Genomic DNA, 70993 nt, shown 5'->3' with positions numbered 1-70993 from the left:
GCCAAATCCCTCTTTGATGTACGTACACATGCAGCTGACACCTCTGGCCCTGAACAGTATGCTGACTGTACAACTGTACATTGCTGCCCTCATTTAACTTCCATGAAGAAGGAAACCAAACTTCCAACGAGGAAGGAAAATAACTCACTGTCATCCTGGAAAGACCTTTTACATTTATAACTATTTTTTAATACATTTTTTCCCTTTCTGGTTAAATAATTGCTTTGTTCCTTTTAATAGGTATAATATTCTGGGGCCTTTCAAGAAGTTTTAAGCGGGCTGGTGGGAACAACATGGCGGACCGCCTCACGCAGCTCCAAGACGCGGTGAACTCGCTTGCAGATCAGTTTTGTAATGCCATTGGAGTATTGTAACAGTGTGGTCTGCCAGCTTCATTTAATAACATTCAATCAGCAATTAACAAAGACCAGCCAGCTAACCCAACAGAAGAATATGCTCAGCTTTTTGCTGCACTGATTTCCCGGACAGCAAAAGACATTGATGTTTTGATAGATTCCTTACCCAGTGAAGAATCCACAGCTGCATTACAGGCTGCTAGCTTGTACAAGCTAGAGGAAGAGAACCACGAAACTGCTACCTGTCTGGAAGATGTTGTTTATAGAGGAGACTTGCTTCTGGAAAAGAGCCAGAGCGCACTGGCTGACATCGCTCAGTCCCAGCTGAAGACAAGAAGTGGGGCCCACACCCAGCCTTTCCCAACTACTAGTATTGTCACACCCTGGGCTGAGAAAAGGACCGGTCCATGCCATTAGAATTCCACAGCAGATATACCAACACGGCAACATCAACCTCTCATACATGCTGCCTTTCAGCTGTTTTTTTTTCTTTGCCAGGCCTGGGCCTTGGACTCAGGGCCTGAACACTGTCGATGGCTTCTCTTTTGCTCAAGGCTAGCACTCTGCCACTTGAGCCACAGCGCCACTTCTGGCCATCTTCTTTATATGTGGTGCTGGGGAATCAAACCCAGGGCTTCATGTATACAAGGCAAGCACTCTTGCCCCTAGGCCATATTCCCAGTCCATCAGCTGTTTTTAATTCTTTCATTGTTGATACATAAACTTATAACATCCTGATGGAATCTGTTTTAAGCCATCTTTGTGTCATCATTTGGTCCCCGCCTGCCCCCATGAAGATATCAAGACAGGTATACAATTGTGTTCATAATAGAATTAAACATATAATAAAGTTTAAAAAAAAAGAAGCTTTAAGCTATTCATCCTGGCATCATGTTTTTTGAGTTTTCTTGCTACATGTGTCTGAAAATAAAGAATATGAAGGAGTCCGATACATTGATACATTATAGCCTGACACAATTACTTTGCCTCTGCCATCCAGCTGTTGTCCTTTTGAGTTGTACCAATGGACATCTTCATGGGGACCGACTGTGAGAAGACACTCCATAGAAATGCTGGTGCCCTCTTTGGCTATGATGACGCCATCACCTGAGTGGGAATTTGCTGAGAATTCAAAGCTTGGGGGAAAAGAGGCGTCAGATGTCTAATTTGCTTCTGGGAGAGCCATGTGGTTGAAATTGACATCTTCCCAACAAAAGCAGCTGGCACAATCACCACTAAAATGAATAAGCAACAATGTGGCTTCATGGGAGAGAAAACAACAATAACAACAACAACAAAAAATCTTGTTTGGATTTAGGAAACACAAAAGCAGCTCTGCTGTAACAAGGGCACAATTGAAGATGCACTGCTTGGTAGAGAAGTTTAAAAAAAAAAAAGGAAAAAAGATAGATCCAAGTATATCTTGGAAACTTCAAGATTGAAAAGAGGTAAGTTGAGATGAACCTAAAAGAAAGCCAGATAAAAGGTTTAACCAAGTGAGGTTTATAATAGGGTGAAACTATATGTTCTAGAAATAAATAGATATGAACCTGATTAGAATAATTGGGGCTGACATCAGGCAGTGATCAGAGAGAAGAGTATCTCAAAAATCTTACACAGAGATGGTAGTAGAATCAGCAATGAATTGAGAAACAATAGGCGTGAGGCTCCAGGGCCTAGCTTTGCTTCCAGCTGTACAGCCCTGGCAAGCAGCCTTCTCTCTGGGCTTTCTGCTCTCTTATTTGTCAAATGAAGCATCCTCTAAGGACAATTCTAGTTCAGAAATGCTATGGTTCTATTTCACACTAACAAATTCTATGCATCAGGGAGCCAATGAAGGCTAAAATACTTAGCTTAATGATCTTTTTAATTCAACCTGAACCATTACCATCTGTTGTTGTATCAATAATGGAAATCAACTGGTTCGTCATAATCATAATTGTGGAGTTCAAAATTGGTGTAATCCCAGTGCATATATAAATTAAGTATGAATAATACAGATACACCTGAGGTGGATTTTTTTATCTTAATGTTAGAAACAAAATTGTATTAACTACATAAATAGAGATAGTGCCTTCTCAGGCTATAAAACCTTCCTCTTTGGCAAACGTCCTAGAGGAATTTTCCATTAGGAGTTTCTCCAGAATTGAGACAAACAGTATGTTTAAAAGCATGTAGGAAGGCCAAATTTCCAGCTCAAAGTCTAGTAAAATTAGCTAAGGGAAATGGCAGCCTAAGTATGCAGTTGGTAGAAATGCAAATAAAAAAATATAAGGCAGGATTATCACACAAATTTAAAAGAACCAAATATCATGGATAAAAAGCAAAATAAAAGGACTGGGGATATAGCCTAGTGGCAAGAGTGCCTGCCTCGGATACATGAGGCCCTAGGTTCGATTCCCCAGCACCACATATACAGAAAACAGCCAGAAGCGGCGCTGTGGCTCAAGTGGCAGAGTGCTAGCCTTGAGCGGGAAGAAGCCAGGGACAGTGCTCAGGCCCTGAGTCCAAGGCCCAGGACTGGCCAAAAAAATAATAATAATAATAAAAATAAAAAAATAAATTGCAATTGTAGTTTTCATAGGATACAGTTTTCTTAGGATACATTCAAGTTTAAGAAGTGACCTGGTATGTGACTCAAGTGGTAGCATGCCCATCAAGCAAGTGTAAGGCCCCAAGTTCAAACACAGACCCAGTTCCAGCTGAGTGCTACTGGCCCATATGTGTAATCTTAGCTTCTTATACGTGTAATCTTAGCTACTCAGGAGGCTGAGATCTGAGGGTCATGGTTCGAAGCTAGTCAGGATGGGAAAGTTGGTGCAACTCTAATCACTAATTAACTAGTTAAAAGCCAGAAGTAGAGCTGTGACTCAAATGGAAGCTCACCAGCCTTGAGAAAAAAGCCAAACAGAACAAAAAGCCTTGAGTTCAAGCCCCAGTATCAACACTAAAAACAACAGCAATAACAAAGAGGGCCCTATATGAAAAATAATGAAATTGAAAAGGACTGTGTGTCTCAAGCAGTAGAGCACTGGGCTTAGCAACATGAAGCACTGATTTCAAACCCCAGTACTTTCTTTCTTTCTTTCTCTCTTTCTAAAGATTAAAGATTTTTTTAAAAAAAATTTTTTTTGTCAGTCCAGGGGCTTGGACTCAAGGCCTGAGCACTGTCCCTGGCTTCTTTTTGCTCAAGGCTAGCACTCTGCCACTTGAGCCACAGTGCCACTTCTGGCCGTTTTCCATATATGTGGTGCTGGGGAATCAAACCCAGGGCTTCATGTATACAAGGAAAGCACTCTTGCAACTAAGCCATATTCCCTGCCCTCTTTCTTTCTTTCTCTCTCTCTCTTTCTTTCTTTCTTTCTTTCTTTCTTTCCTTCCCTCCCTTCATTCTTCCCTCCCTACCTCCCTTCTTTCCTCCTTCCTTCCTTCCTTCCTTCCTTCCTTTCTTTCTTTCTTTCTTTCTTTCTTTCTTTCTTTCTTTCTTTCTTTCTTTCTTTCTTTCATGGGGCTTGAACTCAGGGCTTGGGCACTGTCCTTGAGCTTCTTCTTTTTTTTTTTTCTTTGTAAGTCGTCAGTGGGGCTTGAATTCTGTCCCTGAGCTCTTCAGCTCAAGGCTAGTGCTCTACCACTTTGAGCCACACCACCACTTCCAGTTTTCTGGTGGTTAATTGAAGATAAGCGACTCAAGTGGACTTTCCTGCTGAGGGCTGGCTTTGAACCATGATTCTCAGATCTCAGCCTCCTGAGTAGCTAGGATTACAGATGTGAGCCACCAGCACCTTTGTCCCTGAGCTTTTGCTCAAGGTTAGCACTCTACCACTTGGGCCATAATACCACTTCCAGCTTTTTCTGTTTATATGGTACTGAGGAATCAAAGCCAGGGCTTCATGTATGTTAGACAAGCACTCTACCACTAAGGCACATTCCCAGCCCACCCTCCTCTACTTTCTATAGCAATACTATTAATAACAAGACTTTCCAGGGGTAATATGAGAGAGGAGTGCTATCCCCTCTCTTGGCCTCAGGCCACAGTGTGACCTCCTCCCTGCTCTGGGACCTTCTAGAGTCCCAAGGCATCCTTTCTTCCTACTTTAAAAAAATTTTTTTGTGTCCATCCTGTGGTTTGAACTTGGGGTCTGGGTTGTCCCTGTGAGTTCTTTGTTTTGTTTCGTTTTGGTCAAGGCCAAGTCTGGTGTTCTACCACTTAAGCAGCAGCTCCAATTTCAGTTTTTGTTGCTTAATTGTAGATAAAAGTCTCACAGACTTTCCTGTCAGGGACCGAGACCCTGACTTGAGCCTCTGGCTGGAAGCCACCATAGAAAACATGCTATTGAGCCTCTGGCTAGAAGCCACCATAGAAAACATGCTAAGAAACCAACCATTGATTCAGCACCACCTTGGTTGCACTAGATGGCCCAGTTCATAGAGCAATAATAATAGATAATTCTTGAGAATAAACCTACCAGAACGTCCTACAGTCAAGTCTCTTAGCAACCCAGGTAGGACCCAGTTTATAGGAACATTTTGTGGTCAGGTCACTTAGCAACTCTCCCCTATAGCATGACCAGTAACCTTTTCACCCTGCCAACGTCCTGCTACCCCAAGCCAACTTCCTACAGGTGCTGAAGAACTGCCCCCTCCTGCTCCAAGATTGCCCCCTCCTGCTTTAAGAGTATATAAGTGTGTGAAAAATCAAAATAAATTGGCAGCTTGAACAGACTCCCATTTGTCTTGCTGTCCTCTTTGCGTCTCCCTTTCCCTTCATTCTCTCTCGTAGGTGGTCTCCCCTGTTGATGTCCTGCGGGTCGGGACAACTGGCGCCCAACGTGGGGCACGACCTTCCCTCACGAGACGAGAACGTCCCTGTCGGAAGATCCAAGCGCTTGGTGGTCATCATTCTCTTTGGGAGCACCCGGCCCAACCACAAGAGAAACCTATTAAGGTGAGAAACGGTGACAGGGACGCAGTTCGGCTTAGGCAGATCGCTGAACCATGGGACAGGGCATTTCAGCCCATGACCAGTTTGTCAGGGGCATCAAGGAGCCACTCAAGACGCGAGGAGTGAGGGTTCGTAAAAAAGATTTAAAAGTTTTCTTTAATTGCTTAGATGATTGTTGTCCATGGTTTCCACAGGAAGGAACAATAGATGTAAAAAGATGGGCTCATGTGGGGGATTGTCTCAAAGACTATTATCGATCCTTCGGCCCGGAAAAGGTGCCTGTGGTTACATTTTCTTATTGGAACTTAATTAATGACATTTTAAAAGTCCACTCCCACACCCCTGCCCCCGATATTCAGTCAGTTATTTCCCAAGGAGAGGAGGTTATGAAACAGAGTAGACCCCCCTCCAGAGCTTCCTCTCAGGGCCCACCCTCAGTGGTAGAATTGTCAGATATGGAACAGGGGACAGTGCCTTCCGCGCCTAAACAAATTTATCCCTCCTTAGCAGACTTTGAGGGCCCAAAACCCCTTGACCCTGGCAACGCCGCCATTTTAGAGGAGGAGGCTGCTCATTATCATAACCCTGATAGCCTCGAACAGGACCCAAGACCCCAATTTTCCCAGCCGCCACCATACAAATTCCCCCCAAAACACCCATTCTGCGGCCCGCTCCTTGATGGGCACCATGGCTCTCTTCCTATCGCCATACCGGTCCCTTCAAACCTCCTTGACAGCATCCGCCAGTTGCGGGCCACTCTGGAGGCGCGCCGCGAGCACCTGAGTCTCTTAAAGGAACTTCGGTCCCTAGACCAGGAACTCTCTGACCTGGCACTACAAAATAAACAACCTAAAACCATTCCACTTAAGACAAAAGCTCAGACCCACCTGGCATTCCCGGTCACCCGCAGTCAGACTCAATGTCCCTCTCAGTCTGAGGAAGAAGATTCCCCGCCGCCCCTAGAAAGGGAGGAGGAAAACCCAGCTGAGGGCGGGGAGGACGATCCTGATACAGGAACGGGTGAAGAGCCCACTACTGGCCACGGCCAGCGCTACAAAAGGCTAGACCTTCGGTTTCTTGAACGTCTCAAAGCCGCCTGCAGTCAATACGGACCCACGGCTCCGTTTACATTGGCCTTGATTGAAAACCAGAGTGAGACATGGTTCACTCCTAATGATTGGCATTTTATTGCCCGTGCCACCCTCTCTGGGGGAGATTTTGTTCTGTGGAAGACTGATTATTCTGAACAGGCTCGGGAACTAGCCCGCCATAACAGCGAGAGCCCTACTTCCCAAAACTGGACAGTTGGCAAATTTCTAGGCACGGCTCCTTATGATAAAAATGAAACTCAGGCGGCCTTTCCGCCGGGACTCTTAACACAAATTCAAATGGCAGGCCTTAAGGCCTGGAAGCGGCTCCCTCAAAAGGGCTCCGCCACCACTTCCTTGGCAAAAGTCCGGCAAGGACCAGACGAGCCCTATAGTGATTTTATCTCCCGCCTTAATGATGCGGCAGAGAGGCTGCTCGGCTCCGGGGAAAACGAAAGTACCTTCGTTAAACACCTTGCTTTCGAAAATGCCAACCCGGCTTGCCAAGAGGCCCTTCGCCCCCATCGGGAGAGAGCCACCCTTTCTGATTATGTCCGCCTCTGCGCGGGGGTCGGTTCCGCCCATGCTATTGGATTGGCCATTGGGGCAGCCCTTAAGGCAGCCAATTTTCGCCCCTCTGGTGGCATTTCACAAAATCGCCTTTGCTTTACCTGTAAACAGCCTGGTCATTTTTCCAGAGAGTGTCCTCAAAAGCAGTCTCCCCGGGAAACTACAGCCCTTCCAACCATGCCCTCCCCAGGTGTTACTCCACGCCCTTTGCCCAATTCTCTCTGCCCCCGATGCGGACGAGGATTTCATTGGGCAAATGAGTGCCGTTCCAAGACTGATAGTCAGGGGCGTCAGCTTCTCCCTCGGAAGTCGGGACTAATTATGCTAGAAGGTCCCTCCTTGCTCGACACTCCTTTTATACTTGCCCAGGTTTCCATCGCCCCCGCAAAACCACTTATAGCTGTGGTGGCCGTGATGATTTCTATTGCAAGGCATGGGGATGTGAAACATCAGGCTCTGCATATTGGGAGCCCAGCTCCTCATGGGACTATATTGTTGTTAAAAGTAATTATACATATGGGGGTGATTGGCTTTCTACTATTGACAATTGCAAGGCCAGCTCTACCACAAAAGGGTGGTGCACCCCACTCAAAATTTCCTTTACTGAGGCAGGTAAAGAGGCCACCGGCTGGAGCGCCGGATACTCTTGGGGCCTGCGCCTGTATCAATCGGGCTATGATACCGGGTTCCTTTTTTCCATCAAACTCCAAAAGGAGCCTGTTAACGCTCATGCCCCTGTGGCTGTTGGCCCCAATGTGCTTGTTCAAAAGCCCTTTCTTCCTGCCCTACCTGCCAACCCTCCCAACAATTCATCCATGTCTCTTTTACCTTTACCTACGTTTCCTACTTTTCCCCCTCCACCCCTCTCCACCCAGGATACTATTACCAACCTCATTACTAAGACCTATGAGGTCCTCAACGCCACCCGATCAGATCTAGGACCCTGTTGGCTATGTTATCATTCCACCCCTCCCTTCTATGAAGGAGTGGCAGTCGATTTGCCCTACTCCCGGACCTCCAACCCTGCAGACTGCAGGTGGCAACAAGCACCTGAGTCCCGATTAACACTCTCCCAGGTTACGGGACAGGGCAGATGCCTGATCACTGCAGGAGCCAAACCCTCATCCTACCTGCAGCCTTTCTGTAACACCACTGATTTTCTCCACAGCACAGACACCTCCGGATACATCCTTCCCACCAACGACACCTGGTGGGCCTGCACCGATGGCCTAACTCCTTGCATTTCCCTAGAGCTTAACACGGCTGCTTCCCCGCTGTTCTGTATTCTAGTTCAAGTTATTCCTCGCCTAACATATTACTCCCAGAAACAGTTTTCTGCCCTGTGGGAAGGTGTACCAGCCCAAGAGATGTCCCTCCCTAGACAAAAACGAGAGCCTATCTCAACCATCACCTTAGCTGTTCTGTTGGGATTAGGAACCGCAGGGGCAGGGACAGGCATAGCGTCCATGGTTTTAACCAATAAACATTATTCTGAACTTAGGGCCTCCATAGATGAGGATATAGAACAACTAGAGAAAGGCATTTCCGCCCTGGAAACATCTCTCACGTCCCTTTCTGAGGTTGTCCTACAAAACCGCCGAGGGTTAGATTTGCTGTTCCTCCAGCAAGGAGGCCTGTGTGCGGCCCTCAAGGAAGAATGTTGTTTTTATACTGATCACACCGGGGTCGCTAGAGATAGCATGGCCAAAGTAAGAGAAGGATTAGAGAAGCGTAAGCGAGAAGAGAAAAGGAGCTTGGTTGGTTTCAAACATGGTTTTCCACCTCTCCGTGGCTCACCACCTTGCTTCCCTCCCTCCTTGGACCACTGGTCGGCCTAATTATCATCTTAACCTTTGGACCATGGGCCTTCTCGCGACTAAAGCGGTTTGTTCAAACACAGCTCAGAGAAAGCTCGGAGAAGCGCATTCAGGTCCATTATCATCGGCTAGACCTAGAGGACAGGGGCATCGCCCCTAGCCCCCCTGCACATTCCCCAAATCTCAGGCGGGGATGCTAATGTGCTTGGGACATGGGCTCAAGTGTTGAGGAGCAAAGAGGGCACAGCCAGGACTGTGCGAGGTAAGGACTCGGTGGAGTCCTCCGATAAGCCTGAGTACCCCGGCGGCATACTCCATTGCATGGCGGTTGCGCAGAAATCCCTTTCCGCCCCCACTCAAAACTGCGCCTTTCCAGTAAGCTCAGGGGCCGAGGGGACGCCCACGGTTCCTGATGCCGCCTCCAGGAAAATGTCCTTGTGGGATGGAGCCCCTGTCGCCCCTCTAAGTCTCCTCAGCTCTTGCTTGGTCCTAAATAAAAGTAAAGGGAGGAGATGTCAGGGACCGAGACCCTGACTTGAGCCTCTGGCTGGAAGCCACCATAGAAAACATGCTATTGAGCCTCTGGCTAGAAGCCACCATAGAAAACATGCTAAGAAACCAACCATTGATTCAGCACCACCTTGGTTGCACTAGATGGCCCAGTTCATAGAGCAATAATAATAGATAATTCTTGAGAATAAACCTACCAGAACGTCCTACAGTCAAGTCTCTTAGCAACCCAGGTAGGACCCAGTGTATAGGAACATTTTGTGGTCAGGTCACTTAGCAACTCTCCCCTATAGCATGACCAGTAACCTTTTCACCCTGCCAACGTCCTGCTACCCCAAGCCAACTTCCTACAGGTGCTGAAGAACTGCCCCCTCCTGCTCCAAGATTGCCCTCTCCTGCTTTAAGAGTATATAAGTGTGTGAAAAATCAAAATAAATTGGCAGCTTGAACAGACTCCCATTTGTCTTGCTGTCCTCTTTGCGTCTCCCTTTCCCTTCATTCTCTCTCGTAGGTGGTCTCCCCTGTTGATGTCCTGCGGGTCGGGACACTTTCCTGCCTGGGCTGGCTATGAACTACAGTCCTCAGATCTCAGCCTCCTGAGTGGATAGGAATACAGACATGAGCCACTAGCAACTGGCCATCCTTTCTATTTGATTCCCCAACACACCAGTGGGCAGGGAAGAGGTCTGCATCATGGTACCTTCCTAAGGTTAATGGATGCTTCCTTTGGAGTGTCTGTACCCTCAGCCCATCTGGCTTTCCTCAACCCTGCCACGCTTGTCATTTGTTGTTACTTGGTTGTCCCACAGGGCAAAGAGCTGCTAATCGGGCCCTGGCAGCATGAGGCCCTCCGTAAATACTTGTCAGGTAAACAGTGGAGCATGGCTGGTGTCCAACTCTTTAACTGCATTTTTTTTTTGTCTTTTCTTTTTTGGTACTGGGGATCGAACATTGCACTTGCTAAGCAAGCACTTTGCCACTGAGCTACATCCCAGCCCTGGTGTCCAACTCTTAAGCACACTAGGTCTGTCACTAGGTCTCAGTCATCTCCGGAGACAGAGCTTCTCACTTTTCCATTACGGGGGGATGGGGTCTCTTTATGCTGTCCAGGCTGATCTTGCCTTCCATGCTCAAGTGATCCCCCTGCCTCAGCTTCCTGAAGAGCTGGGGCTGAAAGTGTCATGCCCCTTCCTCTATCACATTTTTGGTTTTCACCAGTACAGGGACTTGAACTCAGGGACCTGAACTTTCATTTTGGCCTTTTCTTTCAAGCGCTATGCCACTTGAGCCACATTTCCATTTCTGACTTTTTGGAAATATGAGTCTCATAGACTTTCCTTCACGGGCTGGCTTCTAACCTTGATCATTACATTTCAGCCTCATGAGTAGCTACCTAATACCTCAGGCATGAGTGCCCAGCTCCTACTTCTTGTCGCTTTCATCCCCCAGTTCCACAGATGAGGAGCTGAAGGCTTGGGCTGTGTGTCTTGCTGGAACTGTCACCCTTCTCCTCCTCCCTTGTGCCTGCCAGCCCCTCCACTTCCATGCCCGAAGTTGTCATCTGGTCACCAAAGCTGACTCTGCCCATGTGCCCAGAAGGCCTCAGGGCTGCAGAGCTAATGACCCAAGAGCTGTCCACAGTCAGCAGTGACAGGAGCGGATACAGACACGTCTAAGTCCCCCTCCCTGGGCTGCATGCTATGCACTGATTTCCAGAGTCCTCAGCAGGGATGGGATGGCCTTCTGGTGCCCACAGGAAAGCCTTGTTCTCCTTCCTTTCTTCTTCCTTTCCTTCCTTCTCATTTCCTTCTTCCTTCGTTCATTCTTTCCTCCCTCTCCTTCCTTCCTTTCTTCCTTCCTCCCTCTCCTTTCCTTCCTTCTTCCTCCCTTCCTCCCTCTCTTCTTCCTTCCTTCTTTCCATCCTTTCTCCTTCCTTCCTTCCTTCCTTCTTTCCTTCCTTCCTTCCTTCCTTCCCTCCCTCCTTCCTTCCTTCCTTCCTTCCTTCCTTTCCTTATCTCTTGCAGGTTTGCTTGCTTGCTTGCTTTCCTTCCTACTTTTCTCTCTCTGTCTTGTGCCAGTACTAGACCTTGAACTCAGGGCATGGACACTGTCCTTGAGCTTTTTCACTCAAGGTTGGTGTTCTACCACTTCAACTGTAGCTCTACTTTTTGGCTTTTTGTAGTTAATTGGAGATAAGAGTCTCATAGCCTTTCCAGCCTGAGTCAGCTTTGAACCTTCATCCTCAGATCTCAGCCTCCTGAGTTTCTAGGATTACAGGCGTGAGCCACGGGTGCCTGGCTTAGAGGTTTTCTCTTTGGAACTCATCATCAGGTATGTCCTGCCTTGAATGGGGACAGAACCATTCTGGCGATGGCCCTGGACCTCCAGCGTCCCAAGTCCACATCTCAGAGACGGTGATCGCTGGTGAGATGGCGCTGTGGGCACTGCTCCCGCTTGCATGCCACCGGCTCTAGGAGAGCGCCCGTTCCACTCGGGGCACAGAAGGGAGGTCAGTCTCCTGGCTTCCACCTGGCCTGCCCAGCCCAGACTGGAAGAGTGTGCTCTCTTCTCTTCTCTTCCAGAGTATTTTCAAACAGTTGCCTTGGCCCTTTAGCTTTGCAGCACAGTAGGGCCCTGTGGCAAATGTTTCTGTAGGTGGCCCTCTGCTTTCACAGACTGAAGTAGAAGCCCAGCTGTGCCCTCACTTTGGCTTGCAGGGAGCCCCGAACTTCTTCTACTAGACAATTGCCACCACCCCACTCACCCCTCCAAGCCATTTCTCCTAGCCTCTAGACCAGAGTGCTCCAAAGGCATAGCTGAGTTCATCTGCCACTCTACTAGAATCTTTCAGTGACTTGTCTGACAATTAAAAACACATCAACCAGCATCCAACACAATGGGGCCACTTCAGATCTCCTTACCTTTCAGAAGTCACCTGGTTTCTAGTCATGGAATTCCACAGCAGTTCGGGCCACAGGGCCTTTGCCCCTGCTTAGACCTCAGTCTATCCAGCAGGCCTTTGGAGGAGTTCCCTTCACCACCCCACCTCCACCAAATAGTCTTTCCTTCATTATCTTCTTTTAAAATCCCTGTCTCTGCTGGGCACTGGTGACCCACACTTGTAATTCTAGCTACTAAGGAGGCAGAGATGTGGGAATCATGGTTTGAAAACAGTCCAAGCAGAAACTTCCATAAGACTCTTATCTCTAATCCCACACATGTAAAAAGCTGCAAGTGGCGCTGTAGCTTAAGTGGTAGCACACTACTCTTGAGCAAAAGAAGCTCAGGGACAGCACCCAAGCCCTAAGTTGAAGACCCAGGACCAGTGCGCGCATGCATGCATGTGTGTGTGTGCACGCGCGCACACACACAGACACACACACACACACACACACACTCCCATCTCCTTTCCTCCTTGATCTGCCTCTGTCTGGTAGCCACTGTTACCATGGAAGGCACTCTCATGTATGGCATCTGTTTCCTGGCTGTCAGCTCCTGAGATCAGGGGCTGTCTCCATCTTCAGTGGAGTTGGTGCTGAACTGAGCGGATGGATGCTGCAACCACCAAGAGGAGGTAGATAGATACACTAGGGTGCATACACATCTTGGTCCCAAGGTCCCCAAGGAGAACAGCCTCCTTTCTAAGCTGTGCTTCAAAGACACCTGCAAGCTCTCAGATCTCTCACCAGCTTCAGCCTTTCCAATATTCCATTTTCCATCCAGGCTTCTCACCATCCCATGGGAGCCCCCCAGAACCATGGGGAGTACAGCTTTTGTCTCCAGGTGGATGTGGGGCCTGGCAACTGGGCCCTGGGCACTCCAGATCTTTGTCAGGCTTCTCCTGGTCCCATGGGTCTGTGGTGGCCTCTGCTCAGCAACCTGGGCCCCAGCTGGAGGGAACAGATCCCTGAGGGAAGAGACTGGAAAGTGAGACTCCAGGGCCTGCACCCCTCCAGGGAAGGGGTCCTGCAAGAGGAGAGGCTCCCTGGGGAGCTGTCCAGCTCCAATCACAGGTACCCCTCTCCCCAGGGTGCTGCCCCCAAGGGAGGCCCAGCCACAGATACAGCAGGCCATGTCTCTGGGGGTAGGTCAGGCCACTGACAACTTGCTTGGAAAAGTTTCCTAGCGCTCTGTCTCTCTCTAGGGTGCTTCTGGCCTCCTGGGCTCCTGCCCCTCCATGGAGGACAGGGGCATAGGCCCCAAGAAGCCCAGGTCCTGGCTGGCCTCACTCTTCCCAAGGTGTGTCTCAAGAGGCAAGCAGTCATGGAGAATCCGAGTCAGGGCCTGAAAGATCTCATACCTCTTATCAGGACTAGGCCTAGCTTTGTAGCTCTACCACACCCTATCTTCCCACGACAGGATCCTGTCTCAAAGTCAGAAAGTGCCTCCTTAGGTCTAACTGCCATCTGTCCTCCTGTCATATAAAAGATCAGACTAGATCCATATCCTGGGTGAGAAGGAAGTTTGACTTAAAGACCAATGAAGTCAGGTGTTGGTGGCTCATGCCTGTAATCCCAGCTATTCAAGAGGCTCAGATCTGAGGACCATGGTTCAAAGCCAGCCGAGGCAGGAAAGTCTGTGAGACCCCTAGCTCCAATTAACCACCAGAAAACCAAAAGTGGTGCTGTGGCTCAAGTGGTACAGCACTAGTCTTGAGCTGAAAAGCTCAGAGACAGTGCCCTGGCCCAGAGTTCAAGTCCCATGACTGACAAAAAAAAAAAAAAAGACCAATGAGTAGTCACCTGCAGGTGGCTCACATCTGTAACCCTAGCTACTGAGTTGGCTGAGATCTGAGCATCATGTTTCAAATCCAATTCAGACAGCAAAGTATGTGAGGCTACTATCTCCACAATTAGCCACCAAAACAAGTTGGAAGTGGAGCTGTGACTCAAGTGGTAAAGTGCCGGGCTTGAGCACAAAAAAGCTCACGGACAGCACCCAGGCCCTAAGTTCAAGCCCTAGAACCAACACAAAAAATAAAAATCCTAAGGACCAACACATGCAGGCAAGTGTTGATGCTTCCTTTCTTCCTCCTCTGTGGACTTGAACACGATGGTACAGGATGGGGGACGTGTGTGTGTGTGTGCACGCAGCCTGGGCCTGGGGCATTTTCACCACCATGTTTCTCCCTGTGTGACTTCTACAAGGGTCTAGAGCTCTGTAGCTGCTAGGTTTCCATCTCTACATGAGCAGAGAGCAGATCTCCACCTTTAGGGTCCAGGTGGGAGCAGCCTGCGCAGGTTGGCAGTCACTGCTGCTACAGGCCGTCCCCTTGCCTGACATCCTTGGAACCATAGCTGGAGTTATTTGGTTTGTTTGTTTTTGGTATCAGCCCTAGGGCTTGAACTCGGGGCCTAGGAACTGTCCTTGAGTTTCTTTTACTCAAGGCTAGCCCTTTACTACTTGAGCCACAGCTCCATTTCCTTTTTTTTAGGGTAGTTTATTAGAGATAAAAGTCTCATGGGCTTTCCTGCCCTGCAGTCTTCAAACAGTAATGCTTAGATCTCAGCCTCGAGTAGCTAGGATTACAGGCATGAGCCACTAGTACTGACTGCAGTTGGAGTTTCTTGAACTTGGAACATTTGTGTACACATAACAAGGCACCATGAGGATGGAACCCAAGTCAAAGCACATTCACTTATGTTCCAGATACTCCTCATAACATAATTTTCTATCACTTTGCTCATGAATCAAAGTATGATATAGATACTTTTCTGCTGATGACACCAGGTGGAAGATGGGGGAGATCAGAAATGGCGTCCTACGTGGCTCTGCTGCTGGCCCTGCACAAGGGTGCTGGTGGAAGGGTCCCCGTCCTCCTGACTGGCAGGCATGGATGGGTGTGCATGCTCTCCCAGGACTGTGAGAAGACCAGAACGAAGCCTGGGCCAAGAACTACCCCCTTCCCTCCAGGGGACTCTCCTTACTCAAAACCCGAAGGTGCAGATGCGAATAGCCTACATCTGGGTACAGCACTGGGAGTCACCCCTACCAGCAAGGGGACCACCAGCAAGTCTCCAGGTCCCCATGTGGGTACTGCTGGGAGCGGGGAGCAGGGGGCACTAGGGGCTTAGCAAGGGCTCAGGAGGAGTCTCGGGCTCTGAAGTTAAGGCACCCAAGAGGACCTCCTCAGATGTGGGAGGCCAGGGAGGCCCCAGGGGAGACACGGGCCTATGTCTGTTTCAGGGCCCACTTTGGGTATTTGTGGGTTGCATGTGAATTTTGTCACTTAATTCTTTGACCCGTGGGTGACTCCCATGAGCCTGTCTTTGGTGTATAGGTTGCGCCAGGAGCATAGGGCTCCTTCCTGCAGAGGCTTTTACAATTGCATTCTTTTTATGGAGAAGCCGCTAGGTTTTAGGTTTTAATGAGGTATCGATAGGGCACAACCTGACTTTTTTTTTTCCTTTTTGTCTTTCTGTTGTTGTTGTTGGTGGTGATGATCATGGGGCTTCAACACAGGGCCTGGGCACTGTCCTTGAGCTCTTCAGCTCAAGGCTCTGTCACTTTGAGCCACAGCGCCACTTCCAATTTTCTGAGGGTTAATTGGAGGTAAGAACCTCATGGACTTTCCTGCCCAAGCTGACTTTGATCCTCGATCCTCAGATCTCATCCTGTTCAGTAGCTGGGATTACAGGCATGAGCCACTGGCACCCAGAGTACAACTGACTTTCAAAACCTTCCTGGGATGGTAGTGGGGAGAAGGGATGGAGGAGCTAGAGTGGAAGAAAGGAGGGAAAGCGGGTCAGAGAGGCCTCCAGCTCAGAGGTGGGGGAGGCCTGGCTCCAGGATGTGCCAATGGACAGACGGAACAGATGTGGGCTACACATCACCCAAATGTCAGTGGGCACCAAGAGTCATTAGCAATGCACTCAGGCTACTTTCTCTATGCAATCCACTCATGCTGGATCTACCGTGCACCTGCCTCAGCACTAGGCTAACCTGTTCTGTACTGTTGAGGTCCTTTGGCATCACGTGCCAGCAGAGACCAAAGCTCAGCGCTGTCGTGGGCAGGGTAGCTTCCACTCCCAACCTCTCTGCTGCTGTAGCATCCTCCTGATCACCTTCTGGTAGGCCCTCTTAGACCAAGGGTTCCCCTAGCTCCTGCATTCTGCCTCAGCCCTGTAAAGTACCCTGCTTCCATATTGCATCCTGCCAAGTCACAAGATCTGTCTCCTAGCTTGGCAGTGCCCAGGGAAGGCCTGGAAACTTCCCTCTTCTGTGGTATAATTGCCAGTATTACAGTCTGGCATTTAGAAGCATCTGAAAAATGGGGTGCTTTAGGATGGCAAGTGTGTCCCTACCCACCTGCCTGGCTCAGGGTTTCTGCTCTGTGGTAATGGTCAGGTTGCACATTGGGGTTACTCCAGGCCTCCCTTGAACACCTGCTTTGTAATTATTTCTACAGCTTATTGCCCCCATCTTACCAAGAAGAAGGCCAAAGTCCCTTGTCACAAGAGCCTGGGGTTATGCTGCCCCTATGCCAGCACACAGCTTTTTGTGGCCTCTCAGGGGCATAGGAAGCCTCCTTCTTCTGTGAAAGGACCCCTCCCCCCACTCTTGGACCGCAACCTGTCTACCCAGCTCAATGGGCAGGGTCTGTTAAGCATCTAATGTGCATCTGTCTGCAAATCCCCTTTTGTTCTTATGCCAGTCCTGGAGCTGGAACTCAGGGCCTGGATGCTGTCCCTGAGCTCTTTTTGCTCAAGGCTAGTGCTCTACCACTTGAGCTACAGCACCACTTCTGGTTCCTTGATGGTTAATTGGAGATAAGAGCCTCACAGAGTTTCCTGCTTGGAATGATTTTGAACTGTGATCCTCAGATCTCATCCTCCTGAGTAGCTAGGATTATAGGTATGACAAATACACTTTTTTTTGGTCATGGGACTTGAACTTAGGGCCTGGGAGCTGTCTCGGTTCTTTTGCTCAAGGCTGGCACTCTATCACTTTGAGCCATAGCACCACTTCCAGTTTTCTGGTGGTTAATTGGCAATAAGAGTCTCATGGGGACTTTCCTGCCCAAATTGGCTTCGAATCATGATCCTTAGATCTCAGCCTCCTGAGTAGCTAGGACTACAGGCATGAGCCACTGTTGCCCGGCACAAACATACTTCTGAATGCATCTAATAGTCAATTCTTTCTTCTGTCTTTAACCTGCTCAGTTGATGTCACGTGGACCTATCTACAGGATCTCCAGTCCCTAGCTTCTGCCCTTACCTTGGGCTCTTCACAGCAGCACCATACAGTACAAGCCACATACAAAATCCAAAGTTTTCTTTAATAGTTTTTTGTTTGTTTGTTTGTTTTTAGTTTCTCAGGAGACTGAGATCTGGAGGATCAAGGTTTGAGGCAAGCCTGAGCATAAAAGTCCTTGAGACTCTATCACAATTAGCCAGCAAAATACTGATTGACAGCATGGCTCAAGTGAGAATGTTAGCCATGAGCAAGAACGCTGAATGAGAGCAGGAAGCCCTGAGTTCAAATCCTGGTTCTTCAAGAAGAAAATTATTAGGCACGGCTGAGAAAGGAATGCACAGCTCCATGCCTGCAAAGTACACTAATCAGCTACCTCCCAAGCCCCTCAAAATTAATTAATTATCTACTTACTTATTAGTAAGTACACAGCTTCTCCCTGTGTAGCCAACCCAGGCTGGCCTGGAACTTGTAATTCTTCCATCCCAATCTCCACAGTGTTAAAACTTTATTTTTGATTGACATGGGAACATTGTCTATCTCTTGCTGGTACAGTACTCACTCATCTGGCAACAAAGTCTTGAATTCAATGCCCAACATCACAAAAATAAAAATAAATCTACAAATAAACACATTGAATGGTAAAAGAAAAAAAATACACTGAGACATGATCAATTACACAGGTCTCTAGACATTCATAGAGTGAGACCAAAGGAGAATATTCTTAGGAGAGGATCACAAAGGTACAAAAGCTATGTGCATCTGATCATATAAAATAATATTTATCTAAATGAACTCCAGGAAATGGAAAAAAGAGGATTTTTTTCTTTGTTGCTGTTTTTATTTTCCATTTGTCTTGTTTGTTTGTTTATCTGTTTTGGGGAGGGCAAGGGGACAGCACAGAAATGGAGGGACAAAGGGTGAACAAATGAAGCAGTGATTCTCCCTAGACACTGTGTTGAAAATAAACTTCTGCTTGTGGGTGGGGGTGGGAGGGAAAAAATGGGAGAGAGTGAGGGAAGGGGTGACATTGTTCAAAAAGAAACATACTCATAGCCAGGAGCTGGTAGCTCATGCCTGTAATAATCCTAGCTACTCAGCAGACTGAGATCTGAGGATCACAGTTTGAAGCCAGTCTGGGCAGGAAAGTTCATGAGATTCTTATCTCCAATAAAATACTCAGAAAAAGCCAGAAGGGGTGCGTGGCTCAAGTGATAGAGTGCTAGCCTTGAGTACAAAGAGGTTCAGGGACAGTGACCAGGCCCTGAGTTTAAGTCCCAGGCCCTGAGTTAAAGCCCCATGACTGACAAAAAAAAAAAAAAGCTACTAAAGCAAAAAAGGGTTCTGGTGTTGCTCCAGGAGGAAGCTTTGAGCTCAAGCCCCAATATCTCTATTTCTGATTCTACTTTTCTCTATTTCTGATTCCTCTTAGATTCCACAAATGATGATTGCCTTTTGGTGCTTAGCTTTTAAAAGTAGTAAGAAATAGGTAAGATTTATTATTTTTGTTTATTTATTTAGTTATTTTGTTGGCCATGAGGTTTCATCTCAAGGGCCTCAATTCTGTCCTTGAGCTTTTTTGCTCAAGGCTAGGACTCTACCATTTTGAGACATAGCTCTACTTCCAGTTTTCTGGTGGTAAGCTGGAGATAAGAGTCTCATAGACTTTCCTGCCTGGGCTGGCTTTGAACCTCCATCTTCAAATCTCAGTCCCCTGAGTAGCTAGGATTACAGGCATGAACCACCAGTGCCTGACTAATTGTGTGTGTGTGTGTGTGTGTGTGTGTGTGTGTGTGTGTATACGCACACGCCAGTCCTTAGGCTTGAGCTCAGGGCCTGGGCACTGTTCCTGAGCTTCTTTTGCTCAAGGGTAGTGCTGTATTGCTTGAACCACAACTCTGCTTCTTGTATTTTTAATTTTTTTGTAATTTATTGGAGATAAGAGTTTTTTTGTTTGTTTTTTTTTGCCAGTCCTGGGCCTTGGACTCAGGGCCTGAGCACTGTCCCGGGCTTCCTTTTGCTCAAGGCTAGCACTCTGCCACTTGAGCCATAGCGCCACTTCTGGCCGTTTTCTGTATATGTGGTGCTGGGGAATCGAACCCAGGGCCTCATGTATACGAGGCAAGCTCTCTTGCCACTAGGCCATATCCCCAGCCCCTGGAGATAAGAGTTTTGATACTTTCCTTCCCAGGCTGGCTTTGAATCATGATCTTCAGATTTCAGCCTCCTGAGTAGCTAGGTATGAGCCACTGGCTCATGGCTGTAAAATATATTTTAATACTGTATTTTAAACAAATTTTATCCAAACTGTACCATTTGAGCATGTGAATGTGTCCAGGGGGTTATTTGTCTCTTTTTAGTGACTCATTTTTAAATTCATTTATTTATTTATTTGCCAGTCCTGGTGCTTGGGACTCGGGGCCTGAGCACTGTTCCTGGCTTCTTTTTGCTCAAGGCTAGCACTCTACCACTTGAGCCACAGCACCACTTCTGACTTTTTTCTATATATGTGGTGCTGAGGAATGGAACCCAGGGCTTCATGCATGCTGGGTGCTGGGCAAGCACTGTACCGCTAAGCCACATTCCCAGCCTCCGGCTGTTTTTTTTTTTTTTTTTTTAAATAAAGGTAAGTGGAGTGAGTTTATTTGAAGGTGAAAGGAAAGCCATGAAAGTAAGTAGGAAGATTTGCAAGACTTCCAGAGTGGGGGAAGGGCCCTCCCCATCATCCCACGAGGGAAAGACCCTTGCTCGGCACTTCTGATCCCCACTCGGGCCCCACTTCCAGGGCTGCATTTCTCGTGTGGAGATCAGAGTCTCCAGGATCGCTCTGGACGCTGGTCCTCAGAGCCCAGTCCTCACAACTAGAGCTAAGAGGCACGAGCCAGGCTCCTGGCTGGAGAACTGGGTGTTTCAACAGCAAGCAGGAACATTCTCAAGAGAATAGCTGTAAAGTGATAAAAGGAATCTGATAAAAATAAGAGACTGGGGTTAAAGAACTAAAACATCTAAAGATGTAGTTTTTTAAGCCAGGCATCTTTCTATTTTGCATTATAAGCCTCAGGCTAAGAGCACTGGAGCCACAGTCTAAAAACTAGAGTCAGAATAAGGAGTAGACTTTGGCTTCTTGCTGAGTGGAAATCTAGGGGCAAGAGAAAAAACTTCCAGCACAAACATACAGACAAGTGTGGAGCCTAGCTCCTAAGTGAATTTTATTCGCTTTCTGGACTCATGAAGAAGAAACACCTCCCTTAAGAATTCAAAAAAGGAGGAGGAACAGCTTCGTGTCTGAAATACATAAATTTTGCATGGGCTCCTACCTGTGAGAAAGTAAGTTGCTAAGGATAATGGACCGCTCCGTGATCTGGGGCACCTTAGGCAAAGTCACAAAATGTCTACTAAAACTACACCTCCACAGAAGGAATGAGAAAGGGAGTAAGAAGAAAAACTTTAGAAGCTGCTTCCTCATTCTCAGAGGAAAACTGTCCTTTACTTTAATTTGAAGCAACGCAGAGCAATGTTCTCATTTATCACAAGACCATCTAGGAAAGTGGGAGGCCAAAGGGCCTCCCACTTTTAAATGCAACAACTTGCCTGTGGTCCCTTGGGGTGGACTCCAGCACTACAGTGCTAACTGACACTAGGAACCGGGAAGAGTGGGTGTGGAGGAGGGTGGAGGAGGGGGCAGCCCGGGGCTGGGGTGGGCCCGGTGGCCGAGCATCTGCCTAACACAGAAAGCCCCGAGTTCCGATCTCCAGTACTGCCAAAGTAACACATCGCAAAACCTCCAAGCCACACACACAACAAGACCAGGAAGCTCAAATGACAAAACAGACATTGCAAAATTATTATTTAGTTAAGGCAATTTAAATGTGAACTCTTACACAAAAATCTTTACATACCATTTTTGAAGTACATTACTGTAATCTTCTGGATCAACTAAAAGAGCTGGTGTCTCCCTAAAATCTGTACAGCAGAAACCTGCTTTCAGCAGGTAAGCCTATTTACAAGTAAGACCCTCTTACTCTTGTAACACTGTCCTGTTTTGTTTTAAGAGACTATACAACTCCTCCCCCTGCAGACCAGTCCGTGTCTATCATCCTAGACACAGGCCCGCGCCACAAAGAACTATTTACACGGCACTGTCATCTCTCCAATACACACCTGCCCTCCACCACCTGTGAAGGGCCCGAGGTGGCTCATGAGACTCACAGTGACAACCGCAGGCACTTCCTAAGTTCTCCGTACAAATGTTAAACGAAAGCCACAACTATTTACATTTTAAACATTCACGTGTCATCTATCTTCCAAATTAAAAACATCAATTGCTATCAGACTTACTGTGGGTTTCACAATATACTGCTTCTTAACTTTTTAATGTAAACACATGTTCTTGATTTATAAAAATTCAGAGTAAGATTACAAACTTAAGTCTTTCTGGGATAAAAAGACGGGCTTGAAATTACTTCATTCTTTTCCTCTGTTTCAAAAGTGCATCTCGAAGCGCCAGCTGGAAGAAGAAAACAAACATATTTCTCTGGTCTGTAAGGAAGGATCTTGGTGCTATGGGCTGATAGGCTGTCTAAATCAAACAGGAAAGTAGATCTTTTACAAGTATTTTTTCTTTTTTAAGATCACATACATTCCACTAGCAGAGGTATATACAGACCACGTCAAGATTTTTTTCAGTAACTCCTCCCAAACCAAAATATTAAAAATATTCAAGGGCTGGGGATATGGCCTAGTGGCAAGAGTGCCTGCCTCGGATACACGAGGCCCTAGGTTCGATTCCCCAGCACCACATATACAGAAAATGGCCAGAAGCGGCGCTGTGGCTCAAGTGGCAGAGTGCTAGCCTTGAGCGGGAAGAAGCCAGGGACAGTGCTCAGGCCCTGAGTCCAAGGCCTAGGACTGGCAAAAAATATATATATATATTCAAGAATAAACTCAAATTTTCAAAAGATAGGTTAGTCCTGGGGCTTGAACTCTGACAGGGCTTCGACCCTGTCCCTGAGCTCTTTGCTCAAGGCCAGCTCTCTACCACTTGAGCCACAGCACCACTTCCCGTTTTCTGCTGGTTAACTGGAATTTTATAAAAGCCTCACAGACTTTCCTGCCTGGGCTGACCTCATTGAACCTTGATCCTCAGATCTCAGCCTCCCCAGCAGCTAGGATGACAGGCATGAGCCACAGACACTCAGCCTGACCTGTAGATTTTAAAGATGTGAATTTTAGTCTATTAATTCCCACACACTAGTTTCTTTGTCCTGAAAACGTTAAAAAATCTTTAGTGTTTCAAGTTTAACAACACAGTATCCATAACTTTTACTTAAATTTTTTTCGCATGGGGTCCTGGCGGCTCATATCTGCTACTCTACTCAGAGGAAATGGCAACTGAGAAGATTACGGTTCAAGACTAGCTTGGAAAAAATACATGAGAACCCATCTTAACAGAAGAAGCTGGGTATGGTTTGTGTACCTGTCATTCTAGCTACAGTAGAAATATAAATAGGAAGATCTCACTCCAGGTTGGCCTGGGCAAAAGGGAGACCCTATCTCAGAAATAAACAGAGTCAAAAGGGCCGGAAGCACAGCTCAAAACAGCACTTGGGCTGGGAATATGGCCTAGTGGCAAGGGTGCTTGCCTCCTACACATGAAGCTCTCGGTTCGATTCCCCAGCACCACATATATGGAAAATGGCCAGAAGGGGCGCTGTGGCTCAGGTGGCAGAGTGCTAGCCTTGAGCGGGAAGAAGCCAGGGACAGTGCTCAGGCCCTGAGTCCAAGGCCCAGGACTGGCCAAAAACAAACAAACAAACAACAACAAAAAAAAAAAAAACAGAGCACTTGCCTAATAAGTGAGAAGCCCTGAGGTCAAACTGTAGCATCACAATAAAGAAATAGAGAAAACAATAAAAAGAATTTTAAATCTCTTTTGGAGGCTGGGCACGACAGTGGTCTAATATGATGTCAGCACTTGGGCGGCTAGCAGGAGGGTCAGAAGTTGGAGGCGGGCCTGAATGACACCATAGGACTCTGTGTCAAAGTGCCATCACCACCACCCCACCCCACCCAAGCCGACAAGCAAAACGAAGCCCTCAAGACAGACACAGGAAGGTTTTGCAAAAGGACACGTACAGAAAGGACAAGAGAACTGCGTTTCATAAAGTAGGTATCAAAGCTAGGTCTAATTTTTTAACATCGGTCAATCCCCGTATGTTCACGGACCACAAGTTTAGCACGAAGGAGCCTCCCAGGGATCAAGCTTGCTTGCCTCTGGTCACAGGAGCGATGGCCACCTCTATCGACTCCCACCTCTGCTGGGTACAGGCTGCGTGCTTCCTACCCCCAGCTCTCGTGTGTGAGAGTGCAAGGCCCCACGGGGCTCAGAGGACACGGCGGCGTCCAAGGTCAAGCGCTCTTATAGCTCCTGCTACCTACATTTCAGGCTGAACTCACCTGCTTTTCTCGGAAGGAACGCTTGTGTTTTGATCGAACATTCTGGCTGTATCTCATCATCATGAAGTTCTTCTGTTTTTTCTTCTCTTTATTTGTGGAGCTGGGAAAAGGATTTATTTTGGTTTTCTTCCTCACAAATTCCTTCCGGTCTGTCTTTCCAGCCTATCAGCACAGAAAGATGGACATTTGTTAACACACTTGAGAAGTTCACTAATCGGTGCAGACGTACACTCCTGTGCTAGGCCGTCAGTGGGTGCTAGGTACAGTCCTTGCTCCCTGGACTCAGCGGACAAATGGCCGCAATGACTGCGACCGAGTGCGGGGAGTTCATAATCTAGACCACTGGGATCGGAGGGGCTCTCTGGAGCCAAGTAAGCAGTTTCGTTTCACATTGTGGGGCAAAGGAAGGAAGGGTGGTGTTCCAGGAAGGCGGCACAGTGGGTGAAAAATGGAGGAGAAAGAACTGGGGTGTGTACAATTACGTAGACAGGTTTCAGAATCTATAAACGGACTGCAGAAGGTGAAGGGAAGCCGTGGAATGGTGCGTAAGGAAAGGTGTAGGAAGCAATGCAGTCAGGATGCAGACACGAACAGCCACAGCGTCAGAGGCCAACTCTGATTGTAAACATTTCTATTACTTTAATACATGTACCAAGCCTCCTGATGGGGCGAGTATGTCCTGTTCCTTTTCTGGGCGCTGTATCTTGCTTTGTGGGTGCATGGCTACATGTAGCTGTGAAAATTCGCCCAATACAACATCAAACACATGTGTATTCACTTCCACTTTTACAGCTCTACAGCTATGGGTACACACTTGTATGTTTTCTGTGTAAGGATTGAGGAAGCGCGACCCCACTTACCATGGCAGTTGCTAGTCTCGTCTCCTTATGAGACTTTGGCTTTTTATGAAGGCGCTCAATGTCCCGAAGAGACAGCAGTTCACCTCTGTGAGGGGGGAAAAGGAATTAATTATGTGGCGTGGAGGAACTCCTGTCCCCGCGGGTGCCTCGTTAGCGGGTGCGCTGCCTGGAGGCCCACTGGATGCGCGTTACCTGGACTCCTCGTCACTGTCCACATCGATGTACTTCCTCTTCTGCGCTTTCCCGGGGGCGGCATCCAGCTCCTTCCTCATCTGCGCCATCAGGATCTTTTGGAAGTCTTCCTGGGTTAAGACCCGACTCGTGCTGATGGCTGCGGCTTTGGCCTTGCGCTCCTCCACAGGCATGCTGTTCAGCTTCTTGGTCTTCATGAAACACAAGTCACAGAGCCCTGGCTCAAGTGAGAGTTCTGAGCTCCAGCAACCCAACCTCCCCAAGGGCCCCGGCAAAAGTCCCGCCTCGGTCAACGCGTGAGTGACCTCACGACTTACGATTTCTTGCTGCTCTTCATCAGAAGAGTGGTGGACATCAACCCATTCGCCATCAGCACCATCCTCCTCCTCCTCCTCCTCCTCCTCCTCACTGAGGCTGGCACTCTCCCATCCATCTGCGTGAAGAAGGGGCTCAGTCACGCAGCCGCTCTCTGCTGAACACTCACACAAGTGACAACTCCGAGTCCACTGACCAACAACCGAGCAATGCTGCTAAATAAGCCACACCATTTCAGTTTAAATTTAAGGAGAACTAAGCAAGCATTGACAAATATTGACTGTCAGTCAAAACCTTACAGTCATTTGTCCTGATACTCAAAAAAGGAACAGACTCCCAAAGCTAAGTGACGCTGAACCAATGGTACCCACCAAAATTGCACTTGTGTACTGAACTTGTACTGTAGCAAGTATCTGATTAACATCCAAATATATTTAGATTTAGGTGAGAAAGGAGTTTCAGTTATTCAGAGAACTGAGTGTAAGATTCTGGGTGTCAAAGAGCCTTGTAGACACCTCAATAAAGTGGCTCCCCATGACCCATAAGGCAGTGCAATAGCAGCTGTTTGCTCTTTGGTCTATTTACAACTACGCCTGACAGGGTGTCTAGGTTTGCCATGTAACAGTGAGATAAAGTGAGCCTTCAGGGTCCGAAGGTGCAGTACAGAAGGAAAGGAACAGAAATGGAAAGGAAAAAGAACAGGAGAGAGAGGAAAGCAAAGGAAAATGAACCTTCATCATTGTCAGCATTCTCTTCTTTGTCAACTTCTAGGACCTCAGCTCCTGGAATGTAATCTTTAGCATCTAATTCTCCATATTCCTGTATTCTTGCTTCTGCAGAGGCTTCTGTAGGTTTACCCTAAAGGAAGAAGGAGGGCAAACCATGTAATCATTGGTAGTACTGTCCAGAATTTTGAATTCTGGGAGGATAGTCATTAAAAAAAAAAAAAAAAAAAAGGATGGGCTGGGGATATAGCCTAGTGGCAAGAGTGCCTGCCTTGGATACACGAGGCCCTAGGTTCGATTCCCCAGCACCACATATACAGAAAACGGCCAGAAGCGGCGCTGTGGCTCAAGTGGCAGAGTGCTAGCCTTGAGCGGGAAGAAGCCAGGGACAGTGCTCAGGCCCTGAGTCCAAGGCCCAGGACTGGCCAAAAAAAAAAAATGGAAGCAATCAAATTATAAGAAGCCTGCTTATGTCTCTGGCCAAACTAAATCCATCTAGAATGCTGTCCACTGATTTCCTCATTCTTTTCTCATCAAAATTCAGACATTTGTAGTTATGGAATGAAGTATCACCTCTGTTGCATACAACTACCCTCCTCGTTTGATAGAGATGGAAGCTGGCTTGGGACGTGGTCAATGCAGGCCTCAGAGCTTCCGGTCTGCTAGCAGCATCAAAAGCTTTTGAGGTACATGTAAGGGTCACAGCTTCACGCTTGCTAGGCAGGTGCTCTGCTGCCGAGCCACACCTCCGGCCTCTTTTGCTTTAGTTTGGCAGTCTCATGTGTTTGCCTATGCAGGCCTTGATCGTGATCATTCTCACGTAGCTTGATGACAGGTGCATGCCACCTTGTGCCACACTGAAAAGGGGTCGTGCTAACATTTTGTGTGCTGGCTGGCCTCAAAGTGCAATCCTCCAGATCTCTGTTTTTAGGAGGGCTGGGATTACATGCTTGAGCCATGGCACCTAGCTGGGACTGTATCCTTTAGGCCAAAAGAAGGATGTCTCACCTACCCGAAATTTCTTCTGCAACATCTGAGGATTCAGTGTCCGGAAGAGCTGAATCAAAGTTCTAGCAGACATCATTACATCTATAAAATAACACTTTTGGTGAGAAATTATGGAGCAAAAAGACCATAGTGAGGTAAAAATGAGTCACAAGGAAATCCTTGGCCTACTGAAAGTAACATACAACTTACTCTTATCTTTGTGTGTCTTATATTGAACCAGGTCTTGAAGAAGGTCTTCAGTCATGGCTAGAGGACATCGAGCTGTTATCTCTTTTATAGCATTGATTCTAGAAAAGGAAAACTGAATTAAAAAAAATAACAAGAGAGCAATTCTATGTGGTTTAACCTAAGAAAATGAAAGCGAAGGGAATACAAGTTGGGTTTTAAAATGACAGCATGGTGAAGAATGTGAGAGTGGTAGCCTAAAACTTTTAGTCAGGCAGTGACTGCCATTACCTTTTCTCACAGAGGAAGGTACACTGTGAAATGGCAAGGCAGCATCTGCTGCTAGCCCGAAGGAGGGAAGGACTAGGTCAGGTAAGAAGGATTATAGGTCTTCATGCTTTTCCAAGGATCATAAAATGTAATTGGTTAACGTGTCACTTTCTCCTAAGGACAGTTTAGATGATCCTTGAATCGGGCTGACTCTATTCTGCAGTCTTGCGGCTTTTACTCAGGGCCTCAGCGCTATCCTTGACCGTTTTTGCTCAAAGCTAGCGTTCTGCCACTTGAGCCACAGCTCCACTTCTGGCTTTTTGGGTAGCTAACTGGAGATAAAAGAGTCTCATGGCTTGTTTGTCCAAGCTGGCTTTGAACAGAATCCTCAGCCTCCTGAATAGCTAGAAGTACAAGTGTGAGGTACCGGTGCCCAGCAGTACTTACACTGTAAGTGGTTTTAAATTAATCAGAAAGGCCACTGAACTGCCCTCAAGTCACAGTGATTCACTATTAAATCATTTGTGACACGTAAGATATATTCATAGTGAGAGGAGAGAAAAATAGATTGTCCAACAATTCTTCATATAGAGTAAAATTGTAAAAAGACAAATAGCTGATTAGTAGGAAAAGTGTCCTTCTCTGGTTCTTTCCTAAAATTCTGACCAGTATAATAAAAGCAGGTGTCAGTGGCTTATGCCTGTAATCCTAGCTACTCAGATGTGGGAGACTTAAGGATTGAAGACAACCCAAGCAGAAAAGTTTACTAGATGTCATCTCCAAAATAATCAGAAAATACAAAGTGACATACAACTAAAACCCCTTAATGCAACTACTTAAAGATAATAAGAATGAGAAAATAAACAAAATCAGAAAAGACTGGTTTGGAGGCATGGCTCAAGTGATAGAGCACCAGCAGAGCAAGTGCAAGTCCTGAGTTCAAACCACGGTGCATGTGTGTTACATGTTTACTACGCCCACCATGTTGTTCTACATACCCCACAGTCATGACTTCCCCTGAGTTCTTGTCAGTGACGAAGTTGTTAGCCACAGTCATGAGCAACGACTGAATGATCTGCATGAGAGCGAGAGGAGAAGTGAGTGCAAGTGGCGTGCCTGGGCCCAAAGACGAGGCTGGAGAAACAGCACCTGCCTTCAGTTCCAGAGCTGGAAGCAATCAAACCCAAGGGCATCACAGATGGAAAAGTTTCCTTGGGGTTCAGTCTCCAGGGTCACACTCAGGATAAATCCTACTCTCCTATATTCCAATGCTCTTACTCAACAGAAGGAATGATAGCTTTGAAAAATAATTACTGTAAACACACACACACACACACACAGTTTTTGAACTGTATTTGAACACAGGGCCTCATACTTGCCCTATCTCTTGAGCCACGCTACCCCACCCCAACCCCCATTTTGGATAGGATCTCTTGCCTTTTGTCCAGGCTGGCCTTGAACTTTGATCTCCTTAATCTTTGTCTCTCAAGTAATTGTGATAAGGCATGAACCACTCCTGCCTTAATAATATTCGTGACCTCTTCTGGTCCTAACATTGTCACTGCACAAGTCAGAATTTTCAAAAGAAATTTAACTTTCCATGAACTGTGCAAACGAGCTTTTTCAATTTTTGTCAATCATGGGGCTTGAACTCAGGGCCTGGGTGCTGTCCCTGAGCTCTACCACACAGTGCCACTTCCAATTTTCTGGTGGTTCATTGGAGATCAGGGTCTCAGGGACTTTTCTGACCGGTTGGGCTTTGAACTGCACTCCTCAGCTCTCAGCCTCCTGAGTAGCTAGGATGACAAGTGTGAGCCACCGGCACCCGGCACAACCCAACTTCTTAACAACAGGAAATCTAAAGTAGACAGATCTTGGCTCAGGCATGTACTCAGTTGAGAAACAGGACTCTACCTTAAAAATACCTAGTGAAAAACAACACAGCTGGAGGCATAGCTCAGAAGTCCTTCACCAGTCTGACAAGTTCAATGGCCTCAGTTCAAACCCCAATACTACTGGGGAAGGGGGAGCGGGAGGGGTGGCATGGCGCTGGCTGTGTGGACTAGGTCCCCAAGTCAGGTTAGCAGTTCTCACCTCTGGGGGAACAAGCTGGTGAGTGGCTTGGGCCGCAAACAGAGGATCTTTGTTACTTCTGAAAACGTAAAAGAGAAGAAGGGGTGCTGTAATGGCTGTCTCTCAGGACCCAACCCATTGCTACTGCGGCTTCCTCTGCCTGGCTGCATGGCTCCCTTGAGCCTCCTCAAGCCCCTACCTTAGCAATGTCCATTCCTCACCACACACTCTTTTTTTTTTAAATATATATTATTTTTTTATTAATTGAACATAAATTTTTTTACAAGGTGTTGTGCAAAGAGGGTGAAGTTACATAGTAGGGCAGTGTGTACATTTCTTGACACCACACACTCTTAATACAGAGAACGAGCACATCAAAGAGCACATCTACAAGGGTAAGGGCTCTGTGTTAAAGTCACTGTGCAGTTCCTAGTCTGGTGCAGTGCGCCAGAGAAGTCACTCAGTGGTGAATCAACGAATAAGTGCAAATCAAGATTTACACGTATTCTCTATTCAAAGGGGCAGCAGAGTTACTATTTAGCACAAGAGAGTAGCCTTTAGTGAGTAGCTTGCTCTTCTTTTTTTCTTTCTATACTCCAAAGCATTCATGTGAGGAAGTATGGAAAATACTTAGTCCAGTGCTTGGTTCATGTCCATTGCTTTCCTAACCTGGGTAGAGTCTAAAGGCAAAGAGCATCTTTTTTCCTGCTCTGATGTTTTTAATTGGCTTTGCTACACATGTAAGGGCAATGAGAACAATTATGATCAAGTTATGATAAAAAGTGAAACTTCTATCATTTTCCTGTCAGGCCTAGGGCTTGAACTCAGGGCTTAGGCACTGTCCCTCAACTTCTTCTGCTCAAAATTAATGCTCTAGCATGTGAGCCACAGTGTCACTTCTGGTTTTCTGGTAGTTAACTGGAAGTTAAGAGTTTCATGGACTTTCCAGACTGGTTTTCAACAGCAACTCTCAGATTTCAGCCTCCTGAGTAGCTAGGATTACAGGCACAAACCACGGGTGTCCTGTTATACTTCTATAATTTTTTGTTTTGTTTTGTTTTTGCCAGTCCTGGGGTTTGAACTCAGGGCCTGAGCTTCTTTTTGCCCAAGGCTAGCACTCTACCACCTGAACCACAGCGCCACTTCCAGCTTTTTCTATATATGTAGTACTGAGGAATCAAACCCAGGGCTTCATGTATATGAGACAAGTACTTTACCACTAGGCCATATTCCCAGCCCCACTTCTATAATTTTTTATATTACACAAGTAGAGACATCCACTTTTCATTGCTACTACTTTGAAAACCAATAGTTTCTTACAGTTAATGAGCAGAACAACGAATCCACTACCAATTCTAGAAAGAATGCTACAGGAATGCTGAACTCCTAACTCGTTAGTGAGTCCAAAGTAACAGACTAGATGGTATTCTAATGTGAGGGCCACTAAAAGAACAGGCAAGTGGGTACCTTACCTCTCTGGTGGGGCTGCAGGAACCTTTGCACAAAGAGATAGAAGTTGAAGAGAAAAAGCTGTGGGCAAAAAAATACACAAACTTCATTATTTATGAAACGGAGACATGGCTTCACGTTTCCATAATGGAACTCTATCACCAAGATCAACTAATTGGGAATTATTTCTCACTTTTCTTCAGTTTCTGTAAGTAGTCATGTAAAAAGATGACTCAATTTGTTTTCTTAACCAAGAGCAGGAACTCTCTCAACTGATCCTATACTGTTCTTTTTCCATCTAAAGGAAGAAAAAAGTAAATAAAGGGGCTGCGGATATGGCCTAGTGGCAAGAGCGCTTGTCTCTTATACATGAAGCCATGGGTTGGATTCCCCAGCACCACATATACAGAAAATGGCCAGAAGTGGCACTGTGACCCAAGTGGCAGAGTGCTAGCCTTGAGCAAAAAGAAGCCAGGCACAGTGCTCAGGCCCTGAGTCCAAGCCCCAAGACTGGCAAAAAAAAAAAAGAAAAGAAAAAAGTAAATCAACAAAGAATAAAGGCAGAGTTAACCAAAACAACACTCTTCAACACCTGTCATTTCTGCTAGTTTAGAGATGGAAGCAAGAGTTAAATGTCAGACTACTAGTCAGTTAAGGGCTGGAGCAGACCCTATTTCAAAACCACAGGGCTGGAGAGAGCCTCTAGCAGGAATGAGGCCCTCAGTTCAATCCCTATTACTTTTGGAAAAGGAACAAGAAAAAAAAATCAACTCTGAATAGCACTAACATAATCTGACCACCAAAACACTGCCAGTCTTGATTGTATTGTCTACTAGTCCAGCTACCTTGTAGGAATTGCTCTCCATATTTTAAAGAGAAAATACTCACTTTGGAGCCTACTTACGTAAGGGTCACAAGAGTCCAGTTATAAAGGAAATGGAAACGATTAGTTTCAAGAAATGAAACCTTGGTTATGCTTTATCAATGTTCTTCATATGGAAATAAATTTATTTTTTCCACTTCAGCCACAAAACAAAACCCGGTTGGGTCATTAGATACTTCTTCTAATGGTTCGATATAAAGATGGATATCCAGCTGTTAAAACTCCAATATTATTTCCTTCAAACTACGCTTAAACCACCAATCACTTTTGCTTTCCCATCAAGTTCAAATTCAGTTCTGCACTGAAATAACTGCATACATTGACCTGGTGACCCTTATGGAACTACAGCCATAGAGAAAAGGCAGTGAAGAGGTAGGTTTTTCTTAGGAAATAACCATGTTCCTGTGTGTGCTTTCACTTTAAACTGGGATGTGTGTATTTACTAGCCGACTTTCTTACTTTTCAGAGGAAGGGAGGTGGGTGAGGAAGCAAGGTGAGTGACAGGAAAGGGACAGGGAATGCCAGGAGGGAACCCAGGCCTTGGGCATGGTAAGCAGCTGCCCCAGAGTCTGACTCCCAGCCCCCTTCCTTTTGTTATTTTAAAAAGCTTAAGGGAAGCCACATGTTTGCCAATGCTCCAAGCAGAACTAGCCTGTCTAGCTGTTTCTTTTTGGCCTGTAGCTTTCTGCCATCCCTTTTTCCCATAATGGCAGTGAGTGTAAAAGCAGTGTGGGGCCCATGTGCACACCTCACACGCACACACGCACCACAAAGGAGCTCTAGCAATTAATTTAAGAGGAGAGAAAGGAAGGATTCAGCTCTGAAAACCTAATTTCCTGCCAGAGACATCTGAAAGTCAGGAAGGCTTTGGAGGGTTAAGTAATGGGCAATGCAGTACAAGTCAGTGAAAACTGGATGGGCCAGGAAAACGGATATGGGAATAAATACAGAAAACATAAAACAGTAATCTGTAAACTGACTATCCGCAGATGGGAAGGCTGTGTTGTTCTGCGGACTGTACAGGGATGGGCAGTGTAGGGGCTGTGCCACCTAACACGAAGGGCTCCCCTTTCACCAAGCCCACACCGACTTCGAACCCCCACAAGGGGAGCAAAGCATCCAAACCTTGTGAATCCCCACCAATCTGGAGATGAGGTTCATGAGCATCATCTTCACTTCCAACCTCTCCTTACAGCTCTCTAGCTGCTTCAGGAGTTTTTCCGCAAAATCTGGAGAAGACAAGATCACAGAAGTGCTCGGTGAGTCCATGTCCATACAGCACGGCCCAGGCAGGGGGTGGGTGACGAACTAAACCCAAGTGATCCACCAGCACCGGTGCCCAGTCACTAAACACACCTCAAGGCGTGTCAAGGTTTTCAGCATCACCACCGAGACTGACAACAGATGCTCGGTGGTCCTGCTTCTGCAATGTGCTTTGAAGACCAGCAGCAGCCTGTTCACCCAGACCTTCACAGACACGTAGCCTCTCAGGCCACCCAAGCCTACTGAGTCAGACTGGGCACTTGACCCAGGTCCCCAGGTGTTTGGTGGGCACATACACATTTGAGAAACACCAAGAGCAGGTTAGCAAATGTATAGACAATGCTTAAATCTCAATGTTTACCCACAACCCCACACCAACCCAATCACAATCCTGGGGTTCAGTTCAGATTTATACATCCTCTAGCTAATTCAAATGGGCAGCCTTGTTTGAAAACTCGGGTTTCCCAAACTTCTGGATTCCACAAACTAGTGAAAGAAAAGACTAACAAGAGACTACCAATTGGCAGTGAAGTATAATGTCTTACTACTTTTGTGTTGAAAATAACACAAATCAGAGACCTGTTCATCCTTATGTTGATATAGACTGGAAATCATTCCTTGACAACATTAATTTTCTACGTCATAACCCAGTGGTAACAGCTAAGCATTTGTTGATTCCTATTAAGTGCTGAGGATCTTATTAAGTGCCCTGACAACCCTGGCAGCGGAACTAAACAGGCACAGGTTCTACCACAAGGAACTTGGATAGTCACAATTCTCTCTACCTTGAGGATCATGAATCAAGTGAATAGCTGAAAAGTTAAACACCTCTGGCTTCTTCTTTTTCTTTTGTTTCTGAAAGAAAGAATAAGAAAACGCTTTCCAACCCAAATGACGGTGATGCTATAGAACGCAATGCATTAACAAAGGCTGCAAGTGAGTCTATTAGGCTACTTAAAAGAAAAACAGGGCTGAGGGCATAGCTCAAGTGATAGTGGGCTAGTTATCTAGCAAGTACAAGGCCTTCAATCCAATCCCAGCACTACCATTCAAAACAAAACAAACCAAACACCAACCAAAAATAATTTCTTAAAATGAAAAAAAAAGGACTAGGGTATATATAGTGGTAGAATATATGCTTATTATGCAGAAGGTCCTGAGTTCAATCCCCAGCACCAAAAAGAGAAAATAAGAAAAATATCCTAGATCTAAAAATAATCTAAATTGGAAAAACTTAAGATGGTTTTTATCTTTTAAGATTAAAACCTCAGAGCTGGCCGGGTGGCATAACACCTGAAATCCCAGCATTTGGGAGGATACAGTAGAAAAACTGCAAGTTTGAGGCCAACCTACAATGTAGGAAGACCCTGTCTAAATAAATTTTTTTTTAAAAAAAACCAAACAAAAAACCTTGGGAATGTTCTAGCCATCGGTACTTTTGAGACTTACAAGAATTTGTAACCACAAACATTAAAAAAACACACGGGGGGGGGGGAGGGCTGGGAATGGGGCCTAGTGGCAAGAGTGCTTGCCTCATATACATGAAGCCCTGGGTTCGATTCCTCAGTACCACATATATAGAAAACCGCCAGAAGTGGCTCTGTGACTCAAGTGGCAGAGTGCTAGCCTTGAGCAAAAGGAAGCCAAGGACAGTGCTCAGGCCTGAGTCCAAGCCCCAGGACTGGCAAACAAACAAACAAAACACATGGGGACAAATGAGTGCTTTTTGGAGTAATTGTAATAAAATATCACATGTACTTCATTCTATAAATTTTGTTTTTGTTTGTCAGTCCTGGGGATTGAACTCGGGGCCTGCTGTCCCTGGCTTCTTTTTGCTCAAGGCTAGCACTCTACCACTTGAGCCACCGCGCCACATCCAGCTTTTTCTGTTTACATGGTGCCTAAGAATAGAACCAAGGGCTTCACGCATGCTAAGCAAGCACTCTACCACTAAGCCATGTTCCCAGCCCACATACTTCAGCCTTCAAATAGGACAGGTCTAACAAAGACACCATAAAAGAAACTACTATGATCAGAACAAGTAAAAGTATACTTAATCAAATTTATTTTTTTTAAGTCACAAGTTTTGCCAGGGTAAGTTTATTTATTCATTTAAAATTAGTGCTTAGACATGTCTCATGGCTCGATAACAACCTTTGAGACATCATTCAAAGTCTAAAAGCCAGAGCTCGGAAGTGGAGGTGCGGCTCAAGTGGCAGAGCAACTGCTGTGAATGAAAAGGCTAAGGGAGAACTCACAGCTCTGAGTTCAAGCCCTAGTACTAGCACTGAAAAAAGTGAGGAAGGGGAGAGCTGGGTCGCCCACGCAGTAAGTACCTACCTTCCTACGCAGAAAGCAAGAAACCGAGTTCAAACCTTAATACTGCTCCTCTGCCCCTTCAAAAGCTGGAGCTTTTCATACACTATGAGTCCCCTGTCCTTTCTCCAGTCTCACCTTAAGCACCTTCATCGCCTTCTCCAGCTTCTTCTTGTTTTTGGCGCTCTTCTTCCCGGTGGCATACTGAACCAGCAGGTCTCTTGCTGTGGGTCCTTCATCCTAAAGAAGAAAAGGACTTCAGAAAACTGGAAACAAGGAAAATCTGCACGGAAACAATGCATGGTGTCCTCATCTATCAACAGGGGAATACTTCAAAAACTACATTTGTTCTAAAGTATGTAGTGGTTTTTGTAAAGATCTAAATGCGTGAGTACATCTACATATACTGACACTAAGAAAGCAAGCAGTAGCACACATCACTCATACAATCTGGTTATTATTTTTGCCAGTCCTAGGGCTTAAACTCAGACCTGGGTACTGTCCCTGAGCTCCTTCTGCTCAAGGCTAGCACTCTGTCTTGAGCCACAGCGCCACTTCCAGCTTTTTCTGTGACTCATTGGAGATACGAATCTCACGGACTTGCCTGCCTGGGCTGGCTTCTAACAGCCATCCTCAGATCTCAGCCTCCTGAGCAGCTAGGATTATAGGTGTGAGCCATGGGCACCAGCTTCATATATACAGTTTTTAAATGAACTGTAAGTGTAAGAATTTATGGACATATGTGCATATAAAATGTATAGGAAACAATATAGGGCGAAAAAAGTCACAGTATGTGGAATTTTTCGCATCAATATACATTGCTCACTTAACACAATAAAGATGTTATCTGTCTGGATCTAGCTAGTAAAATGATAACACAACAAGGTAAGTTTATACCTATAAAAAAATCTTTCTTCTAATATTTCTAAAAAGTGTGACCATATCTTTTTTGCCAGACTTGGGGCTGGAGCCAGGGCCTAGGCACTGTCCCTGGCTTCTTTTTGCCCAAGGCTAGCACTCTACCACTTGAGCCAGAGCCCCACTTCCGGCTTTTTCTGTTTATGTGGTGCTGAGGAATTGAATGCAGGGCTTCATGCACGCTGGGCAAGCACTCTACCATTAAGCCACATTCCTAGCCCCCTGATCATATCTTAAATCTTGGATTTGTCAATTTAAAGCTACCATTATTTCATTTTCTTTCCACACTGTGAGCTTATTTCTATGACACAATACCACCTTAATAATATGGTGGTAGCAATAATTCTAAATTTACATAAAGCCAGTTAAACTGAAGGGATTATGAATCCAAAACTGAAGCAGAACTCAATAAAAAAATGAGACAAATAAGTTTTTTTTTTACTTGAAAAGCTAAAGATTTCACAACATAAACTCAGCACAATAGGAAAACCTGAAGAACTGGCAAATGTCAAAAGATCCCTGTGTGATTAAACCAACCTCAGATTCTGAGTCGCTGTCCTGTTTCTCATCTTCATCTTTCCCAAGGAAGAATGTCAAAGCAGCCACTAATATCTAAAGATAACCGGAAAGTCTACTTAACTCAGCTTCTATCAAAAAACAAATGTGTTTTATCTCTTTTCTGTTTTTTTGGGTCAGGTGTGGAGCTTGAACATAGGCCCTGAGGCTCTTTTGCTCAAGACTAGCATGCTCTACCACTTTTCCCAGCTTCACTTCGGTGTTTTTTGTTTTTTTCCTTGGGGGGAGGGGTACCTGGGGAAGAAGATATGTTAATTGGAGATAAGAGTCTCACAGGGACCTTCCTGCTTGGGCTGGCTTCAAACTGGGATCCTCAGATCTCAGCCTCCTGAGTAGCTAGGAGGACAGGCGTGACAGGCGTGAGCCACCAGTGACAGGCAGGACAAATACTTTTTTTGGTAGCTTATGCATATATTCGCTAGAAACTGAAGAAATTCAAGGGTGTTATGGTTTCTGCTCCTTCTTCTTAATTTAGATAAGCATTTTATGGTGTCATCTGTCCTTTAAATCTTCACGGTTAGATAGTATAGCTTAGTCAAGCACATGTTTAACTTACACAAGTCCCGTGCTCAAGTTCCAACATTACGAGAATTGTTTTTTTTTTTTTGCCAGTCCTGGGGCTTTAACTTAGGGCTTAGGTGCCATTCCTGAGCTTATTTTGCTCAAGGCTAGCACTCTACACCACTAAGCCACATTCCTAGAACCCCCAAAAGATTTTTAAATACATAAAATTTGCCAGGTTCTGTAATCATCCTTAAGGTCGACTGTCAACTTCCACATTTCCCAAAGTCAGACATTGGAATCCTTCAAATACAAAGATCAAACACAGTCCATATAGCCGTTTACCTGTGCCCACGCCCAACAGAAGCGTGAAGAATCACAGGCAAAACATCAGCAGCTATCACCCACACAGCGTTTAGGGGCTCATAATAATTCTGACTTCTCAAGAATACTGACGACGCAGGCAAGCACAGTAGAAAGGAAGCAAGCAAGCATCAGTGAGCACTCTGCATGCCCATGCCACTTCTTCCTCCACACCCTCGCCTCCCAGCCCCAGCAACTGACCAGCCAGTGCTTCCACGCACCTTACACGTGGGCTCACCTTGGTGATCTTTGAGAAACAGGCAGTTGTGATAACATTCACGGTTTTGGCATCATTCCTGGAGGGAAACAATGAGCGTTCTGAAGTCAGTTTTCACTCTTTCATACTGCCAGCCAAGCCGCAGACAATGACACAAAGTAACACAAGAAATATTGACATTAACATCGTAGATGGCTAAATCGTGGCAAGCACTCTTGCCATTAGGCCATGTTCCCAACCCCATGCTAAATCAATGAACCACAAGTGGAGCATTTAATTAGACTTTAGCCCACTCACATCAAATGTACAGCCATTAAGATGAAGAATTTAACGATTTAAAAGAATACCTTCTCCCACTCAAGGTACATGGGAAAAAATTTAACACAATAGAAGGAAGACAACTTTGCAAAATTCAGCCTCTAAACTGGTTCAAAGCATAGTTACTGTATGTTAACTAAAAGATCAGGAAGGAGGTGGGCACTGTGGCTCACACCTGCGATCCTAGCAAGGGGGCGGCTGAGAGCAGGAAAACGGTGGTTCCAGTTCAACAGAGGCAGAACATCCAACAAGACTCCATCTCAACGGAAGAAGTGGAGCCAGCTGCCACGCCCGGCATCCCACATGCAATGGGAAGGGAATATTAGGATTTCAAAATAACCAGCATAAAAAAGCGCTGGACGCGTGGCTCAGCGGTAATGTGCCTGCCTAAGGTTAAGGCATGAATTCAAACCCAGTACTGGAAAAAAACAAAACAGGAAGAAACACCATAAAGTGTTTTTTAAAAGATAATTACCTCTAAGTGGAGATTATATGCAATTGAAAAAAAAGGTTTTCTAGGACAGTGAAGAGATCAACGTAAACTACACATATGCACAAAAGCAGCATAATGAAATGCATCAAATACTACATGCAAAGGGGGGGGAGGGCCACAGGGCTTTCACCGAGGGAGGGAATCGCTCAAAGTACACAACATGTACTCTGTGTGATAACCTGCAGATTATCATAACGAACCCCCTCTACTACTAACACATGCTACTAAAGCTTTTCTGTCTCTACTTATTCTGCAACAGTAAAGACTGCTCACAGTAAGAAAAGTTAGTAAGAACAGCAAAAGACCTGGGGCAGAGCACTGTACCAATGAGAAACACCACATGCTATTTTATACAAGCAGCATGAATTGACTTCAAACTCTCCCAAGTGGCAGGCCAAGGAATACAAGGTTAGGTTAGGAGTTAGACAAATCTGGGTTTGAATTTCAGCTCTGCCTACTAATAGCTAAACTCTTATTCTATTCACTTCCCTTCTGTTTTGCTACTTATAAAATGGAATGATTCGAGACAGTTGTTCTCAACTTGCTCTGAAGGCCGACAAGGTACTACGAAGTATACATCAAAGGTACTAGGACGCGAGGTACTGAGCATCTCAGTACTTGCTCAGGAAATGCAAGTCAATGTTATTAGTTTTCTGTAGTTTTAGTTCTAATTTAATCTATGACAGAGGTATAATGAAGAGTGCAAGATTAATTAAAAAAAAAAAAAAAAGAGCCGGGGCTGGGAATGTAGCCTAGTGGTAGACTGCTCACCTAGCATGCAGGAAGCCCTGGAAGCCCTGGGTTCAATTCCTCAGCACCACATATACAGAGAAAGCTGGAAGTGTCACTGTGGCTCAAGTGGTAGAATGCTAACCTCGAGCAAAAAAAAAAAAAAAGCCAGGGACAGTGCTCAGGCCCTGAGTTCAAGCCCCAGAGCTGGGCAAAAAAAGAGGGAGAGAGAGAGAGAGATCCATTTCTCAAGAGGAAAATGGATGTATCTATTACCAGATGTTTCTTCTGTAAAGTTCGATCATCACATCCAAAGACATCTTGGCTGCAGTGGCATTGCTGTCTCTTAGCATGGTGTACATGAAATTCTGTAACACCTGAACAACAGGAGAAAGAGAAGACTTGATATAATACAGTATCTTGCTGTGCAATGCAGCAAACAGGAAAAACAGAAAGCACTTACTATATTCACTTTATTGTTTTTGTGTTTTGCATTTATGTTCTTGATGTCAGTCACAATATGTGTGTATAAAGTCTGAGAAAAAGAAACAGAACATACACATCAACTCTAATCTGACCATGCTAAATTTAGAGCAATGTACAAGATTCAATTTCATCCACTTTCATTCCACCAGAGACCAAAAATAAGCAAACAAGGAAACAAAAAGTAGCCAGAAAGGAAAAACTGCTCTCAAAAGATTAACACAGAATTACCGCCCTGTAGAGCGTGAGTCCAAGCAGGACAACCTCGTGGCCCACCGTGACGCCACAGGCAACCTCGGGGCCTCGGCCCCCCCCCCCCCCCATCTGGCTCTGTGGGTCTGAGAATCGGCCTCGTATCCGGCAGGCTGCGTGAGGCTGACCAGCCCCGCGGTTCAGGAAACCGGGGTGTGCTCCGGCACCCCTTTCCCGGGCCCCGCAAGCACGGCCGCCCCTGGCCTGTTTTGCCCCGCCCAGCTCGATCCGCCCTGTGCCCTGTGTCAAATCACCTCAGGCAGGCACCCTCAGGTCTACCTGCGCACCCCCAAGCCAACGGGCGGGAGGGGGCGTCCTGCAAGATCTGGGGCTCTGAGGGCCCGGACCCCTGACCCAAAGGGCTCGGGAAGGGCGGCGGGGGGCACCTCAGACCCTGCCCCCCCCCAGGAGCTGTGTCTGCCCTGTGGGGCTGTGGCAGGGTGGAGACCCCAGCCGCCTCTGCTCCCCACACGGCCCGGCCTGAGGAGACCTAGAGGAGATGGGGAGCACGTGTGCATCCTCCCAGCGGGGCGAGTGCCGCCCTGCGTCCTCCATCGCAACCAGGGCTGGGTGTGCAAAGGCCCAGGGGGGACCGACCAGGGGCCTGACGGGCGGGCGGGTGGCGCGGGCTGGCGTGCGGGCTCCGGTTCCCCCGGGGGGACACAGCCGTGGGTACCCTGGGCTGGCTGGCTGTGCCCAGCCCTGGGCGTGGGTGCGAGCGGGGGGGATGCCGGGCCCTTCTCACCGGAGGGTGGCGCTGTGGTCCAGTGTCTCCACCAGCAGCTGGAGGTGAGCCCGGGCTATGAGGAGCTGCTGGCCGACATCGTGAACATCTGCGTGGATTACTACGAGAACAAGATGTACCTGACGCCCAGCGAGAAGCACATGCTGCTCAAGGTGGGCGGGGGGGGGGGGGGTCCGTGCCAAGTCCTCCTCACCCCTCCCCCCTCCTCCCCCCTCCCTCCTCCTCCTCCCTCCTCTCCCTCCTCCTCCTCCCTCCTCCCCTTCCTTCTGGTCTCCTTCACCTCTACGGCTCCTGGTAGTGAGTTCCTATGCCAGCAGGGGGCGCCAAGCCCTAAACAAAAAGGTCCCCATGCTGGTCCTGCAGAGCAAGATGCTCCCGGGCCAAACAGGAAGTGATCCTTACAGCTTCCTGTCCGCGCCCCTCAAGTGTCCCCCGAGAAACAGAGGCACGTGGGGACGTGACATTCCCACGTCCCCATAGTGGGCCGGACCCTCCACACTTGAGCTCTGCGTTAAAAAAAAATGTTTTAGAAAAACGAGTTCTCTTTCAGTGGATAACTAAAGGGACTGAAGTGTTAAGAATTGTCACACACACACACACTCTCACACTTCTCAGGCATCTTGGGGCTTCCTCTCAAGGACCTAGATGGGCACATTTGGCGCACAGACCCTGCGCTGGGTCTGTCGAGTGACCGTCGCTGAGGCTCAGCTGTGTGACTTGGCCAGGCTCTGGAACCTCTGTGTGTCTTGGCTTCCCGTCTGTAGAATGGGGCTCTTGCTTTGAACTTGACTCACAAGAGACGATGCTTGTTCTAAAGTCATTGGCCCAGTGATTAGGGCTGTGGAAATGGGCACCATAGTGATGTGCTAAACTTCCAGTTGGAAGGAGCCTGGCATTTCCTGTCCTTATTTGAGGATGCATAGAATGTGTCGGGGGGGAGGGAGGGGGTTCACAGCCCCATGGCGATGACGGCATCTGCTCTCTGCCCCGTCCTGCCCTAGGTGATGGGCTTCGGCCTCTATCTGATGGATGGGAACGTCAGCAACATTTACAAGCTGGATGCCAAGAAGAGAATCAACCTTAGCAAAATCGACAAGTTCTTCAAGGTCAGCCACTAGCCGGGGCCATGGACAGGCCGGCCCGGTCACACCCAGGACCCCTTTGGGGAAATTGTGGGCTTTGTCAGGTGGACAGGCACTCTCAAGACAGGAAGGGGAGGGGAGAGGAGAGGAGGGGAGGGGAAAGAAGAGGAAAAGAGAGGAGGGGAGAGCTGAGATGAGAGAAGGGGGGAGGGGAGAGGAAGGAAGAGGAGAGGGGAAGGAAGGGGGAGGGCAGGAGAGGAAAGGAAAAGGGAGGGGAGGAGAGGAAGAGAGGGGAGGGGAAGAGAGGAAGAGGAAAGAGAGAAGGAGAGGGGGTGGAGGGGAAGGATAGGAAGGGGAGGGGAGAGGAGGGGTGTATCGGAGCTGCCCTAGGCAGAGGGGGTATCACCGGCCCACGAAGGCCTCGGCACGCAGCTGGATTCTGCTGGGCGTCTGACTGCCGCTCCCGCCTTTCCCGCTCTCCCTGGCCAGAAGTCCTTGCCCACCTCCAGGGAACCGTGCGCTAGTGCCCGGTAGAAACCAGAGCTCTTGGGAGGAGGGCCAAGGACTGGATTAGAACTCAAATCCCAGGTGGCAAAAGCCCCTCACGGGCACACACACACACACCATCAGCTTCGGCGCCCCCAGATCTGGCCTCCTCACCCCAGATCGCTAGAGAAGAAGAAGAAGAAGAAGAAGAAGAAGAAGAAGAAGAAGAAGAAGAAGAAGAAGAAGAAGAAGAAGAAGAAGAAGGAGACTCAAGCAAACCTTGGAGGGTTGTACATGGTGCGGGATTGGTTTGGCATGGAGATCTGGGGTGCAAAGGCACTGGAGGCCAGGAGGCCGAGCCTGGGCCTCGCTACAGCTCTGAGTCACCGGGCGAGCAGCCGTGGGGCGCGGTGTGGCATGGCCGGGCTGTTCTTCAAGACAGAACATTGCCATTTCTCCAGCCTGCACTGGGGTGGGGGGGGACTCCCCACAGACAGGGCCAGGCTTCCCGGGGGCCCAGTGGTCCGGGGGCTTTAGGCAAAGCTCTAGATCTCCCTGGAGCTCGGTTTCCCCAGTACTCCCCAGCTTTAGCAGGATTCTGCGGTGTGAGCCCAGAGATCTAATCCTGCTTCTGGCCAGAAAGCGTGTGTAAGGATCCGCGGCTGATGCGAGGGGGTTCGCAGCATCACTGCAAAGTCCCAGGGCTCCTGAGCGGGTGTGGATAGCGGGTGTGGATAGCGGGTGTTGGGGGGGGGTCAGGTTCTAGTGCTGGAGAGGCCGGGGGTGAACACCGGAGCCTCCCTCCTCACCTCGGCTTGCTCCGCCCTGTCTTTCCTTTGTCAGTCTTGGGGCTTGAACTCCGGGCCTGGGGGCCCTGTCCCTGAGCTCCTTTTGCTCATGGCTAGCCATCTGCCACTTGAGCCACAGCTCCACTTCCGGCTCTTTCTGAGACGTGTGGTAGTGATGAGCGTCTCCCAGGCTTTCCTGCCCCAGCTGGCTCTGAACCGGGATCCTCCCATCTCAGCCTCCTGGGTCGCTAGGATGTCGGGTGCGAGCCGCCCGCTGCCCAGCGAGGGGCTTCGGGGTTCAGGCTCGGGCTGCTTAGAAGAGCGAGGCGGGCTGGAGCCGGGGGAAGGACTTGGCCGGGGGTCCTGTGGGGGTCCCCCCCACTCCCCCCGACCCACCCCCCGGCCTGCGGGCGCGTCTCACCGCCGCCTTCGCTTCTCTTGCAGCAGCTGCAGGTGGTGCCTCTGTTCGGGGACATGCAGATCGAGCTGGCCAGATACATTAAGACGAGTGCTCACAACGAGGAGAACAAATCCAAGTGAGTGCGGGCCGTAATGTCTCTCGGCGTCCTCGACAGTGCCCAGCCCTGGGCCGGGGCCCGGGGGGCCGCTTCAGCCCCGCCCTCCTCCCCAGAGCCCCGGCACCGCCACCGGCTCGGCGGCGACCAGCCCCAGGCGCTCCGACTCCTTTGCCCGCGGCCGTCCACCCGGCTCTAAAGGGCTCGGAGCACTGGCCACGCCCCTCGGCCCGCTCAGCGCCCGGGGGCGCCCTGGAGGGGGGCATCGGAGAGAGAGACGCCCTCCCCCGGCTCAGGTTGCGTGGCCACGCAGTAAGTAGGGGGTAGCGCGTGGGTGGGGGCGTCGCCGGGCACCGGGGCCCCAGTGCCCGCCGGCCGGGGCGGCTCCATCGGGCCTCGGGTGGAGGAAGCCCGGCCCCGCCCCCCCCCGACACGAGTGGCCGTGGCTCACGCCCGTCATCCCAGCCACTCGGGACGCTGCGATCTGAGGAGGGCGGTTCAAAGCCAGCCCAGGCAGGAACGTGCGTGAGACTCGTTATCTCCAGTTCGTCTCAGGAAAACCCACAAGCGGCGCCGTGGCTCCGCTGGTGGAACACCACCTCCGAGCACAAAAGCGCGGGGACGGTGCCCAGGCCCCGAGTTCAAGCCCCAGAACCGGCACAAGCAGAGGAACTAAAGACACTCGCGGGGGGTCTCGGCCCCCCCCCCAGCCCGGAGCCCTGCCGCTGGGACCCCAGGACAGGGGGGGCTGGCGGCCTGTGGAGGAGCCGGGACCCCCTCCCGCCCTCTCCCTGCCTGGCTACCGGGCCACCTGCAGCCAGGCCCGGAGACGCGGGTTCGAGTGTGCCCATCCCTCCAGAAGTAGCGTGCAAGTGCAAAGAAGTCCCCGGATGCTCTGCCCCTCGGTGCCGCGCGCTGGGCTCTCCCCCGCTCCCTGTCGGGGCCCGGACCCCAGCACTGGGCGGAGGAAGGGGAGCGAGGGGCCCCTTGTCCCCCCACCCCCACCCCGTCCTTCTGCTGCTCAGCCTGGCTTTCCTAGTGGCATCTTCCCGCGGGGAAGGGGGAGGACGGGGGAGGGGGGCGGGCAGGAGGCGCCCACCTGGGCTCCTTGCTCCAGTGCCAGCTCTTCCCACCTCTAGAAAGTACGACGCGGGCACACGCGCACGCACGCACGCACACGCGGGCCCCTCGGCTCTGTGTGGAACGGGCGCGTTGTAGCTGGGCGTCCATCTGACGGAGCGGGGGGGGGGGGGGTGGGGGCGGATGCCAGGCGGCCTCACGAGGGCCAGGAAGGAGGAGCGGGGAGGGAAACTGAGGCACAGCCTCTTCGTTAGTGGCGGGAAGAGAAGGGGAGGAGGGAGAGGGCACGGGCTGTGTGTGTGTGTGGGTGTGTTTGTGCGTGTGTGTCTCGCAGACGCTGGTGCCCGGGCTGGCCTTCAGCTGCCATCCTCACTCTCGGCCCCCGAGCAGCCGGGTTACAGGTGCGAGCCGAGCCCTCCTTGGAAGTCTTTTGGGCAAGCGCTTGCTGGGGTGGCCGCCCACCTCCCCCCTCGGAGAGGGGTTCCCCCCCCAACGCTGCGGTCTCCCCCCCAGGTGGACCTGCACCCAAAGCAGCATCAGCCCCCAGTACAACATCTGCGAGCAGATGGTGCAGATCCGGGACGACCACATCCGCTTCATCTCCGAGCTGGCCCGCTACAGCAACAGCGAGGTGAGCAGGGCGCGGGGGCGGGGGGGGGGGGGCCGCGGTGGGGGGCGCCGGGCCGGGGCCTGGTCACTGGCACACGGTGAGCCGGGGGACACCATCCTGTCCCCACCCGCGTGTCCAGGGAAACCGCTTTGAATGCGCACGGTCTGCACGCGTGCGTGCGTGCGTGCGTGTGTGTGTGTGTGTGTGTGTATCCTGGGGCTTGAACTCAGTGCCTGGGACGTTTCACTGATTAATGGGAGATAAGAGTCTCATACCCCCCCCCCTTTTTACTATTGGTCTGGGCTTGCTTTGAACCAGGATCCTCAGATTCTCATCTATCCGTCCATCCATCCATCTATGGAAACAAGATCAGTCCGCAAACCTAAGAGATAAGGTAGCTCTGCAAAAGGAGAAGCTGGCCCTGCCCAGCCGCCTGGGGTTTGGGCGCTCAGGCCTGCTGGGCTTCTGGCTCTTCTCTTGATCTGTTGATGGATAAACAGGCCCCTCCTCAGCCCCCTGACTGCGGAGGCCCCCCCCCCCCCCCCCCCGCACTCACTGCTGCCACCCTGTGGCCAGCGGCGGGCATTTCTGTCTGATCATAGAGGATCCCCACCAATTCTGGTTTTCTGGTGGTTCACCGGAGATAAGAGGCTCACGGACTTTCTTGCCCGGGCTGGCTTTGAACCACCATCCTCAGGTCTCAGCCTCCTGAGTCACCAGGATGACAGGTGTGAGCCACCGGTGCCTGGCTACCTGGCTTCTTGTAGTTCCCTCAGTCAAGGTTCAGGACCTTTTCCTTTTGGGGGGCTGGTAATATTCCACGGTACGGGGTTTGTCTCGCGCCTGGCACCGACAGGCTCCCTTGGTGGTTCCCCCCTCTCCTCTAGTACTCTTGGAAGCTGGTTCACCCCACAGACAAGTTCTGCAACAAGGACTGCCCGGGCACGGCGGAGGAATACGAGAGAGCCACGCGCTACAACTACACCAGTGAGGAGAAGTTCGCCTTCGTGGAGGTAGGCGCCGACCCGGCCCCGAACCCTGGCCACAGGCCACGGCCCTCGGTGCTCCGCCCACTGCGACGGCATTGTTCCCTGTCCATCAAGCGTCATCTCTTTTGGTCAAAAGCCGTCACTCAAGCCGGGCGCCGGTGGCTCCCGCCTGTCCTCTAAGCTACTGAGGATGCTGAGATCTGAGGATCACAGTTCAAAACCAGTCCTGCCCAGGAAAGTCCCTGAGACTCCTACCTCCAATGAAACACCAGTAAAGCCAGAAGTGGAGCTGTGGCTCAAGTAGTAGAGCAAAAAACAAAACAAAAAGCTCAGGGACAGTGCCCAGGATCTGAGTTCAAACCTCAGGACACACACACACACACAGAGTTGTTATTCAGAAACAATTAGAGATTCATCTGGTCCTCAAAAACCCAATAGATGTTATTTACTCTACTGGAACAATGGGCTGAAAGAAAACCAGCAGCAAAAAGAAACACCGAGTAGCTGAAGCAGATCTGAACTCCTCAGGCAAAGACACATTTGCCACCCCTTCTCCTCTGGCTTTGTGCTGGTTCGCTGGGAGATTCGTGGCTCGGTGAGAGGTTCGTGGACTTCCCTGCCCGGCTGGACATTGAACTGTGATCCTCCAGACTTCCGCTTTCTGAGTCTCTGGGATTACAGGCATGGGCCACCGGCGCCTGGCACCCAATCTTCCTATTCCTTGACACAAGCAGTTGTACGTATTTATGGGGTCCACCCAGTGCATAATAATAAGATAGTGATAAGATGCTAAGACGGGGCACATGGAACACTTGTGGCCTCTTGGGTGTATTGGAGTCCTCTCAAGTAGCGCTTTTTGCCAGTCCTGGGGCTTGAACTCAGGGCCTGAGCACTGTCCCTGGCTTCTTTTTGCTCAAGGCTAGCACTCTGCCACTTGAGCCACAGCGCCATTTCTGGCCGTTTTCTGTATATGTGGTGCTGGGGAATCAAACCCAGGGCTTCAAGTATACGAGGCAAGCACTCTTGCCACTAGGCCATATCCCCAGCCCCCAAGTAGCGCTTTTGAAGTGATGCAGTGTTGTTGTTGGTGGTGGTGTTTTTGGTGATGGTGGTGGTGATAGTGGTAGTGGTGGTGGTGGTGATGATGGTTGTGGTGGTGTTGGTGGTGGTGGTGGTGATGGTATTGATTGTGATGGTGGTGATGATGATGGTGAGGGTGGTGGTGGTGATGATGGTGTTGATGGTGATGGTGGTGAATGTGGTAGTGGTGGTGATGGTGATGATGATGGTGATGGTGATGTTGGTGATGATGGTGGTGGTGGTGGTGATGATGGTGTTCATGGTGGTGTTGGGGGTGGTGGTGATGGTGGAAATGGTGGTGGTGGTGATGGTGGTGATGATGATGGTGGTGGTGATAGTGGTAGTGGTGGTGATGATGGTGGTGGTGATGGTGGTAATGGTGATGGTGGTAGTGATGGTGATGGTGGTGATGATGGTGTTGCTGGTGATGGTGGTGATGATGGTGGTGTGGTGGTGATAGTGATAGTGGTGGTGATGGTGGTGATGGTATTGATTGTGATGGTGGTAACGGTATTGATTGTGATGGTGGTGATGGTGATGATGGTGATGGTGGTGGTGGTGATAATGGTGTTGATGGTGATGGTGGTGATGATGATGGTGGTGATGGTGGTGGTGATGGTGGTGGTGGTGATGGTGGTGGTAGTGATGGTGATGGTGTTGATGGTGATGGTGGTGGTGTGGTGGTGGTAGTGGTGGTGATAGTGATAGTGGTGGTGATGGTGGTGATGGTATTGATTGTGATGGTGGTGATGGTATTGATTGTGATGGTGGTGATGGTGATGATGGTGATGGTGGTGGTGATGATAATGGTGTTGATGGTGATGGTGGTGATGGTGGTGATGATGATGGTGGTGATGGTGGTGGTGGTGATGGTGGTGGTGGTGATGGTGATGGTGTTGATGGTGATGGTGGTGGTGATGATGACGGTGGTGGTGGTGATGATGGTGTTGATGGTGGTGATGGTGGTGATGGTGGTGGTGGTGGTGATGATGATGGTGGTAATGGTGGTGGTGGTGGTGATGGTGGTGGTGGTGGTGATGATGGTGATGGTGGTGGTGGTGATGGTGTTGATGGTGATGGGGGTGATGGTAGTGGTGATAGTGGTAGTGGTGTTGATGGTGGTGGTGGTGGTGATGGTGATGGTGGTGGTGATGATGGTGGTGGTGGTGGTGGTATTGATGGAGATGGTGGTGATGGTGATGGTGGTGGTGATGGTGGTGGAGATGGAGGTGGAGAGAAAGGAGCAGAATGCCAATTCTCCTTTTGTCCCCTCTGGGGGCGTGGTGGTGGGCGGCGGCTGGCCAGGGTGCCGGGGACCCGGCGGGCCTCACCCGGCTCCGTGCCCGTGCAGGTGATCACCATGATCAAAGGCCTGCAGGTGCTCATGGGCCGCATGGAGAGCGTGTTCAACCAGGCGATCCGGAACACCATCTATGCCGCCCTGCAGGACTTCGCGCAGGTGACCCTGCGGGAGCCGCTCAGGCAAGCCGTGCGCAAGAAGAACGTCCTCATCAGGTGGGTCTCGGGGACCCCTCCACCGAGGGGGCGCGCCAGATTCAGCCAGCGTCCCGGCCGGCCTGCGCCCCCACACAGCCCCGCTCCCAGCGCCGGCTTGCGTGCGCGTGAGTCAGATGCCCCCCCGCCACCAGGCCTCGGTTTCCCTCGTCTGTAAAATAGGTACGATGAAGCCGGGCGCTGGTGGCTCAGGCCTGGAATCCTCGCCGCTCAGGAGGCGGGGATCCGAAGATCGCGGTTCCAAGGCGGCCTGCATAGGGGACCCCACGAGACTCTGATCCCCAATTAACTACCCCCCCCCAAAAAAAAGCCATCAGTGGAGCTGTGGCTCAAGTAACAGCATTATTAGCCTTGAGGGACAGAGCCCAGGTCCTGAGTTCGAGCCCCCCCACTAATAAAAAAAATGGATATGATGGCACCCCTGCCCCCACCCTCCCTCCCCACGGCCCCCCGTCACCCCGGGGCTCGATGGAGGGGTCATGGGCGCCATTGAAACACCAGTGCCACACATTTTACCGGGCTCCCCGCAGCGCCTTCCGCCCCCGACGCCCAGGGGCCCCTGGGGGGGGCAGCATCTCTGGAGAGAGGGGACAGGAAGTTGCCCCACCCGCCCAGCCTCCTTCGGGTGCTGAGCCCCCCTCCCCCCGCCCCCCAGCGTCCTGCAGACCATCCGCAAGACCATCTGCGATTGGGAGGGCGGGCGTGAACCCCCCAACGACCCCTGCCCGCAAGGAGAGAAGGACCCCAAAGGGGGCTTCGACATCAAGGTGCCCCGCCGAGCCGTCAGGCCCTCCAGCACCCAGGTGAGCAGCTCCGGCCGGCCTGCCCACCAGTTCCCTTCCACCAATGCTGGATTCGATAGAGGAAAGGACGCCGCTGCTCTGAAACTCAGGAGACCTGGGTTCTAGTCCCCGACCTCCTGTGTGACCTTGGCCATGTTGCACAACCTCTCCGGGCCTCAGTTGTCCGGTCTGACCGATGGGGTTGACACCGCTTCCAGTGTTACATCTGACAGGCCCACCCCATCCCCGCCCCCCTCCCGCCCCGGGGAATCTCCACGTGCCCCTCTCCCTGCGTGGCCCAGGAGGCGCTGTGTGGTCTCGGGCCGACGCCCGGGCCTCTCTGGGCTCTGTCTTCGTTGGTTACCAGCTTGCTGCTGCCTTCTCCCCCCCCCCCAACTTCCCCTCAGCCACAGGGACACGCAGCCCTTCACCCCACCAAGAAAGTCACATGATCAGCCAGGTGTAGCCCTGCATACTCAGGAGGCCAAGATCTGCAGCAGATCAGGGTTCAAAGCCAACCCCTCCACAGGAAAGCCTCAGGAGACTCTTTATCTCCAATGCAACCACCACAAAGCCGGAAGCAGAGCTGTGGCTCGGGTTGGTAGGGTGCTAGCCCTGGACGAAAACAGCGGCGGGGCAGCGCCCAGGCCCTGAGTTCAAGCCCCAGGACTGTCACACACACACACACGTGCACACACACACACGTCCACTGAAGTCTCTCATCCTCCAAGGAGGAAAGCTGAATTCCTTCCTCGTCGGGGGGTCCAGGGTCCCTGCGCTCTCTGTGGGGCTTGAGGAAGCAGGGACTTCCGGCTGTGCAGGCCCCGGGTCGTGTGCGGTGGGGCCCCCACTTGATGACACCTCTAAGCCTCTCTCTGTGAGCCTGTCTGGTGCTCCCCCCCCCCGTGTGTGTGTGTGTGTGTGTGTGTGTGTGTGTGTGCACGTGTCAGGCAGGGCGGGTGCGGTGGGCAGGTTTGGCGTAGCTTTCCTTGGCGTCCAGCCTCCAGCCAGTGTGAACCAGTATAGCCTGAACCCCAAGTCCTGTGGGGATCCTAGAATAAGAGCATCTTGGGAGGGGAGAGGAGGAGGAGGAGGAGGAGGAGGAGGAGGAGGAGGAGGAGGAGGAGGGTGGGAGGAAGGAGGAGAGGATGGCAAGGGAGAGAAGAGGTGGAGGGAGATCTGTAAGGACGCTGCCAGTGGGGAAGGTCCATTTGGGGAGCGCCCCCCCCCACAGGTTAGGAAGGCACAGATGTGCTCCATGAGCTCTGCCACACCGGGAGTTGCCCCGAGAGAGAGAGAGAGAGCGTACAGTCACCCCATTTCCCAGATGGGAAAACCGAGGCCCAGATAGGGCAGGTGACTTGTCCGAGTCACAGGTGAGTCCGGACAGAGTGGGACAAGAACCCAGGTCTGACTCCCGCCAGGGGCTCCGCCCTCTCCCCCCCCCCACTCCCCGGGGGCCCCCTGCCTTCTGCCCTGGCGCACAGGTGGAGGGGGAGAGGCCGACCCCGCCCGGGTCCCTGTCGGTCAGTGCTCGCAGCAGGTTAGAGCCAGCGTTTCCGTCGTTAGCACAGGGGTTCGCTCCTCAGGCCCAGTGGGCGGGCTCTCCCCGCGGTGAGGAGCCCCCCCACCCGGGCGGCGTGTCCCCCCCGGGCGTCGTGGAGAGATGGCAGGCAGGACGGTGCGGTGCAGGAGTGCTGGGCGGCTGGAGAGTCTCGGGCCACCCCGGCATGGCGACATCTTCCCGTTGTATACAATGCCTCTTGCTTTTCTCTCTCTCTCTCTCTTCTCTTTCTCTCTCTCCCTCGTCCCTGTCTCTCCTGCCCTCCCTCCCACCCCCCCTTCCTCCTCTCCCATTGTGTCTTAGGCCTGCCAGTGGTCCCAGAGGGCTTTGTTTCACCCCACTGGTGGCACACAGGGCCGAAGAGGCTGCCGATCCCTGGTATTACGGCCTGCAGGCGGGGTTGGGTCGGGTCCCTGCTGGGGGGGGGGGCAGCAGAATGGAGCCCCCTCCCGCCCCCCCTCCGGCCCTCAGATTCAATGGTGTGTGGAAAGGTGTAGATCATAGCAGAGAGAACAGTCTCCCGCTGCGCCCGTGCCCCGAGCACGCCGGGCGTGCTGTATGAAAGTGGGAGTTCCCTGTCTGTCTAGTAGTGTCCTGTGTAAGTACTGGTGCTAAGTACTGGTGTCAATTGAACACCGGGGAGGCAGGCCGTGCCCTGCGGCTCCGGGCCACCGGGGGGCGCTGTCACTCACGTGCCCATTCAGGAAGCAGGATTGGCAACCGGCGGAGGTTGGTCGGTTGTGGAGGGGAGGGAGGCTGAAGGGGGGAGGGGTGCCACTCTTGCTGTGATCTTACCCCATCGGGGCAAATCTGAGATGGCGTCTGGTCCACCTCCTCGCTCGTTAGCTGACACAACTGGAGCCCCGAGAGAGGCCTGTACTCCTCTAAGGTCACACAGCAAGTCGGGAAGACCACCTGGCCTTGAACCCAGGTCTTCTGATTCCCAGCACAGTGTTCCACCCCATGGGGTCACCCCGGGGAAGGAAGGGGTGACCACAGTGACAGACCACGGGGGGTCTCCCCTGATTCCACCACGGGGGCCAAGCCGGGCAGTGTTGCCTCGAGCTGCGTGGGCATCAAGAAGAACTTCCTTCCCAGCTGGCCAGTGGCCCTCCTGGAGATTTTCACAAGGGCTGCGGTGTGGCGCCCATCCCCCATGGCGCCAGGCCCTGGACGGCGCCCGTGGACACACACACACACACACACACACACACACTTCCAGATCACTTCTCCACCTAGACAGTTCTTAGGAAGGAAGGAAAGACAGGACGTCAGATCATACAAATAACCTTGAAAAAAAAAAAAAAACCTTTCCCCAGGGTGGAGGCCCAGCCTTGGGCCTCGACCTTGACGTTGACCTTGTCCTCTCTCTCTCTCTCTTTCAAGCTGTACATGGTGCGCACCATGCTCGAGTCGCTCATCGCGGACAAGAGCGGCTCCAAGAAGACCCTGCGGAGCAGCCTGGACGGCCCCATTGTGCTGGCCATCGAGGATTTCCACAAGCAGTCCTTCTTCTTCACCCATCTGCTCAACATCAGCGGTGAGTCCCAGAAAACACGCCCGCACACCCCCGAGGTCCTAGGTGGAATCTGGACCGTGGGGCTGGATCTGTCCGGGAGTCATTTATGGCGAACGGATCCGGAAGTCCTCAGGGAGGAGGGATGGGCCGGGGGACCAAGCTAGAGGTCAAGCAGGGCAGAGTGGGCTGACTAACCACCCAGGCGCCTCGCCGTTTTTCCCCAGGCCGGCTCCCACCGCCGTCCTCTATGCCTCGTGCTTGGGTGGAAGCCAGCACCCCCGGCTTCCTGGTTGAGATGAGGTCTTGCTCACCTGTGCCTGGGCCTTGGCCTTGAATCCTGATCTGGCCCCATCTCGGCCTCAGTGAGGAGCTGAGATTACAGCCGTGGTCTACCACGCCTGGCTCTAGATGCATTTTATACACAAGGGAGGGGGGGAATGATCCCACAAGCCCCCCCCTCCTCGCCCCCTCCCCCCCAGGCCCTGTTGCCACCTCGAAAGTGCAGGGTGCCCCCTGAGGGTGCTAGGCTTGCCCTGTGCCTTCAAGTACCAGTGACCGGGATCTGAGAAGAGCCTGCGGACCCAGCACCCCATGGCGGGCGGGAGCCATGGCTCCAGCGCCCTCCCCGAGGTGACCCCGCACCCCACCCCTCCCTGTGTTCGCAGAAGCGCTGCAGCAGTGCTGTGACCTCTCCCAGCTCTGGTTCCGAGAGTTCTTCCTGGAGCTCACGATGGGCCGGCGCATCCAGTTCCCCATCGAGATGTCCATGCCTTGGATTCTGACAGACCACATCCTGGAGACCAAGGAGCCTTCCATGATGGAGTGAGAGGCGGGACCTGGGCTGCGGGGGCGGGGGCCTGGGCTGCGGGGGCGGGGCCTGGGATGCGGGGGCAGGGCCTGGGTGGCAGGGGCGGGCCTGAAATGCAGGAGGCGGGGCCTGGGCCTCAGGGGGCGGGGCCTGGGCTGCAAGGGCAGGTCTGAAATGCAGGAGGCGGGGCCTGGCCCTTGGGGGCGGGGCCTGTCTCTTGGGGGCGGGACCTAATTGCAGGAGCTGGGCCTGGCACACAGGGGCATGGCCTGGTCTGTAGGGGCGTGGCCTGGTCCACGGGGGCGGGGCCCAGGCCTCTGGGGCGGGGCCTGGGCTGCAGAGGAAGAATGGGCTCCTTTGCCTCCGCCTTAGCCGGCGAGGCTCCGGGACTGGGGTCTGCCCGCCGGTCGGGTGCCCGTCTGCAGCTCTGCGGGCAGCCACTCCGGCAGCTACGCGGGGGACATAGTCAGCCCCCGGGGGAGGAAGGCAGGACCCCGACCTGAGCCTTCCATCCCAGGCCCATTTTTGCAGGCTGTGGTTTGGCTGGGCGCCTTGGGTCTCTGGAGTCATTCCTCGCGACCCGGAGGCGGGGCCCAGGGGGGCCGTGGGGGGCGGGGAGTCCCGTGGGGTCACCGCCGCCCCCCTCTCCCCCTCAGGTACGTCCTCTACCCGCTGGACCTGTATAACGACAGCGCCTACTACGCGCTGACCAAGTTCAAGAAGCAGTTCCTGTACGACGAGATCGAGGCTGAGGCGAGTGACGAGCCACGCCCCCTTGTCATCGCTGTCATCATCATCATCACTGTTATCATTATCATCATCATTATGATTATCACAGACAGACAAACACACACACATACACACACACACACACACACCAGGGCCTCGTGCTGTTTGCACAAGGCGATCACTCTGGGGCTGAGGGCCTGACAGGGAAAGAATCAGGGGTGAACCCTCCCCCTACCTTCCCCCTCTCAACCCCCGCCCCCCCAAGTGTGCCTTTGCATCCCCCCTGCAGCCGCGGCCCCGTCTGTGGAAAGCTTACCACTGTCTCTCTCTGGCTTTGGTCACTGCGTCGGAGGCAGCACAGTCCACGGCGGCGATCGCCACGCAAACCTCCGATGTTAACAAGCCAGAGCGGTTTATTTAATCCAAGGTGGTTTTTTTTCTGATGGGGAGGGCGGCCAAAGGAGCCTTTATATTTCTAACTATGTCATTATAATCAGATTTGCAAAGCAAAGTAAAAAAAAAAAAGCAAATATCAAAGAACAGGGTTGGAAAAAAAAAAACCAAGATGGTCTATGGGCAGTGATGGAGGCGGGTAGCTGGGGGGGACGAGCCCAGTGAGTGATTACACAACCGGGGAAGCTTCCCATCCCTTCCCATACAGGCTGCGAGTCAGGGGTCAGCTGAAGAGCAGATCCCTGGGCCGGGGGCGGGGGGGGGGGGGGGGGGGAGGGGGGTGTGACAGGGGAGGGGGAGGGGCTGGTTCCTTATTGAGCTCTGGGTGACTTGGTGTGTGCACACCAGTCCTGGGGCTTGAACTCAGGGACTCCATCATGCTCTCATTATTTGCCTTTTCACTCAAGGCTGGTGTGCTGCCACTTGAATCCTAACTTACTTTCCTTCTGGCTTTTGAGTGGTTTGTTGGACATAAGAGTCTCACAGACTTAGTCCTGCCTGGGCTGGCTTTGAACCACAATCCTCAGATCTCAGCCTCCTGAGTAGCTAGGGTGACAGGCGTGAACTTTGCTCTATCTGTTAACTGAGCACCGTGATTACAAGGGGTAAACGGACTTGCCTGGACACAGACTCCCTCCCTCTTTCCTTTCCTTCCTCCCTCCCTTCCTTCCCCCCTTTCCCTCCTTCTTTCCTCTCCTTCCCTTCCTTCCCTCCCTCCTTCCTTCTATCCTCCCTTCCTCCCTCCCTCTCTTCTCCTCCCCTCTCCTTTCTCTCTTTCTTTTCTTTTTCCCCCTTTTCTCTATCAAAGCTGTCATGCAGCCCAGAACACTCTTGGGGTAAGCCGGCCCGAGCTGCCCAATCCCCGGCCCTCGAGTGAGTGTGACAGCAGGCCGGGCGCTGCCGTGTTGACATTCCCTGCTTCCCTCCGCAGGTGAACCTGTGTTTTGATCAGTTTGTCTACAAGCTGGCGGACCAGATCTTTGCCTACTACAAGGCCATGGCGGGCAGGTAGGAGAGCCAGGCTGAAGGCAGCCATCTTTCCCAACACCGTGTCTAGAAGGCATGGCTCCCTGCTCCCCCCTTGGCGAGGAAAAAGGGGGCAGAAATGGTGCTCACTTCATGGGGCAGAGAGAAGCGGACAAGAGCAAAGATACGCAGAGGCAAGGAAGTTTCTGTAGTGTCTCATGAAGAAAGGCTTATGGGATTAGGCTTAGGTGATTACGGGGAGCGGAGCTGGAAAGGCAGTGTGAAAAGAAAGCAGTAGGTTCCAGGAAACTGCAGGCAGAAGCGATTTCCTGTGCAAAGTCACTGGCAGAAATAACAAAAATTGTAGAGCCTGCCTGCCTGCCTGGTTTGGGGGGGTTCGAGTCGGTTGTTGTCCCGCCCGCAGCCACAAGAGGGCACTGCGAGGAGATGGGAGGGGAAGAGATCAGCACTGATGATGCATTTAGCTGTTTAGCCTGGGAGGAAGGAAAGGAAGGGAGAAAAGGAGGAAGGAAAGGAGGGAGGGTGAGGGGGAGGGAGGAAGGAAGGGTTTCAAGGTAACTGCAAGGTAATTTGCTGACCTTTTATTTTTCTTTGTCATTGCTTGTGGGGCTTGAACTCAGGGCCTGGGCGCTGTCCCTGAGCTCTTTAGCTCAAGGCCGTTGCTCTTCCACTTTGAGCCACAGCACGGTGGTTCGTTGGAGATTAAGAGTCTCACGAGGACTTTTCTGCCCAGGCTGGCATCAAACCACGATCCTCCGATCGCAGCCTCCTGAGTAGCTAGGATGACAGGCGTGAGCCACCGCCGCCCGGTGAATTCTCGGGATTTAAGAACCCTGAGGACAAATTCACATTTTTTCCATCAGCACCCAAGTGCGGGTGAATGCCACCAGCCGTGCGTGCGCACACAGACGATGCGAATGGGAAATGCCGTGCCGTGCGTGTGTGCACACGTGTGTGTGTGTGAACGTTGTGTGTATGTACACCCTCGGAGCCTCACACTCTGGCTCAGCTCTTTCGCTCGGGACTGGCGCTCGACCACTTGAGCCACACCTCCACCCCCGGCTTTTTGCTGAGGAGCTGTAAATGCAAGTCTCCTGGAGCTGTGTCCCCCAGGGTGGCTTCAAGCCACCATGCTCCGATCTCGGCCCCGTGAGTCGCTAGGATGACAGGTGTAAGCCACCGGCGCCCGCCCCTCTGCATCTAGAATGTTCCCCGGGTGATACTAAGCATAGACTCCATCATGTTACGATATATGAATAAATAAAAGAGGCAAGTGGCCCATCTGTAACCTGGACTTTCTTTTTTTTTGTTTTGTTTTTTTCTGTTCTGAGCTCCTGGCGGGATCTAAGGGTCTGCGGAGAGAGAAGGCAGTGGATAGAACCCCATGTGGGGCCAGGCAAGGGGGGTGCTATCTACCAGGGTGTTCAGTGGGTCTGTTTCACCCTGGTCCTTTCCAGCGTCCTCTTGGACAAACGCTTCCGGGCCGAGTGTAAGAATTACGGCGTCATCATCCCGTACCCGCCCTCCAACCGCTACGAGACGCTGCTGAAGCAGAGACACGTGCAGGTATTGGGGGGGGGGGCTCTAGAGAAGATGGCGCAGAGCTGCAATGTCGGGGGGTGTGCCAGGGAATTGCCCAGTGGCGGGGGGGGGGGGGAGTCCCGGGCCCAGGTAAATCCTAGTGCAAACCTTACAGGCTTGGCTACGTGATAGGGTTCCCCTGCCATCCCCGGCTTGCCCCCGGAGATCAGGAACCCCCAAACCTAAGCTGCAGAGCCCCACTTTCTGCCCATTGCCATAGCCCAAGTGAAATAACAAGAAAATAAAACTCTTCATTTAATGGAAAGATTTTGTTTGCATGACATCCATCACCCACGATGCATTTTTGATGTCCATGTTGGTTAGCTAAGGTTCAGCTCTCTGACATAAAAATTTTTAGCGAAGAGAAAATGCACAGGATGGGTGGTGACAGGCTGGGAGAAGAAGACGGTTTAGCAGTCTTGATCTTCTATTACGTTTTCGTGGTGTTGTTGCAGGAGCTTGATCTCAAGGCCTCGGTCCCTCCCTTGGCACTCTACCCATGAGCCACACTTCCAGCTCTGGGGTTTTGCCGGTTGCATGGAGATAAGAGTCTCGTTGACTTTCCTGCCCAAGCTGTCTTTTAACTGCAATCCTCAGATCTCAGCTTCCCAAATAACTAGGATTAAAGTTTTGTGCCGTGAATGTCCAGCTGTCGGATTGGAATGGACAGGGTGATGCACACGGTGAGAGTAAAACATTCTAGAACAAAACTAGAACTAATAATTTCTATTCAGCAGGTCTCTTGAAGAGACAGAAAAGTGAAGTAACTGAAGAGAAAGACAAGAGATTTTTTTTAATTTTTCAGTAAAAAGCAAATTTAAGACCACACTTTCAATCAAAATAGTGTGTATTTAATGTGAAGTGAACTTGATCAGGAGAGTACCATACAACTTTTATGTGCTGTTTAAAGCATACACAGGAATAGCGAACATTACACCTGCCACGAAAGTAAAACTCAAATGAATCCAAAGGATGGCTTATGCTAACACACACTGCTGGGTTCCCAATAAGACTGATAGCAAAACTTTTATAAAGCCTCGGGGCTGGGGATATAGCCTAGTGGCAAGAGTGCCTGCCTCGGATACACGAGGCCCTAGGTTCGATTCCCCAGCACCACATATACAGAAAACGGCCAGAAGTGGCGCTGTGGCTCAAGAGGCAGAGTGCTAGCCTTGAGCGGGAAGAAGCCAGGGACAGTGCTCAGGCCCTGAGTCCAAGGCCCAGGACTGGCCAAAAACAAAACAAAACAAAAAAAAACTTTTATAAAGCCTAAATACTAGAAACTCCTATTAAGCAGTATGTTTTCACTCTGTAAAATAGGACACCAGTTGTATTTATTGATGCTGGATATATTAACTATGTTGATATTTTTGTTATTGCTTGCATGGCAGAGACATGATATAGATCTGGTCTTTGAATAATGAGGAATCACAATAATCGCAACTTATTTTTAACTGCCATTCAGATTACACATTCGGATGCAGAACAACGTGTGCATTCTGTATGATTTGATTGAAGTAAAAGGGGATTTTTAGTGAAAGCCTCCATTTTTTCAGCAGTTCTCTGGAGGACTCCCCCCGCCACCCCCAATACCAAGCTTAGCACAAAACCTGAGCAAATTCCTTTAAGACTGGAGGCCTGGGTAGCCGCTAGGCGAGTGTCATAAAATGTGATCTTTCATTTTCGCGCAGTTTGCATGCTCGGCTTGCCTCACGCTGGCTTCTCCATGCAGAATGCCTTGGGGTCGAGCCAAGTAACTCAGAGCACGGAGGAGAGCGAAGGCCTTCACCGGGAATTAGGTGGTAGCTGAGATTTGTGGAGATCGTGTTCAAACCGGGGAGGGCGGGCGGGCGGGCAGCCCGGGCCGTGCTGGGGTAGGGGTGGGGGGGGACATGGAATTCTCCTTTACATTCTGAGGGGCGGGGACACGAGTGTGGACCTCTGGGCAAAGCCATGCACGGGGCCGCCCATGAGATGGCATGGACGGGGAGGCGGAGATCAGAGGGTCTTGGTTTGAAGCCAACCCCGGCAGGAAGGTCCACGAGAGCCTCAGCCAGCGGCGCACCCGGCTCAGCAGGAGCTCGGGGCCAGAGTTCAAGCCCAGCCAAGGTGCCCAGGGACAGGAACGCTGCTGGATCCTCCCCAGAGGCCAGGAAGGAGCAGCGGCTGGGTCTTCCCCAGAGGCCACGACGGAGCAGCTGCTGGATCCTCCCCAGAGGCCAGGATGGAGCAGGGACTGGTCTTCCCCAGACGCCAGGGTCGAGCCTGGAAGGAGGGAGGGACGAGCGCTTCCTCTCCTGTGTTCCCAGGTGTCGGGAGCCGAGCTAGCAGCTAAGCTCATCCTGACCTCTGGCTGTGCCGATGTCGCCAAGATGTCGGGAGCCAAACTTGCACCTAGGTTCATTTTCACCTCTGGCTGTGCTGTTACCGCCAGGATATGCTAAAGGCAAAGTCCTCAGCCACTGTCCGGAATTGCTTTGCTATGTCCCCACCTTGCTATGTCCGCTGGAGTAGATTCCTATGTTAATCAACCTTGTCCTGTGTTTACTGTAATCAAATGTTGCAAACTTCAAAGACTCTTTATGTTCTGGAATTTTAACAATCCTATGCTATTCCCTGGTTCCAAAACTGCATATAAGCTGGGAGTTGAGAATAAACTGTTGCTGTAGTCTTGAGGTTCAACCTTATGGCTGCAGACCTCCCGTACCCCATCTTTGTCTCTTGTCTTTTTTCTCTTGCCTTATTTTTCTTTTTCCGTATCCCTGCCGCCCCTCAGTCAGGATTTCTGTTCCCCTGCCAGCTGGCCCGGCAGGCCCAGGCAAGCGTGCGTGCGTGGGGCACGTGCGCACCGGGCTTTGCGCAGGGAAGGAAGGAACGCACCCCACGGTCACGCAGGCCGGCGCTGGGTTTGCAGGGCCGCCGCTGGATACCGGCCTTTGGAGACACCATGGCCGCGCGCAGGTGCCACGCGTGCTGACTCCGCGCTGTCCACGCTGCCAGTCCACCCCCCCCCCCGCCGTGCTGTCCATGCCACCCCTCACCCCGCGCCGCGCTGTCCACGCTGCCCCACTACAGTGGTAGTTGTTTCCTTAAAGAGATGCCTGATGTAAAGGAGCAAATATCAGGGCAGAAGGACAAGATATGAGAAAAAGGTAAAATGATATGTACAAGATACAAGTTCTGATGAGAGAGATGTTTTAGTAAACAGTGGGATACGTTCACAGACAAAACTGCAGGAAAAAAAGTGGAATCATTGCACAGAAAGAAAAGAAGCTGCACAAGTTCTCATTATGAAAAGCTCTGATGGATTTCATGTCAAAAATGGAACAGAAGGGCTGGGGATATAGCCTAGTGGCAAGAGTGCCTGCCTCGGATACACGAGGCCCTAGGTTCGATTCCCCAGCACCACATATACAGAAAACGGCCAGAAGCGGCGCTGTGACTCAAGTGGCAGAGTGCTAGCCTTGAGCGGGAAGAAGCCAGGGACAGTGCTCAGGCCCTGAGTCCAAGGCCCAGGACTGGCCAAAAAAAAAAAAATGGAACAGAAAACTATGAGGATAGAGCAATGCCACTGAAATCATGAGAGCTCTTGAGATTTGATGTGAGGTGTATTTCTAGAAAATACGCTTTTTCTCAAATAAGGAAAACACCCTACAGAAAATGAGCCAAGGCATGGAAGGACTTCATCAAGTAAAATATGACAACAGGAGATGGCAAGCACATATTTTACAAATACAGTAATGAAAGAATTGGTGAAGGGTTGTCCACTGAAAGAGAAGGTAGTATGTCCAAACAAAAGATTTGAGTTGTTAGGTTTTTTTATTTCAATTATACTTTTAGGTTTTTTTTATAATAGTATATGCATACGTGGTTATAAGAAATAATGCAAATAGATCTTGAGTAAATTTTACACTCATCCTTGTGATGAAAGTAAATCTTATGAAACTATGGTACAAATCTCAATTATACTTTAATAGTGTCAAGACACTTATCTCCATTTCTACAGTTGTTCCAGTGGTTGAAGTTTTTTATATATATTTTTTAATCTTTGGGATATTTCTGTTATCTTCAAATATAATTCTAATGAATAACAAATGAATAACAAATTCTTAAGAATAACACATCCTATCTACTAAGTTAGATACTAGAAAGTCATATACTCTTAAAAAAACCTGTAGTGTCAGAACACAAGAGCAAATGACTAGAAGATGGAAAGTGATTGCTCACATTCAGAAAAAACAGCTAGGTGGTGAAGGGACTTAGGAGACACCCCCCGCCCCCCCAAAAAAGACAAAGTGATCAGGATTTGATATCAGCTGAGCTGGCGTCAGATACTAAGGTCATGAAATACACGGCATCAAGACCTTTGGGAATATTAATCCTAAGAAGGCTTCCATTGGAAAACAGATTTCAGTTAACAAGACACCTAGAAAAGCGCTGACTTGGGGAGATATGATAGTACCAGCTACACAGTTACTATGTTCAATGAAGACAAAGAATGAGTGGAAGAACCTGGGTGGCGTTGGGCACCACTCGGGTGATGAACTAAGTTCTATTTAAGATTTGTCCTATGATCCACTGTATATTATAAAATAGATCTTAATAGAAAAATATACTAAGTGAATACTACTTAATATAATAATGTATGAACATATGTATAAGATTAAAAAGAATGGCTAAGCTGGATGCTGGTGGCTCATGCCAAGATACTCAGGAGGCTGAGATCTTGAGGATTTTAGTTTGAAGCTGGTCTGGGCAGAAAAGTCCCCATGAGACTCATCTTCAAATAACCATTCAAAAATGTGGAAGTGGAGATGTGGCTGAGTTAGTAATTTGCTAGTCTTGAGCAGAAAGAGGCTCAGAGACAACACCCAGACCCTGAGTTCAAGGCTCCTGACTGACCCAGAAAAAGACTATTACATTATTTATTATTTTAATATATATTTATATATACTTATATATAATATATATTTATATTATTAAATTATATTTCTACTATATCTAATATTACTCTTAATTCAGTATTAGCAAAATTGTAATATTTTAATAGCATCATTTATACTTGGTCATTTAATTATATTAAGTTATATTTATGTTATATTTAACTTATTTAATCATGTAGGTTAATACAATTTTAGTATTGGCATTTTAATCTAACATTGTTTAATTCTATTTAATATATCAATTGCATGTTACTAAATTACTATATCAAATCTTATTTAAATTTTGTCAAATTACTTTTTTTGGTTTGTTTTGTTTTTTTGGCCAGTCCTAGGCCGTGAACTCAGGGCCTGAGCACTGTCCCTGGCTTCTTTTTTGCTCAAGGCTAGCACTCTGCCACTTGAGCCACAGTGCCACTTCTGGCCATTTTCTGTATATGTGGTGCTGAGGAATCGAACCCAGGGCCTCATATATACGACACAAGCACTCTTGCCACTAGGCCATAGTTGGGTTATATGGCAGTAAGGAAATTGTCTAGCATCTTCTGGTTCTTTTCCAGTGTAAGACTCTGCCACCAGAGTAGGAAGTGTGCAAGTTTTTCTTTTGCTTGAAGAAGCAGACACTCTATGGACTTATCTTGTTGTGACTCACTTCCGTCCATCACTCCCCAAGGATACTTATCTCTTTTCTCCTCCTTCCTAACGAATTTCCTTCTACAATCCTGAACCTTCCTAGGTTTCACTTACGCAGTGAAAATGAAGGATATAATGCCTCCTTTTGTAATTATTCAGATTCTTTATGCCCCAGGGTAACTGCCATTGACTTGGGTTCGCTTTGGTCTCGGGGAGAATTACATTCACCACAGGTAGCATGAGTTTTCTCAGGTGTGAGATGAGGCTAGTGACTGGGGAGACATTAGATCATCACAATTCCCTACCTGTCCTTGGGGTTACACCTGTTCCCAGGAGATGGGGTTTGGCTCAAGAGTGGAAGTAAATGGAGAACACATGTGTCACCATTCCCCTCCCAAGGGGCCCTCAAAGTGGCCAGGTGCCCCTTAGGAGTGGTCTCTATCTCATTGCACCTGGGTACTGTCTTTTCAATCAGAGAATGTGGAAGCAAAAGGGATGCTCTAAGCAGCGCGCCGACGGCTCACACTTATAATTCTAGCTACTCGGGACCCTGAGATCTGAGGGTTATGGTTCAACCAGCCTGGGTAGAAAAGTGCCCATGAGATTCTTACCTCTGATTGACCACCAGAAAATGAAGTGGTGCTGAGGCTCAAAGTGGTAGAGTCCTAGCCTTGAGTGAAAAAACTCAGGAACAGCACCCAGGCCCTGGGTTCAACCCCCACAATTGACCCCCACCCCAAAAAAATGAACAGGAAGTGATGCTCTGAGGCCTGAAAATGCAGAGGACAAAAATGGACTTGTTACTCAATTTTCTGACAGAACTGAAGAAAACTTCTGGTGGCCCTGAATCTTAGAACTAAGCCTGCTCCACTAGACTCATCCCATCATGGGAAGAATATCCCAAGCTATGTCGATCCAAATGCTGTCATGTTTGCCAGAGGCAGAGGAGGCAGGAAGAGGAAAGCTGTGGAGAACATGATTGTGTAGAGAGAAGCATTGAGAAAGAATGTTGGATACCTTTAATCATCTGGTAGTTATTACTATGTCACTAATTATGAAGGGGGTACACACTTCTTGTTTTCATTCCATTCTACCTGCTTTGGTCTTCAGAGCAGTTGCAAACCATATACTTCCTAGGAACTTTTACCATTGGGTCTTTTGTTAAGGAGTTTCCCTACCTGAATAGTCTTCCTCGTCACTAGTCCAGTCATATTCCTGCATATCCCAGGCTTTGGAGACCCAAACGGTTGGTAGAAATTTATTAGAGACACTAAGTCAATCACTGATTCTACATTAGACCACCTTATAGTATATGTGCGCTATGTTGTTTGGATGTGGTTTGGGCCCAAACTGGCACATTTTGGGGTCTTGTTCCTGAGAGTTAACAATGTTGGGAGTTGGAGAGGCCTTTCACGAGTAAGGCCTCACACAGTTCTTAGTGCCATGTGGGATTGCCACCTGGGTGATTTATGTCCTTTGACCAGGTGTTTATTCATTCTCCAGAGTATGATGCACACTAATTACAAGAAAGCCTCTAAATCCATAGCATGTCCTCCGAGTTCATGTCACCTCTCTCTCCCTAATATGCAAGAATATACAGCTAAAAATATCTAGGATCAGAATGGCTAGGCGCACCAAGAGACCAGACACTTCTACGTCTCTCACCATCCATGTCCTCCTCTTGAACATGACTCAGTCCATCCTCACTATCACTTCCACTTCCTCCTGCGTCGTCCTGCAATGGCAAGAAAGCCGTGCCTGTGAGCACAAGACTGCGCTGTCTCCTGTGCACAGGTGTGTGCATTTGGTGACATCAGAGAGCAGATGAGAAAGAGATCAAGGCAGGACAACCCAAAATTTCACAGTAAAACAACTGCTGCAAAGAAGCCCAAGATATCCGTGACCTAGGCAAAGTGAGAGTATTAAGAGGCTTGAGCTCAGGACCTGAGCACTGACCCTGAGCTTCTTTTATTGAAGACTAGCACTCTACCATGAGCCACAGCACCACTTACGGCCTTGTCTGTATATGTGGTGCTGAGGAATCAAACCTAGGACTTCATGCCTGCTAGGCAAGCTCTCTACCACTAAGCCACCTTCCCAGCCCATGGATAACACTTTCTTTGTTTGGAAGAAAAATGCTTCTCTAATTAAAGTTCATAGTGACATACATTGTAAATGATGGAGGCCAATTTTGAATGCTGTCTCCAATCAGATCTCAGTTGGAAAATACCTCTCCATTGCTATTCCATTGTGTGTGTGTGTGTGTGTGTGTGTGTGTGTGTGTGTGTGTGTAAGGAAAATGTCATCCATAATTCACCTACTCTTCCATAAGATACCTATTCAACTCTCCCTATTTGGCTAAAGTTTCAGAGTGTTAGCCTTGAGCAAAACGAAGCCAGGGACTGCTCAGGCCCTGAGTCCAAGGCTCAGGACGGGCAAAAAACAAACAATTTTACCACAGAAAAAGAAAAATCAGGAAGCAATGCTTTTATTCCCCACAAAGACACGACACTTACTGCAGATTTTGTCTGCTCATCCTCGTTTGTCCCGAGTCGAGGAAGAGAATTCTGAATGGTTTCAGAGGCTACTAGGAAGACACAGGTGGATGGTCAGTACAATGACAGCGTTGCTTGAAATTATTCAATTATCATTAGTTGGGTTAACTTGAGTCAAGAATAGAAAGATGGTTGAGGAGAAGAGCAAAGAAACCTCATGGGTGAAAAATGGGTTCGAGTGTGAGAACACACTAGCTGGGTACTAGTGGCTCATGCCTCTAGTCCTAGATATTGAGGAGGCTGAGATCTGAGGATTCTAGTTCAAAGCCAGCCAGGGCAGGAAAGTCCTTGAGATTATTTCCTTGAATTAACCACCACAAAACTGGAAGTAGAGCTGTGTAACTCAAAGTGGTAGATTGATAGCCTCGAGCAGAAAAAAAAGAGCTAAGCAACAGTGTCCAGACCTGGGGTTCAAATCCAACAATGGACAAAACAAAAGGTATGGGGCAGGGAAAGAATGCATGCTCTGCTTCAATGAACACCTTCCCTTTCAGAAGCTGAAACCAATTTCTACTAGCTTGGTACTGTCATACCTGTCTACTCATTTGGAATTCTTTGTATCGAAGACAACAGTTATTAGGAGACCTGTTTTAAACCTCAATAGTCTTTCTCTTCCCTATACCTCCTAATCCATTCTCAGTGGGTAAACGGCAAATAAAAAAAACAAAAACAATGAACTGATGCCATTAGCAAAATTTACTACCATGTCATTTGGTTACTGATGTGGAAAATGTGTGGGGGGGGGGGCGGTGTACATGTACTTCAAGCAAGTAGCCTCCAAACTCACAAGTCTTCCTGGGATTTGGCAGGAGGTAGATAGGAATGCCATCTAACCCAGGTGTTCTAGAGACTGGAAGTTAGGGGGCTATACACAGAAATTGCAATCAAGATGAACCTTGTGGGGTTGGGAATATGGCCTACTGGCAAGAGTGCTTGCCTCATATACATGAAGCCCTGGGTTCGATTCCCCAGCACCACATATATAGGAAACGGCCAGAAGTGGTGCTGTGGCTCAAATGGTAGAGTGCTATCCTTGAGCAAAAAGAAGCCAGGGACAGTGCTCAGGCCCTGAGCTCAAGCCCCAGGACTGGCAAAAAAAAAAAAGATGAACCTTGTGTTACTTGTCACTGTAACACGTGTCAGTGTGTGCTGGGAATGTGGCTCCATGGTAGAGTGCTTGCCTAGCATGCATGAAGCCCTGGATTCAATTCCTCAGCACCACATACACAGGAAAAGCCAGAAGTGGTGCTGTGACTCCAGTGGTAGAGTGCTAGTCTTGAGCTGAAGAGCTCAGGAACAGTGATTAGGCCCTGAGTTCAAGCCCTGTGACCGACCAAAAACCAACCAAACAAACAAACAAAGAATGCATTGGTAACAGATTACTTTGTAAAACTTTACATTGGTATTGCCTGTGGATGTGGATTTTATAGTGAAATGACCCCTCAAAAATATATTGACAAGCTTTCCATTTACAACCAACCATACACCAAAATGACCTAGCTGCTTTGAGGGAAAAAATGGAGATGGCCAGAAGTTTTGTTTTTTTCTTTACCACAGTCCTGCTCGTACTCGCCTCATATACATGGAGCCCTGGGCTCGATTCCTAAGCACCACGCAAATAGAAAACAGCCAGAAGTGGTGCTGTGGCTCAAGTGGCAGAGTGCTAGCATTGAGCAAAAAGAAGCCAGGGACAGTGCTCAGGCCCTGAGTTCAAGCCCCAGGACTGGCCAAAGAAAAAAAATCATTAGAGAAATTGGTATTGGGGAGGATGAAAACACACTAGGACAATGTGGTAAATAAATTGGAACTAGACTATTCAAAGGGCAGCATTGAGAAAGTCAGCATGTACATACTTTTGCAGCAACAGTTCAAGTTTCCCATCTCGCAGCAGTGTAGGTATCACTCTGAGAGCACCTCAACTGCCTCTGCTAGGATGCTCAATGTGGAGTGACAGGTTGGAAGGCATCCCCACATCCCCAGGGTGACAGGCCTTCGTAGAATGCTCACCATCAGCCTCTGACACATGGCCATAGGACAGTACAGGTTTTGATTCAAAATTGAATTTATCAGATACATGGATTACCATACTGGGAATATGAAATTGTTTTCTAAAAAGTGAAATATATAATCTACACAATGAAAATGTGTTCAGATGTGCCATTAAGAGTAGATGTTGCGGGCTGGGAATATGGCCTAGTGGCAAGAGTGCTTGCCTCCTACACATGAAGCTCTCGGTTAGATTCCCCAGCACCACATGTATGGAAAACGGCCAGAAGGGGTGCTGTGGCTCAGGTGGCAGAGTGCTAGCCATGAGTGGGAAGAAGCCAGGGACGGTGCTCAGGCTCTGAGTCCAAGGCCCAGGACTGGCCAAAAAAAAAAAACCAAAAAAACAAGAGTAGATGTTGCGCTGGGCCCTGGAGGATCACACCTGTAATCCCAGCTACTCAGTAGCTTGAGATCTGAGCATCAGGGTTCCAAGCCAGCCCGGACAGCAAAGTCTGAGAGACTATCTCAAAGGAACCTCAAGGAAACCAGAAGTGGTTCTGTGGTTCAAGAGGTAGATCACTAGACTTGAGCTGAAGAGCTCAGGAACAGTACCCAGGCTCAGAGTTCAAGCCTGTGACTGACAAAAATAAAAAATTAAAATAAAGGGCTGGGAATATGGCCTAGTGGCAAGAGCGCTTGCCTCCTATACATGAAGCCCTGGGTCTGATTCCCCAGCACCACATACATAGAAAATGGCCAGAAGTGGTGCTGTGGCTCAAGTGACAGAGTGCTAGCCTTGAGCAAAAAGAAGCCAGGGACAGTGCTCAGGTCCTGAGTTCAAGCCCCAGGACTGGCAAAAAAATAATAATAAATAAATTAAAATGAAAAAGAATTGTGAAAAGTAACTGCTGAGGCTTAGGGATTTTAAAGTCAGTGGCATTGGTTTGTGAATCAGGTTATCTACCAGGCTTGGTTATTTTTGAGAGAGGGCCTCTCTTGTACATGAGCTGGCCTAGATACTCCTGTTTGTCCTTGCTTCTGTTACTGAGAACACAGCATGTCCCTCTGGATTGAAGCAGTTTCCAGACAGACTCTAGGGTGTGAGCCGGTCTTGAAACACAATCTCCCAAATCTACTTCCCATGTGGTTAATGTGACAGTCTTGATTCACTAAACCTTGCTTGATTTGGGTTTTGACCTTGGCATTCAGAAGAGTTTGGCCAGTGATTCTCCTCTCGTGGATTATCTATTTCTACATTTATTGCCAACCTTCTCTTGAGTTGATGAAAGCAGTATGGTTGTGCACCTTTGTGTTTATTCTCCAAAAGAAAATCTGCAATATCGATATTAGAAAATGTTCATTTTTCTAAATGTACATCATTTTAGAACAGCTGCCATCAAAGAGGAATCAACATAAAAATTGAGCGATATTATAAATATAAAAAATATACTTAAAAATCATTAGAGAGGGGGCTGGGGATATAGCCTAGAGGCAAGAGTGCCTGCCTCGGATACACGAGGCCCTAGGTTCGATGCCCCAGCACCACATATACAGAAAAGGGCCAGAAGCGGCGCTGTGGCTCAAGTGGCAGAGTGCTAGCCTTGAACGGGAAGAAGCCAGGGACAGTGCTCAGGCCCTGAGTCCAAGGCCCAGGACTGGCAAGAAAAAAAAAATCATTAGAGAGGACTGGGAATGTGGCTTAACGGTAGAGTGCTTGCCTAGCATGCATGAAGTCCTGGGTTCAATTCCTCAGTACCACATACACAGAAAAAGCTGGAAATGGCACTGTGACTCAAGTGGTAGAGTGCTAGTCTTGAGCAAAAAGCCAGGGTCAGTGCTCAAGCCCTGAGTTCAAGCCCCAGGACTGGCCAAAGAAAAAAAATCAATAGAGAAATTGGTATTGGGGAGGATGAAAACACACTAAGACTATGTGGTAAGTAAATTGGAACGAGACCATTCAAAGGGCAGCATTGAGAAAGTCAACATGGACATACTTCTGCAGCAACAGTTCAGGTTTCCCATCTCGCAGTAGTGTAGGTATCCCTCTGAGAGCACCTCAACTCTGCCTCCGCTAGGAAGCTCAAAGCAGACTGACAGTTGGGTTGGAAGGCATCCCCACATCCCTACGGTGACAGGCCCTTGTAGAATGCTCACCATCAGCCGCTGACACACGGCAGCTGGCCATAGGACAGTACAGGTTTTGATTTAAATCTGAATTATCAGACACATAGATACAGAGTTCAAGCCCCAGGACCAACTCATGTCTTCGTGACATACTAGAGAGTCTCACCCTTTTATTGGGATGAGGCATTTTAGTGCCAGGAAAGACTTTGCCCTCTTAAGTCCAGAAAAACCCATCACTTCATTTCCTGTCCTTTATACCCTCAAGTAATTGAATAGATTCTTTTGACTCACTCTTGCCACTAGGCCATATCCCCAGCCTCACTGGGATTTTAATATTGTGGATTCCACAAACTAGAAACCTGGTCTGATTTCTATATTGAGCAATCAAAAAGACTCTGAAATCAAGAATTTGCTTTGTAGAATAAGACTGAAACAATAGCATTTGGTCAGCTCAACCGGATCCTTCTTTAAGCACCAGCCTTAATCTGTTTTCCTGGACAAAACTTTAGTCTGCATGACCACGACAGAAATAAAATAGCCCCAGAAGCCCCTATAGCTTCAGGCAGCTGCCAATGATCCAGATTGTCCCTTCATGTTTCCTTTAATCTGTTGGAGAAGAACAGGTTCTAGGATCCCCTCACATTTCCTTTCATAACTATACCCTCATCTTTACTGGCTCAAGTCCAGATTTACAATGAGAATCTGAGAAGTCAGGAGTATAGTTCATATAGCATATAATAACCAAATTACATCTTTGGGAGAGGGAAAATTCTAAACACTTGTGGAATATGTACCAATGAAAACTTCATTTTTTAATCATTATGGTTATTATTATTAGGAGGAGTATCATTAAGTAGTGGGGCAAAGGAGTTTCCATTTGATCAAGAAGTTTATGAATACAATACCAATATTTTCAATGCCACCCCTTTCAATATTCTGACCCATCCCTCCTCTACTCACCCTTCCTCTCACTCTTCTTATACTTTTTTTTATGTTTGCCCATCCTGGGGCTTGAACTCAGGGCTTGGGCACTGTCCCTGGCTTCTTCTTGCTCAAGGCTAGCACTCTACCACTTGAGCCACAGCGCCACTTCCGGCTTGTTCTGTTTATGTGGTGCTGAAGAATCGAATTCAGGACTTCA

At 49.4% G+C, this 70993-nt stretch overlaps 2 protein-coding genes and 2 pseudogenes across 2 annotated transcripts in view; 2 read left to right on the top strand and 2 right to left on the bottom strand.

Annotated features, from left to right (window-relative positions):
• Nucleotides 1-1942, bottom strand: part of LOC125345439 (microfibril-associated glycoprotein 3-like) — a gene marked incomplete at its 5' end in the record, with an annotated part of 7160 nt that extends 5218 nt beyond the window's left edge. The window contains 2 exons of the mRNA XM_048337596.1: nucleotides 1344-1518; nucleotides 1907-1942. Coding sequence (XP_048193553.1) covers nucleotides 1344-1518; nucleotides 1907-1942 — 211 coding nt within the window. The remainder of the gene's footprint in view (nucleotides 1-1343; nucleotides 1519-1906) is intronic.
• LOC125345437 lies at nucleotides 285-828 on the top strand (annotated as a pseudogene).
• A 19801-nt stretch (nucleotides 1943-21743) lies between the features above and the next one.
• LOC125345438 lies at nucleotides 21744-40125 on the bottom strand (annotated as a pseudogene).
• Nucleotides 40126-40800: 675 nt separating this feature from the next.
• LOC125345448 (cytoplasmic FMR1-interacting protein 2-like) lies at nucleotides 40801-57704 on the top strand (the record flags this gene model as incomplete). Its single annotated transcript, XM_048337604.1, has 13 exons — nucleotides 40801-40857; nucleotides 41070-41198; nucleotides 42048-42152; nucleotides 43847-43938; nucleotides 45511-45628; nucleotides 46495-46620; nucleotides 49028-49191; nucleotides 49847-49994; nucleotides 52924-53077; nucleotides 53722-53878; nucleotides 54521-54617; nucleotides 55978-56054; nucleotides 57491-57704. Coding segments are annotated over exons 1-13 (1638 nt in total), but the record flags the coding sequence as incomplete, so codon positions are not given.
• Nucleotides 57705-70993: the final 13289 nt, after the last annotated feature.

Source organism: Perognathus longimembris, unplaced genomic scaffold (genome assembly GCF_023159225.1).
Source record: "Perognathus longimembris pacificus isolate PPM17 unplaced genomic scaffold, ASM2315922v1 HiC_scaffold_5663, whole genome shotgun sequence".
Classification (NCBI taxonomy): domain Eukaryota; kingdom Metazoa; phylum Chordata; class Mammalia; order Rodentia; family Heteromyidae; genus Perognathus; species Perognathus longimembris.
This window is presented reverse-complemented; position numbering and strand designations above follow the sequence as displayed.